Below are 57,193 nucleotides of genomic sequence, written 5' to 3'. Positions count from 1 at the left end.
CAGTGTGAAAAACTCAGGCAGAAGGGCAAATTCTAGTTTGTACCTATATGAAAACCAGGGCTGAACTCCTTTTTTTGACCAGTTGTACAGCACGCTTTCTGCTGTAGACCTTGGGAATACTTTGGTGCTGCTTACATGAGGAACCAAATTGTTTTTGACCTCAGTGAAGAGGGGGCCAAGAGGGACACATCTGATGCCTTTTAGCAAACGCAAGGTTTTCTGTAGAATAGACATAGCCTATGAAACAAACACACAGCTGGAGTTAGGGTGCTTTTGAAAACATTGTCTTTATTCTCTACCTTCCTTTCTTCCAGGACAGCTCTTTGCTTATTCCCTCTTCAGAAAGGGACTTTTCTGTCACACAGCCTAGCCTGGCTGGAGATTAGGGATTCTCTCTGCCCCTTCATCCTTGAATATTTCCTTTTAATTTCACAGTTTAAATTCCAATTGTGTAATTACATTCTGCCTACCCCAAATTCCTCTGTAATTTCAATTGGACACGGTGTCCTTCACTCTCTAGGCAGAACTCTTGCAGTGCTGTGGGGCACTGTTAACAGGCTGCCACGCTCCACTCTAGTCCCATTTCATGTAAATGGGGAAAGAGAATGGACCTGGATCCCTTTGAACTAAAACTGCTGCTCCATATAGGCGAGACAGGGGTTGCTACAGAGTGACAAGTCAGTCTTGCCCCATGGCAATACACCGGGCAGTTTTTACAATGCCTCAGCCTGAACAGATTTTTGGAGTAAAAGTCTAAATCTGTCTGGAAGTATTTCTCCCCCACAACACCATACCCTTTGATCACAAATAAAGCTGTACAGAGACACCCAAAACACTACTTCACTGAATTTATGTGGCCTGAGAGTACCTGCTCGGACCGTTTAACATGGCAGAAGTGCCATAGTGATTTAATTTAGGTCCAGGGAGTTGTGTAGCAATGAGAGGGCACACAACACAGATGCCTAGTTCAGTAAAATGCTTTACAAGAACTGGCAAGTCCCATGCATTTTATGAGCCAACCCTAACACTGCCTACAGATTTTGCTGTGTCAGCATTTCCCTTCAATCCTTACACTGGTGGTGCTCACCTGAGTCCCACATCCCAACTAATTTTATGACAATATTCCCTTTTTGTGTGTTGGTATCTGCTTTACATCAGTGTGAAATCATTTCTCATTCTCCTGTCTCCTTCTTGCTTTCAACTTTCTTCTTCACTGTGGCACAGGTGCTTACTTAGTCAGTGTGCCTGTGTGGAGCCCTTCAGGTATCAGAGACATTAATCTTTCAGATTTTTCACCACCTTCTGCTGTGGTCTTCTGTGGAAGCTCGGGGAAGAGAAGGCAGGGAGCATGTGCAGGCTGGGAGAATGCTCCTCCTTTGCCTTGTCTCATAGAACTTCGTCTGTCTGTACACATTCTCTGGCAAGCTCAGGGAAAGGAGTTGTTCACCAGGTTTAGAGTGATGTTCTACACAAGTCAGCAAAAGGAGTTAGTTTGCTTTAGAAACTGGAATTATTTTATGTTTGATCATCTTCAGCCACAAGCCATATTCTTTTCATCATATGTACGCCATTGTCAGAGGAATATGGGGCTGATTCCATAGCTGGTGACAGAGTTTTTAACAAAGTTTATTTCCTTTCACTGCAAGACTACCCTAGGTAGTCCTCCTACCACAGAATGATAAATCTTAACTTGAAATAAACATCTCACTCCTTGCTGGCAGTGCTGTATCTACACAGAACCCCAGTTACTTTGAATTTTGATGGGACTTCTTTATATATTCCAGACATTTGGTCCTGCTCCCAAGGGATATCTTTATGCCTGCTCCTGTGTTGGCAGACCTGAGGCTGCTGTTTGCATCTCTAGCAGCAGATAGATCAGGTGAGATCAAGGAGACCATATTTCCATGTTTCCTTGCTTAGCTTACACTGTTAAAAGTGAGCTGTTGTTAGGAGGAAACAGAGCATGTAATAACTTGAGTTGGGTTTTATTTGGCTTTGAGTCATAAATCTTAAAGGAAAGGAAAGAGCCATCATGTTCATCCCCAAGTTTGTCATACAATCAGCAAGGGGCAAGGCAGTAGTGTGGGCAAGAAAATGAAACATGTGAAGGTACAAGTGCCAGCGGGGGGAAGTCACTGTTGCTTATTGTCAGTTTTGGTGTGACACAGAAAGTTCAGCTAATCCTCTTAGTTACAGAGACACACGGGTGGGGGGAGATTGTTATCTCAAGCAATTTGCTGGCTCTACTCCTTTTTTCCTTCGAGTTTCTTTTCGCCTAATTGAGCAGCATTTCTTCCTGGGACTCGTTTGCAATAATCCTGGGGCCTCATCTGGGAAAACACTGAAAAATATAGAAAGGAGAAGCAGCCCGAGCAAGGCAGCTTGTGTCACCCTGAGCTTCTCTCTTCAGAAAGGTATCAGGTTTGGCTCCAAGTGCTGAGGATTAAAAATAAGATAAAGATTCAAAGTGAAACAGAACAGTCTGTTAATCAGGGCAAGTGATCTCTCTGAAAGTTGTATCTCATCCATGTGCTAGAAGGACAGGTAATTAACTGCCATTCAGAAAACGAGGACCTTGGTGGTCTGAGGGTGGAGTAGGGGATGAGAATTTCATGGGAGTGCATCAGAAATGTGTTGATTCCATTTTCATTGTCAAAGGGATGTATCTGCAGTAAATCTAATCAAGAGTCAAAAGGTGAACGAGAACAATAACTGGGGAGTTTGTTTTTATTTATCCAGGAGATAAGGATTCAACAACAGGAATAGAATGAGAAAAAGGCACCTCTTTCTGAGCAGACAATTATTCCACCCACGCTAGCTTGCTCATCATCAAGGTTTTAATATTCTATTACTAAGGTTATTTAACAATTTCTCAGCCTCAAGGCTGCTAATGTTGGTGCAGATACTCTGCCAGTTGCCACAGGTGTCTTTTTACAAGAGATCTGAATAATTAACATGGGATAGTCCTGAAGATGGCAGTAGCCAAGAGCCATTCTTCAATAGACTCCACAGCTTCTTCCTTGTGCTGGAGCAGGGTTGGTATTACCAACATTTGAATACATTTGAAAACTCAATTTCCGTATGCAGACAGAACCTTAGTCCTTGACGGCACAGATTGTTTCTAGGGAAGTAAAGTCCCTGGTTCCCAAGCCCCAGGGATTCCTCCTGGAGAAGTTTGATATCACTGTTCAACTGGCTGCATTACTAAGGTGCTGGAAGTAGTTATCCCAAATAAGAGATGGCTGTATGAGTGGTGTGGCCAGTGCAAACTGTTCAGCTCATAGCCTGATACATTTACTAATGTAAATCTGATTTCAGCTGATACCAATTTACTGTGATATCCTGGACTGAGGGCTGCAGACATGAGTGATTTAATTCAAGATTATATCAATGAATTTTGCTGTGGTGGCTAAAGTATTTATTACTTCTAGCTGTGGAGATGGGTTACCTTTTCAGTTGGGATGGCTACATCAAGCAGTGACTGCCAGTGCCATCAGATGAAAGAGAAAGGGCCAGAGTGGACATCAATCACAAAACAGTTGTAAAACAACTACTATAGTGCTTTTAAGAGAAAATATGTTCTGCTGATGTCCTGCTAGCACAGGACAAGGAAGTGAGGAGCTTGGCATGTATGTTGTATCTAGACATTCTTTTTGACTTTGTCTTAAGTTGTTCAGTCCCTCTCTCGTGTTGCTTATCTGGGCCTTCAGAACGCCTCTGAGCTCACAGGTCCAGAGCCCATGTCTGGACCTGGCCTGTGACACAAGCATGGTGCCTGCTGCTGGTTTCCATACAAAGGAAGCCCCAAGGCTGGATCAAACAAGACTCACAATGTGTTTCACCAGGTTTTTGACTCAGGTATTTAGAGAATAAGGGCCCCAGTATGTGTTGTATCTTGTGCCTTGAGGTCGCTTTGGTGTGTTTCTATGCACACGATAGATAATAACTGCATTTCCTTATTTGACACCCATATTGTGAAAATAAATGCATTAAGAAGTGTAATTGCCAGAAGGTACAGAGGTGAGAGCATCTTTGATGGATTTACTTCCTTTATTTTTTAAAATACATTGGTAGAATTTGATTAAAACTAGTATTTGCTTTTTCAAACTGTACTAATTTATGGCTAGATTGTGTGTGGAAGCAGGTAGAAGGGAACTTGTACCTGTGCTATGCACAAAGCCTTTGGACCATGAGAAATGCAGGGAATGCTCTGTGATGAGTTATTTGGGAGGCTGCAGTGCTTCAAAAACACAAGGAAGAATAAGAACAGGGCAGGAATTGCTGGATTCATGGATCTGTCTCTTCCTTCTGCAGGTCTGCACAGCTAGCTAGTTACATGCAGGACTATACCATGTTCTTTAACCCTCGCAGTGAGCATTTCAGTTTGTAACACTGAAAATATATGGCAAAGGCATGTTTCTAAGCCACAGAGAATGCTTTCTGAATCCACCTCTGTAATATTAGACTGCAGCTCTGACAGTGAGATAGCATTCACAGTTGCACAGGCTGTGCAGAAATTAGACATTTATAAAATGCATACACAATGAGTTAAAAAAATATGTTTAATAAATACTCTTGTAGTTTTATATCAGATAGATGAGTGTTAGATTAATAAGAAAATTAATGTCTAAAACCACTGAAGAAAAAGACAGAATTGCAGTGGAATATCATGAATGAAAAACATTTACCACTCTGAATAGGACCATCATATTTCCCAACAGCAGAACCCCATCGTCCCCTAATTCCCCCCTCCCTTTCCCCTCCCTCCTTAAACACATTCGCATACACTATGGGAGGAATGACAGCTGTTCTTCATGGAATGACAGCCCAGGGATATTGCATCCTCCCTTAAAAAAAAAACCAGGCAAGGTACAGAATAAGGTCAGTGAAGGGAGACAAAGGGGTCTCCCAGAGATGGCAAAGGGTAATTTATTGACAGATGAGATAGACGTTACTACAGAAAAATATTAAATGGATTCTTTTCCCCTGTCTTTAGAAGGAAAGAAATGTGGGAAGGGTTAGGAAGGACAGATGCCAGAAATAGAGACAAATTTCCCAGGAGAGGAAGAAGAAATCCTGCAGGAAATTAGGATCACAACACAGAAAAAAAAATTATAAAAAATCAGAGCATCTAAAAAGCTACAAAATTCCGTCCTAGAATTCTGTATGGAAACAACAGAAAAGGGTAGTGGAGAAGGAACCCCACCAGGGTTGGCAGCCTTGCTTCAAAGGTGTTCAGTGAGAGAAGGAAGTGCTGGTAAAACACAGCACCTGATTAAAAGGCAGTGTTTGAAAAGGGCTGTCGGGAAATTACAGAGCTGTGCAGGCTCCCGACGTCAGCAGCGAGGAAGACTCTGGGAGCACGAATCAAAGGGAGGCTGAGGGAGCATGTGAAGCATGGAGATTTTATTAGGGGCAGGAGTGAGAAAGGCTTCATATAATGGGAGCAGCCAAGCTCTGCAGATGGGAGGAAAGGAAAAGCCAGGTCTTCTGGTGCAATAAACTGGCATAGTGCTGTCAACTTTGACAGTATGTCAGTTCTCACTGCAAGGAAAGAATCCAAGTGAGAGGCTTAAATAGTGAATGTTATGAATATAGTTTCTCTGGCCTAGAGAACTTTCCCCTAAATAATTGCACAGAGGAGGGCAGGAAAAGCCAGTGTACCAGTGCACTCTGATTTGGGTTCTGTAACTCCATGTTGCCTCTAGGACATGTTCCTAGAGCTTGTAACTTCAAAAGGGTTCATGATTTCCACCTTTAAGGGTGAGGCTGACAACAGAGCAGTCACCAAAGAAAACTTCCACAAAGATAAAAGCAGCAGAACAAAATAAATTTGAAGGAGAACAGATTTAATTTATATTCACATGCAGGAACTGGTTTAAACCAAACAGCATTTTATTCTGTCACTTCATGCAGGGAACATAATTTTCACAGTAACTCAGCCTGCATGGTAGAATAAGGGAATAGGAAGACTTTTAGTGTGTCCATTGTAATGTGCCACATGCAGCACCTTTCTGATGCCACTGCCTGCGTGAATCTTGGCAAGACCTTTTCCTCAGAGCAGGTTCTTCTGCCCATTCATTAATCTCACCTGAACCCCTCCCATTCCAGCACGCACACATGATGGTCTCTTACCATGTGCAAGTCCAGCAGCAGCCCAGGGCATTGCATTGCCCTGTGTTGTCAGCTGCCTGCTTTCCAAACCGACAGAATTAATGCTAAATATGGGTTTTAAATTATCTAGATGTGGAGCATTCACCCCATCTCTGTAGCTGCCCATGCTGAAGGGAATAATAGCCAGGCTACATTGGATTTGAAGCTTTGGTACCCAGAGGCATTTGCAATCTTTTGAGCCTTGGGAGCCTTTGAGCCTAGGACAAAGCAAAAATAAAAGCTGACGTTTTGCTGAGTTTCACTGTTCAATGCTAAGGAAGTGTTAAATGCTAAAGCAAGCTTGTACTTCCAGTGGGTGATTTAGCCCAGCTTTCTGCTGGCTAGGAGGCTGCTGCATGCTCAAGTGCAATCTGCCACACAGAGCCAGAACCAATTTGATTGTTTCTGAATCACTTCTCAAACAGAAAAACATAGGTAAAGCTCTCGGTTTTGCCAGGAGTATATGTCCCATCCATGTGACGGCCTGTATTTATATTTGAAACCACCTGTGCCATCAGTGTGACCCAGATCTGAAAGATGATTGAAACACTGCAAAATTCAGTGCAGCATATTTTAGGGACAGTCTGCAATTAACTGGGTTATGATGGATAAACATGAAATTGCAATGAGGAATTTCTCCCCAGCCTGTGCTCACAGACATGAAGTTACCTTCAGTTCTAACACCAACCTTATCCACAGACAAGACACAGCCTATAAGCAGCAGGAGACAAAAGGCCTTTTTCAACTCAGTAGCTCAGTGTTCAGGCCATCACAGAAGACATCATTTTAACTCACTCAGAGAACCTGAATCTGGGTCCAAGGAAGCATCAGGCTCTTTCCCTGTGCTGTTGATTATTCTGTTAAATAGTCCCAAATCAACTATTTCCTTTTGAAATGGTTATTTGAGTATTCTGTGGGCCACAAAGGCACAGCACTGCTGCTTTGCAAGGTAGCAGCCAGGCGCCATGACTTGGGAGGGGAAAAAGCCTGCACTGATAAATGCTATACTCTTTCACGTCGCACACTCTGTGGAAAAAGGCCAGAAACATATGTCTGCCCCTCACAGACAAAGGCCTTAATCACCAGTTTCGAAAGTTGTACTTGTGCTTTCTGGAGGCCAGTGAGTGTTTAATTGTGCCACAGAGAGGTGAGTGATTGCTCATGGAGAATGTTTGTTAGCAAGATGAATTTAGCCCTATCTTTTGAAATTTCCTGCAGACTTCTGCTGCTGCAGTATCCATGTACAGCGCCATGCTCAGTTTCTGGGTCTCAAACACACAAATGCAATCTCTTTCTCCCAGACTGTGTCTGTTTCATTCATTTAACTTGCAAGTCTTTTAGGGCAATAACACCCAGAATTGTGCTGCATGCTGTACGTGCTGCAGTGGGGTCCTGGTGCTAGTTAAGACCTCTGGATATTAATGTAGTGACAGTAAATATATATATCCTTAGCTATGTAGCAGCCTAAAAGGATGCTGAGAAATAACAGGTCATAAAGGTGAAAGATTTTAAAGTGTTGAGTATGGGCATGGATATAAGATGAAAAAGATTCTCACCTCAAAGGGCAGGAAAAGCACAGCATCTCCCTGCAAGGTTTTGGAACGATTCTCTGGCAGAGCTCTTCTGCAGCATTGTGACAGGCAGAGGTAGCCATGCTGCTTGTAAAGAAGGGTTGTGGTCTTAAAGGTAAGCTACACTACCAGTTTAAAATTCTGTGTGTGGCCTGGAAAGTGCAACTGTTCTTGGGGAAAAGTGAAGAAATGAGCTGAAGGCAAATCTCTGTTCCTGTTTCCCCATGTATAAGGTGGACATTATGCTCCCTCTTAACTTCAGCAAGCAACACTGAAATTCTCTGGCATCTTCATATAGAACATGCCTATTTTTGAAATTCAACATTTGTACTTTTTCCTTAATTGGACACATTTTTTTTAAAAACATGGAATTGTCTTGTCAGAAATATTTCTGATGGTCTCTGCCTTTTTTCTTAGTGCTTTTGCAGTGAATAGCTATGCTTTTTCTTTTGCAAAATACAGACTATTTCACTGAAAATTTCGAGGACAAAAATCATTTCTACTTAGCAGTAGCATTAAAGCCCTTGAATTGGGCCACATTCTGCTGCCAATGCAGTTTTGAGGACACTTGGAAAATATTTTGAACAGCAGGGAAGAATAGCGATTACCACCTCACGGTCTCTCAAAGGTGTGAATATTGTGGGTTATTTTCCCTTTGACTGTTTATGGCCTATTTACAGTATAATCACACCAAATCAGTGTTATAACATGCCTTTCTTTTTTTCTTTTAGTGAAAATAGAATCCAGCATATTTTTTTTTATTTACTGTAGCTCCCCCTAGAAACTAAGGCATTTTCAGGCACTAAGCAAGAATGATCTCTTCTCCAAAGCATTCATAACTGGATTAGGTATGTTATTTACATTTTCTATACATTTGTAATAGCTATATTGCTGTAAACATAGCCCAAAAAATGCAATTATAAAGCCTACTTAATTGTTGACGCAAGAGAAATTTGCCACAGAAATAGGGGATTATTTTACAGTGTGTAAGCATGATCAGACCAAGCTGTGGACACATGTATAAGATCAGTTCAGTGAAATATATTCTTATCACCCTTTACATACCAGGCAGTGGCACTGTGTAAGTGGATTAGAAGAAAACAGTCATAGAACCATAGAATGTTTTGGGTTAGATGCGACCATAAAGATCATCCAGTTCAAACCTCCCTGCCACAGGCAGGGACACCTTCCATCAGACCAGGCTGCTCAGAGCCCCATCCAACCTGGCCTTGAACACTTCCAGATTTGGGGCACCCACAGCTTCCCTAGGCAATCTGTGCCAGGGCCTCATCACCGTCACAGTAAGGAATTTCTTCCCAATATTTAATATAAATCTACTCCACTGTTTAATATAAATCTATGGTTTTTCAGTTTAAAATGGTTACGCTGCTTCCTATTACTACATTTCCTAAAAAAAAAACAAACAAACAAGCTCTTTCGTTTGTTTTTGTTTCTTTGCTTAAGACCCTGGCCTTTCTGTGACTCAGGCTCCTGGTCTGGCCAATCCAGCTCATGCTAAGGCCTGATGTGTGCTGGAAGCAGCAACACTGGATTGAAGCAGAGCCAGGTAGGCAGGACAGGTGGCCAGGAAGAACTAAAGGGCCTTTACGCAGCCATATGTAAAAAGTGATTTTAGCTGAATTAGAAGGACCAGCACTCCTTGCCCCAGGAACTTGACAACTCCTCCCAGCAGAACTGCATCCTTGGGAGGTGATTTGGGAGTCTGCACACTTCTGATGTGTGTCTAATGGAAGCTGAGGGGGTGTGGGAATCTTTAGCATTGGCCATTAAGACGAGCTTAAATGGCATTACTCTTCAAGATGTCCTTCAGTGTAGGCTGGCAGATATACCACTATACATCCCAGAGGGATGATCCAAGGGAGATCCTCAGCTAGAGAAAATGTAAAAGAGTGAGCCTGTCTCCATGTGAAAGACAAAAGGGGAAATTGAGAAATGTTGTCAGTTACTACTGAGTGTAAAATATTATGGAAAATATGTTTAGAGAAGGAACTGTCTCTGAGATGTCCTTTTGTGGCAATGGACAAGTTTTCCTCTCCTAACCTTTACTTCTCCTAACCTTCTGGAATCTGTGTTTGGAGATGGGGTGACACCATATGGTTCAAAGAGATAGAGCATGTAAGTGCTGTAAGCTCAGGAATATATCCAAACCTACCAGTACTAAACCTAGAGTGGATATTTAGGAAACCAGGGGGGATGCTGAGGATCTCAGTCCCAAGATGATGATCCCAAGTTAATGATCCATTCCTACCTTACAACATTCCTCAATGACACAGGAATCCAGATATCCATGGTACATAAGGACACTTACAAAGGGCAGCCTCTGCTTTGCAAGCAGTCAAGTTTCTCTGGCAGGACATGATGGGAAATCCACCAATCACCCTCTGGTCAGGGCAGAGTTGATTCTGTCTAAGGGACAGACAATCCACCTGACCTTACTTTCGGGTGCCCTTAATATACTGGGCAGGGATGTAGTGAAGTGTCAGTTGTGGGGAAAATGGGAAACAGGGACATCACTGCTACACTACAACACAAAATAACTCACAGAAGCAGGTTAGATTGTAAAAGGGAAAAAAAAAGAACTCAAAAAAGCAAACTTTATTTTCTGACTCCACTATATATATAATAGCAAAAGTGACAGTGGATTGGAGGATGAAACTGCCACCTCTCCAACCACACTGGTGAAACCAACAATCTATCAATTCTCTCCACCCACAAAGAAGAATGCAAAACAATCATTATTTACATGAACATGCATGAGAAAATTCAGTTGAAATATGTAAATATCAGAAGGCATAGAAACTTTTAGAAGAACTTTAAAACTCTCAAAAGAACAGGGTGACACATCACCCTTTCTGCCCCTGAGTTTATCTCCTACAGATGCATCTCTTACTGCTAATCTGTTGCAAACAGCTGCTCCTTTACCCCACAGTAAGGCAGTTAATATTCCACAATACACATTACCTTCTGGTGCTATTTGTCCTGTTACTGAATTGATAAAGGAGCTGGAAGAACAGGGAATTATCGTCACGTCTCATTTCCCCTACAATTCTCCTTTATGGCCAGTAAAAAAATCTAATGGCAAGTGGCAACTAACAGGAGATTACAGAGCCTTGAACACTGCCACTGAGCTGCTCACTGCAGCTGTGCCTAATATGAATGATACAGTCATTTTTCTTAATGAACAATCTCCTGTGCTCAGCCAACACCAGCAGGATGCTTTAAACACTTCAGCTTGGTATCCAGGAGATTGGGTGTGATTTCAACACCCATCACTTGGAAAACTCCAGATCACTTTGACACACTTTTGAGGGAAAGGAATATGGGAAACAGTGGATACTGTGGGAGTGAAATTAATCATTACTGAGACTTGGATATGATCCAAAACCTAGCTCTTTCACTCTCCCTAGGAATTGTTGAGCTCCTGGACAAATAAGTGAAAGCTGTCATTGAACCTGCATACAACTGGAAAGTGTTCATCTAGTACACTTAAGCAATCCCTGGAACTTTGTTCATGCTTTTTGTGGTATAGTGCTATCACCTGTGATAATGTTGACAATGCCTAAAAAATCAAGAGCCTTAATGTGCTGGACAATTCTAATCCTTACCTTGGGGCATCTGGCATTATGTCACATAAATTTTGATGCCCTATGCAATCACCAAACAAACCCACAGAAGCTGGGCTTTGCTAAACTCAGGATTATGAGCAGCCATCTCTGTATGATAAGGATAAGGACCTAGGCAGGAATATCTAACTTTGGATTCCTAAATAATTTTTGGGCAGTAGAAAAATAGCCTGATTTTCATCCTGTCTAAGAGCCCCAAATTATGCCAGTACCTTTTCAGAAATGAGTAGTGAACTTCAGTAGAAGAAAAAGCTCCCTTAGATTATAATGGAATTGTTTTCTTGGGACTACTGTCATACTTATATAGCTTCAAAAAAAAAAAAAGAAACATATAAAAAAGGGGAAATATTGATGAAGAGTAGTTTCAACCGAGTTGTGCTTTCCTAGTGTGCTCCAGGCTGAAATCTCTAAAAACCAAAAATGCTCACTTGCAAGCTATCTCCACAGCCCAGATCAGCAGGCAGCAATTAGTTTCCTGGGCACTCACTCTTCTTTCCATCTTCCTGATGGATATTTCATCTGAGTTTATGCTCTCCTCCCTCGCCTTCTCTTCAGCCTCTCTGCCTCTCTTTCCAATAAGGCTATGATCTGTCACAGACTCTCAGTGGACAAGACCTATACATCCCATCACTGTCATAGGCAGTTACATGAGACAGGCCAGGATGAAAAGCAGTTTGGAAGGGAGAGAAGCCATCGTGCTTCAGGGCATAGAGTTGAACTCTAACCAAGGAAGAGAGATGAAGGAGGGCTTTGGGCCAGAAGGGGAGAAAATTTTACTCAGGGCAGGTTATTCCATAATTACCCACTTAAACTTTCTTTATATCTTCTGGGGTGAATCTGGTTCTGGCCAACATCAGAGACACAAAGGGTGGATCACTGGTCTGATCCAGGAGGGGAATGAGTTTCTTCATTCTTTCTGCCACTGCACTGAGTTTATAATGTTTTCTGAAACCACAATGAAATCCCTTTCCAAGCATGACCCTTGCTCTGCCAGTGATAGCCAAAACTCCTTCCCCTAGCCCCGTCCTTCACACTTCCACAAGCAATACAGAGACAAGCCAGTACAAAGCCAGGTCAAGATGATAAGAACAAAGCCTTGAAGGCTGCTTTTAGATACCAGCTTTACTTCGACAGAGGAGGAAATTTTCAAAGAGGTGAACTCTTTCTGTCTCTCTCTCAGGCAGGAGTCTCCTGGGAGAAGAAGAAAACAGCTTTCATTTTAGCGAGTCATGATATTTATGGCCCTTTTATGGGTTTTGTTTGAAAATATAAAAGTAGATGGACTTAAATCTGTTTCAAAAGAAAGGAGATAGGAAGGGGAGAGACAGAGCATATGAAGGGCACGTGGGTCTGAATCATCTGCCCACATTCAAAAGGAAATCAAACACCTTCTTTGTTTTAATATGGACCTCTTCTGCCACTCATGAGGATAATATCTGACCTTATCTGGCACAGATCCTTTTATCCCTAATGACATACAAATTTTTTATATACACTACCACCAAGAACACTCACCTTGGAATGAAACATGACAACTATTAAATTATGCAACTGCAGCACCATGCAACAGTTCAGGTGCGATTGCTTCCAGGAAGCAGACTTTCAGATCACATCTCCTGCAGAACTGAAAGCTTTATACTCTATTCCTGAGAGGCAACTGTCAGCTTCTGCTTGCTCACATACCAGTCTCATGTGGGCTTTTATCCATCGTATTTGTGGTGTCTGTTCAGCAACTGAGGTTGCACCCTTTTGAGGGCCTCCTGTTTTTCATAAGTGGAATCTCCTCTGACCCTTTGCCTCTAGGCAATATTTTTGATCCAATTCACAGACTGAGGAGCACATGCCTCGACATTATTGAGGGAGGGAAGTTTAAGTTGAAGAACTGGGGTTTGCTTTTAGTTTTGAACGTAGTTAGGCCTGTGGTCATTTTATGTGCTTTGGGAATGAACCTCCATAGGTTGTGACAGCTACTGGGATATTTCTATGAGTAAAATGTACAAAGCTCCCCATTAATTGGCAGTTTCATAAAAGGTATTGCAGTTACATAAAGCTCTCCTCTCAAGCAAGGAAGGAGAAATGTTCTGCCCAGCTAATGGATGACTTCTGACTGGATCTGAGTTCAGCATAGAGTCATTGCAAAGATCAAATTGCTGGGATGGTCCATGAAGACAGAGCAGTCATACTGTGGTTACTGCCAGCTGCATCTTTCATTAATATGGTGCCCTGCAATAATCAAATTGAGAGATCACAAATAGGCGAATCTTTAAAATTAGGCAAGAGGTGCCCTGAAGCATACAGCTGTAAAAAATTCTTGCCACCATTGTTATTTTCTTGTATCACTCAGAAACCTGAAAATACTCTTAAGACATTAAGCTGCAGGTTGATGCTGTCGGCAGATGGGTGATGCTATAAAAATTACAGTTCCTTTAAATGTTTCTGTCTTCTAATTAGTATCACCTAAGTCTTGTTTCAGTTTTATACCCACATACATGCCCTCCTGACTGGAGTCATCCTTCCTGTCATGGTAACTTGTGCAGAGTCCTTGGTAAGTTTGAATCAGGTTTTAAGATTTATTGATCTGGCCTTGTCCATTCTGTGGTGTGTTCTTTGATTTAATTTAATGACCATAAAGCATTCAGGCATGTTGGCATGAAGGGTGCACTGGAAAAAAATAAGTGATTGATTGACTGATTGATTGATTATGTAGAGACATAATAATTCTCTTCATAGTTAACAATGAAGCTAGTTTTCTGTTACACACATTTGTGTCTTCCCAGGCAAACATTTCTTAACTAAAAGTAAACCACTCTACCTGCAGATATGAATCAGATGTGGAAGCAGTTATGCTCTTGTGTAAGGATTAAAATTGTCTGTTTTAAAGATACATGCAAATAAAAATGAAATGCAATCCAGAAGGGAAGGTTCAAAGCACAAACAGGATGTCCCTTCTCCAGCTCTCTAAGACAGTTTTCACATCACCACACTTGGATAGTCCTGGGAAGAACTGAATTCATATTGTTGCCTGCTTTTATAAGTCACAAATAATGTTTTCTCTTTATATCTGTGTGTGTTTTTGTGTGTGTGTGCACCCTGTGGCAGAGGTACAGCAGTCACAGGAAAACACCAAGCTCAGAAGCTACTGAGTGGTTGTAACAGGAGGATAGATAGAAACAACATGAAATCTGCTCCTGAATATGTTGAAATGTACCAAAGAACAAAAGGCAGCCTAAGCTAAAAAAAAAAAAAACCAACCCAACAGAAAACAACAAAACCCACTGCAATGACAGGGTGCTCATTCAAGCAGATTATGCTTGTATTGGCAATACAAAAGCTAAATACATGCACTTTGAACCTTTCTCAATTTATTACATAAAGTACAGGGTGACAAATATTATTGGCATTTAAATTATTACTTCTGGGCAAATAAGTTAGAACCTTGCTGAAATGACCGGGGAAATTCACACACCATTTAGACCTATGCTCTCACCTCTCCAGAGAACAGTTTATTTGTTACACATACTTTCCATTCTAGAAGTTTTCTTCACAATTAGAACAGCCAGAGATCTGACCCACTTTCATTTTCTACATGACAAGTGAAATTCCAGAGAATAGGTAGGTAGCTCTCAAAGAGATTTTGCTGGATTACGTGAGTATGCAGTGTCTGTTTCCAAGCCCTAGACTATACTAATCACATGCTTTCAGTACCTTTGTTGGATTGTCTATAAATTTAGGAAGGTCATGGATATTGTGTTTTCACATTATAATGTCTATATTGAATGCGTTCCAGCTACATCCTTTAAGGAACGGCAGGCAATGCAACATAACCTCCCCAAATAAAACTTTTTGTCTCATAATTCACCTAGCTCTCCACCACAGCTGATGTGTAAGCATTTCTGAAGGAGCTGTAAAGGGAAGAAATGGTGCTAAACTCCTTTTAAAATTATCCAGTCTAAGCTAGTGCTGCACACAATAAATCACATTGTCCTGAAATTCCTAGATTGGGGAAATGGGCCATGGCCCCACAGTTATCAGTATTACAATGCAAAATACAGCTCTTACAGTAGGAATAACATGTTTCTGGCACATTTCTGCTTTCTTCAAACTTGTTGGTACCACACTGAATTCCCAATCAAGCACCAATGGCATTTTATCATCGGTGTCCCACCAATGTCTCTTACTCTTTCCATTTCTCCCAGTCCCCTTCACATTTCTCACAGACCTGTAACTTCTTTATATCTCCTTCCCACAGATATTGCCTCCTTACCTTTTCCCAAACATTGATACATCTAAACAAATTACTCTTTTGCATTGGCCTCTTTGGCTTACATTTGTATCATCCTGTCTCTGACCACTGTAGGTCCCCTTCCCAATTTGCCTATTGTCTTCAGATATCCTTTTGAACATTTATCTCCTAGCTCTCTGACTTTCATCACTTTCTTATTTCTTACTTCAAGCAGATCAACATCAAATTGGTTTCTCTCTCATCTATCCCTCCTTAACTTCTTTTTTTCTGACATCCTCTGAGCTTCTACCTTGTTCAAAGGACATTAAGGAAACAGAAGAATAGAAATAGGAGGATGGCTGTGGAAAAATGCAGGAGGACTTAGTGTGATAGAGAGACTGACAACTAAGATGGCAGATGAAATTCAAGGCCAATAAATACAAAATATTACAAATAAGAAAACTTAACATATAAAATGATGACCTCAGAGCTGCCCATTGCCATCCAACAAGATTTGGTGTATATAATAAATAGTTCTATGAAAACATCACTCTGGTGCTCAGCAACAGCCAAAGAAACATGCAGACTGTTAGGAGTCAATGGGGAAGGAACAGAAAAGAGAAAGAAATCCATGCTACACTTGCACCCTGGATACTGTATGAGGATTTGGTCCCTCATCTCAAACATGACAAAGCAGAACTAGTAGAAAGTGTTCAGAGAAGAATGGCCAGGACAATGAAGAGACATCAGGCAGGCCCTATATGAGGAATACGTAACTCAGGTGAAAAACCAGAGAATTAAGGATGGGACAGAATGACTGAAGCGGGGGGTAAAATCTTCATGGGACATGTAGATACTAAACAGATACTACATTGGCATTGAAGGCTAGTGGGCAGAGGGCTCAGAACAGGCAGAAAGAAGATGGCTTAGCATTTTGTGTACAGTAACTTGTGGGACTTCTTGCTACAAGAGGTCACAGAGACTAGTGGGTACGAGGCTATAGTGTTTATAACTCAAAAATTACTAGGCACTTCCATAGAAGGAAAACCTATTAAGGGCTATTAAATACAAAAATATCACACCTGGCTTAGGAAGTCCTTGAGTTGCAAATGATTAGAAGCTGGAAGATCATGCTGGGGAAATAACACTTTTATCACTGTATATATTCTTCCCTAGGTATTCGCTGTTGTTCTCTATCAGAGACAGGATATTGAGCCAGATAGACCTTTGGTCTGACCCCATACAGCCTTTCTTATGTTCTTGTGTTTATATTCTTAACTGACCGTATGGATGCTCCTTTCACTTTCACCTTCCACTATACAATGCCAAAAAATCCCTCCTCCCTACAGCAGCAAACTGAGAGGGAGAAAAAATATCAGTCCCAGTACATCTTTGCTGAAAAATCCTTCCTAGATAAATTTGGGTACTTATTTACTCTTTTAATCTACTGTCAGACTGGTGTCATTGCTGAAAAACCATTCACTCTGCAGCTCTGGTCACCTGAAACAATCTGTGCAGACCTCTCCCCTTTCAGCAATTCCTTATCTCCTTCTAAATTCTCATCTTAAAACCTGACTTTCCAGCCTGCCTTCAACCCCTCCATTTCTGTCTCTCCTGGTTATTGGTCTTATGACTGAATGCTTTAATATTTTCACCATGCAAGGTCTTTATGTCACTGTTTCATGTAATTTATACCTGTGAGCTGGAGCCTTTCCCATCTTGCTTTCAAGCACTGGCCATATACTGCACGGAGGCCGAAATGATCCCCACCCCCTTATTGCTTTGGGGGTTTGGCTTTATTAACAAGGATATAAGCAATAAGAAAATAAAGTTCAGCTATTTCTAAGGCTTCTCCCTCATGGCTGCTCAGCTAGCATCTTAGATGGCCTCTCCCCAGCAAACCATTTTTATCTCCCTTTTACACAAGAGAACTAATAAGCCACCTACCTCAATGAGTCAGCAGAACCCACTTAACCCTTTCTCACAAGGGTCAAAACTCGCTATCAGGACAGTCTAGCTCAGACTTGTTACAGAACCATATTCTGCCCCTCGGTCTTGAATAATTTATTTGTGCAGCAGACCTAGATTAGTGTTTAAATCAAAATGCTGCCCAAACAAAGGCTGTGCTGTACAGTGCAAAATGAAACCAATTACTACATCATCTACTGCTCGTCTTTTACAGCGTGAGATGCCCCCTACAGTACTGCAGAGGACAGGCTTGTCTGCTGGGAACATCCAGGCACAGGAAGCAGGAGAGGGATTTTTCAGAGGGAATCAGCCTTTGATAAAAAAGTAAATTCAGTGCCAGAAGGTATTGCACACTTCCACTTTGATCCATCAAAACTTAAGACCTTTTCTAGGATGAAATTAAAGCAAGCTTCAAATATGTCTATGCAGAGCTGTTTTCTGCAGAGCAACTTTACCAGGGATGAAGGAAAGAGGAAAATGCCTATCCTAACATGCACTGCAGAAATTCAATATAAATTCTCAGAATGTGGCTCAAGGCCTGGAATTTCACTACTTTAAAAATAAGAATTCACAGAAATATGCAGAAACAAGAGATGGATTGTATTATATACCATTTTATAGTAGAAGAGCATTATAAACCATAGAGCATCTCTGCATGCCTGAAACATTAGCACAACCATGTCCCTTATGTATTTCAGAAATGTAATCTGAGTTTACTAAAAAAAAAACCCAAATCCCAAAACAACCCACACAAGTAAGTGATTTCTCTTATTTTTTCTACCTTTGTTACTGGTTAATCACCTGATTGTGAGACTCCATTCACCTGACAATAAGTAGCTATCATTTACCCCAGTCCTGGCTGTCAGAAAGAATCATCTTTATCTTCAGAGAAGCAGGGATAATGTCTGATCAGTGAGTTATAGTTGAGAGAAATGATTCTAAGTTTAGGAAAATTGCCAGCTGCATTTTGTTATCAGTAACCATTATTTAGATAGCATTGCTGATGTGTGTAGCGCCATACAGACAGGGACAAAGAGCAGGCCCTTGCCCTGTGGAGATTGCTGTCTGCATTACACAATTAAAATAGGGAGAGGTACTAGCATAATGGTAATGGTGAGCTCTAAGCATCACAGTAGGAGGGAAAAGAGATTACAAGAAAAAGACAAACTTCCTGTGAGAGAGCACTACTGCATCATCCCTCCATTGTTGTTTTAGATTCAGCTCTGCCAGAGGGCTTTGTTGGTTCAAAATACAGTCTGTACAGAAGAGGGAACTGATAATTCCAGAGTCAAAGTCAGTAGAAACTGGCCTATGTGCTTATAAGAGAGAGGTGGAGGATGTTGACTGGTGAGGGTTGGGTGCTGTGGTGTGGAAAGACACACAAGTGATGCTGTGGCAAGCTGGTGGGTTCTGTCAGACAAGCTCACAAGGCTCTGCAGGGCATGGAAAGACCCAAGGCTCTTAACCTGGAGTACTCAGTTACCATGGAGGCTGGGCTTGTTCCTGTGTGGCTCAGGATACAAAGAACACTTTAACTGTAAGATGCCACTTGAACCTACCACCACCTCCTAAAAACAAGCTTCCAGGTGCCACCTTCACAGACACAATACTTCTCCTTAGGTGTAAGATGCCTTACACCTACAGTCTAATTAAATAATTTTATTATGAGGTTAGTGTGTGTATTGCTCCTCTCTTTCAAGGCAATCATGTTGAAAATTAATCAGACTATAAACACAAAAGCATTGACTTAAGCTGAGCTGCATACATAACCAAAGTGAAGTCAATACTCACACTAACACTAATCCTAACTCTTTCTCTTTAACTACATCAAAAAATTATTTTTGTATGGCTGCTAATATTACTGCATTTTTCCTTTGTTGACTTGAAGTTATTAGGAGGAACCAACCATACTGGAGCAGAGATGACTCCATCTAATAGAAAACAATGAATACATTCATTACTGCACTGAACTTCTAAACAGGAGGTATCTTCTTTTTTCTAGTATTCCACTTTGCTTCTGCTACTTAGTCAAGTAAAACAGAACATGTATTCCCATAAACTGTCTTATTTCTCTAGACATTTGTAAGGCTGGTGCAGAAAATGGAGCCTGGTAATATCTTCTCAGTTGTATAAAGTAAAACTGATTAAGAGAAAAACATTCTTTAAGTTCCTAGAAAAGGCTGTTGGCTTCTTCCATTTATGATCAAAAAGATCCTAGAAAAAACATGTCCAGTCTTTAATGACACAAGGAAATTGAAATAACCAAAATGGGATGTGATTGGTCTTTTGACTTGAGGTGTCACCATTACCTGCTTTTGCTGCTGAAACATCGTCTGGCTCCTAATGGCTTCTAACATTGTGTTCCTACCTACATTGATCATTTAATACCAGCATCTTCTTTCTGAAAAACCACAAACACTTGCAGAACTTGACCTCTTCCCTTCATCGCTTTTGATTAAGAAGAGAACTATCTGCAGGAAATGCCCTACAAACCACAAAGGATTATCAAAAATATAATGATGAGTGAGTGATTCAGGGACTCTGTAGCTTTGCTTGTGTTCCTGTAGTCTGATCTTGGTCACTCTTCCCTTCTCCGCTGCAGCTTTGCTGTAGTTTCTTCTAGTCGGCTTCTCCAAGCAGCAATAATGGCATCATCATCCATCTCTTCTTCCTCTTCTTTACGTGTGCTTCGCCTGTACTGAGAGACCTGCCTAGATGCAAACCTTTCTTCACTTTGCTCCACTTTTGCCTCCTTCTTTCCATCCTCTTCAGACTTTGAAAAGCTCTGGGTGAACTTTCTCTTTGCTCCACATTCTGACATGTCTGATCTGGCCTCCTCTTCACATGCCTCCACATGATGAGCTCTAACTCGGCTCTGTGTAGATGGTTCAGGGGATTCAGATTCAAAGGGTGGTTCAGGTGACTGGCTGAAAACATGCACCTCTGGGCTGTTTCCTCTGGAACTTGTCTCACTGACCCTGGACCTTGTGAACTTGTACATCTTTTTGTCCTCTTTTGCAGAAGCAGAGGAAAATCTTGACATGGTTCTCAGTGAATCTCCTGTTGACTCATAGGAAGAACAGCTATCTTGCTCTTTTCTTTGGGATCTGCAGAATCTGTAACTGGATGTCTCAGAATCCATCTGTCTAATTTTGGATGATCTGCTATATTTCTCTCTAGCTTTCTCAGACTGATCATAATATGATGGTGGTTCTCTTTCTGCTTTCAGGCCATTGAGCCACTTGGAAATATCAGTATCTACCTCTGACTTCAGTGCACCTGAGGTTGCAGGTTGACTAGACAGATCAAAGACTGCATCAGTTCTGTCAAAATCTGCTTGCAAGGGACACCTGTGGCTGTTTGTTGTACTCTCTCTGTCATCTTCTGTTTCATTTTCCTCTGCTTTGGTCACCTTTTTTTTGAATAAAGTGCTGCGTTTATTGTCTCGGATCACCTTTTCAATTTGATAGTCTGACATTTTTTCTCTCATTTCCATTTGCATCTCCTTCTCCTTCTTCCTGAGTTTCTTTAGGTCAACATCATCAGCAAAGAGGCTGTACAGTGGTTTGCTTGTCTGGGTCATCTTCATGTTTGAAGTAGCCCCTTCTGTCCTTGCACTCATGGAGGTATTGCAAGACAGCACAGATTGAGACTCAGCCCTGCGCAGGTCCTGCTGGTGGAGCTGAGAGGCAGCAAGGGATGAGCCACTCTGAGCACTGAGAAGAGAAGCCTTGTCATCATCTGCACGCCTGCCAAGGTCTCCTGACAGGGAGGCCATGGCGGACGATGGACGGGACAGCATCAGGATCTCATTTTGCTTTTGAGCAATGGTTTCACTGACCACGTTAGCGATCCAGTTCTGAATGCTTGCCATAGATATTGTGTCACCTGGGCCAACTGGGAGATTGGGAAGGGGTATATTTGGCATTTGCAGCTGCATTGCCCCAGTACAACTCCTGGTCTGTGACAGAGATGAATGATTTGTCTGCATACTCAGGGCAGAAGCTGCATCGTCGGCACCACTTGCAGAAGGCGCTGAAGCCCAGAAAGCTGACAGGGGAATACTCCCACTCATTGTGCTCTCTGTCTCCCAGCTGCACATGGACTGGCTTTCTTCTAAAATTTTCTTTGAACGTTCAAGGAGCTCTACACGCCTCTGCTTCTTTTTAGCTGAAGCAGAATCCTCAGTTTTGGCAAATTCCACAAATTCCTCCTTGCTGCTTTCACTGCCCACCTTCTTCTGCCGCTTCATCTTCCAAGCCTGGTAAGCAGTCAGATCAATATCTGACAAACTCTTCCCTTCTGTTTCCTCCTGACCTGCCTGGCTGCCATCCTCTGCTGGAGATGGTGCAGATGATGGTTCTAAATCCTTCTTGTGAAAGCCAAACTGGATCCTCTTGACCTTCCACCTTTCTAGAGGAGTCAACTTGTCCTTGTTCTTTTGGCAGAAATTGTAGAAGGAGCTACAGGAGGAGTCTGAAAACACACTCTCCTCATCCACTTCCCTCTCCTTTCTTCCCATTTCTGGGGATTGTCTTTCCCCATGGGTTTTATTCCTAGAACGATACCTCTGAGCAGCTTCTTTCTCAATCTCCAGAAGCCTCTGATTCCACATGTCCCAGGTGCTCTCAGAAGACATAGAGCCTGTGCGGCTCCTCCTCATCCTGCTAAATCTACTGGCTTCCAGCTGTTTTTTTAGGGTTCGAATCTCAAAACTGCTCACACTCTCAACATCACTGAATTCACCTGATGGGTAAGGTCTTTCTCCCATGCTGCATTCATCATTCTCCTCCCTGGCTGTACCCGCCATCTGGTATTTCTCATTTCTGCGCTGCCAGTCGTGGATCCTCCATTCCACATCCTCATCAGATTGCTCCTCTTCCTGATCCAAATGCTTTGGAGATGTTTTTCTTTCATGGTGAACTCCTGCTTCCTTTTCAGATAGGCCTTGTTTCCTCCTCCATTCCTCATACAATTGTTCCTCTTCCTCCGCACTGATCAGGGTGGAGTGTTTCGAAACCCAGCTAGTTTTTTCCACTGATGAGGAGCTCATAAAACTACCCAGAATGCTGCTGGTGTCCTCTTCTTCTACTGTGATGGAGTGAGCTTTGGCTCCCTTGATGCTCCCTGAGTCCCCAGCTCCAGACAGCCGTGAAGAAGTCCCTGCACAGGCAAGAGGACTTTGTCTTGGAGTCACGTCCTCATCTCCAGAACGCTCCAGCTCTCGCTCCTCCAACAGCTGCTCATTGAGCTCCCGCAGCTGCTTCAGGAAGCCATCGTTGGGGTAGATGGCACGTTTCTTCCTCAGGGTCATCAGAGCCTCCAGAATGGTCATGTGGTGGTAGATCATCAGGTAGGCAGCCACCAGCACAGCTGAGCGGCTGATCCCCATCTCACTGCTGACAAGGATTCTGCCTACAAATAGTGAATATGAAAGGCATCAGCTATTTCCAATAACAGACAGGATGCTCTGGTATGTAGCACAAAAGTATTCAAGTATTCTGTGCATAGTGTTAAGAACTACACTGAATATATGTTTCAGTGACTTAAACCAACACTAAATATTCGCTAGCTTTACCTTAATACAAATCTGGACACATACGAATAAAAAGCACATTAGTTTCAAAAACTGTGGGCAGGCACATTTCCAAACAATCTAAATAGTATTTGTATTTTCGCCTGCACACTGCACTTACTCAAATAGTCAAAAAGCTTATAATAGGTATTAGAAAAGGCAAGTGAGATATTCTTGACTTGCTGGCTGATATAGGGTCAGACATTTAAGCTTTCCATGCTTTTTTTCTCAATATGTAAAAAATGAGATGTTAGAATTAGCCTCCAGGGAAGATAAGCAAATAACTTATTTTTTTCTACAAGGGACATTATGGGACTTAAATAACAATTTTATATTAATTTAACTGTATTTTTGCCAGAATCTAGATCAGTTTTGAAGGTACCCTCAAACAATTACTTTGAAGACTGACTGGAGGCCAAAGTCCTGTTATATCTTACAAGAGCAGAACCAAGCAACTATCAGAAAAGAGCTGATTTTGACTCTGACAAACTTTCCAGATGCTTCAAACTACTGGCACCCACTGTCCTGCACCAGTAACTGTATGAGCAAGAATTAAAACTGAGGATCTGCTTTATTTTATAGCATTTACTACCTCTTGCAGAAAACCAAGCTTTGGCACAGAGAAATTGTTTGGAGTTTAAGTTACTTGTATGGCAAATTACAGCTAAAGAAAAGCTTGTAAATATGAAGAGAGTGTAAATGAGGCTTTGCTAGCTTGCAAGCAACTGAATTTACTGCTTCTAAATGTGTGATAAACTCCAGTTTAATCAATCTGTTTGCATTGAAACTTAATAAAGCCAATTTAAGCACCATCTTTCCAAACTGCTGATATGTTACCACAAGAGGTTTACCTAATGAACCTCTTCCTACAATCCTGAAATCTCTTTAATACCTTAGCATCAAAAGTCTTGGTTGCCTTCCAAGAGTTTTACCAGCCAGCTAAGCCAATCTAACAACTCACCAGGAGGGGGAGATCTCCTTCCTTTCATGTCTTCCAAGGCTTGTCTGCCTTGGTGTATCCTCCTCGTGTTGTTGAGCTATTAAAACTGTCTGCACGTTCCTTGCATACTAAAAAAGCTTTACACTTTTCTTACTGTCACTACTGCTAGGAGGTAATCTGTTGCGTCTCCACAGAAATTAGATTAATTGATAATTTATATGAAGAATATCAGTGATATCACAGACCCTAGTGCTTCTTTCAACACTGAAGTGCAAAAAGGTATTTCTAACTGTCCACTGAATTTGCAACAAAATGACCAGTGTGCACTGCAGGTCCACAGAATAACAGTTGCCATGGAATTGAAGTCCAGCAAATCTGACAGCAGCCTGGGTGTAGACACCCAGAGGTTCAACTCAGCCACTTGAATTGTTCTAGTAAATCAGCCTGGCTTTTTGCATCATGGCGAAACTGAAACATGCAGAGTACAGGAATACATCTATCTATCTATCTATCTATCTATCTATCTATCTAGAGTATTATTAGAATATAAATATTTTTAGAAAATGTATTAGAGCAGGGATTCTACTCTTTTCTATAGTCAGGTTCTTTCAAATCAGCTGCAGAAGCTGACTTGCAGCCACTTTGAACCTGAAGCTATGGGGCTGCTGGGCTGCCTCCCCTTGCCAGTTTGCTCCTTCCTGTTTTGAATGAGACCGGGCAGAAACAGGCAGCAGGTGTTCACCGTCATGCAGAGGGCTCTGCCTTCTACCCACTACAAATGTGGCATATCAACTGTTTATCAGAGTAAGGTTTCTCCCAAGCAACCTGGAACCACTTCAATCTTCTCCTCTTACCTCTGTAAGTCAACAGGGCTTCGTCAAGGAACTCTGCAGCTGGGCGGAAGTGTTTGGAGATATCTGTATCTGGAAAATCATCCACTTCAATACCTAAGTACTGGATATTGAGACCATTGTAGAAATTTGGACCTGTGTAGACACCTGTGCCATGAGCTGCATTCAGGACATGGGTGATGCCCAGTCTCTTCAAACGGCTTTTGTTTACTGCAACACTTCTGCAGAAAAGGAAAAAACATATTATATATCAGTGCTCCTATTTTAGGTGGTGAAAAAAAGCTGCATGCTACAAGGTCTGCATAATTCTTTGTCCATGTTACTCATTCAGCATGAGGCACCACTTAATCTTTAATGTCCTTCCAGAGTTATACAGGTATTTCTTTCCAATACTCACCACAAAAAGAAAACAAGAAGCCTGCATTCACCTGCAGAACCATTTGCTCTGTTTCCACTCCAGCTTGGTTTGCAACTCATACTGCCATCCTAGGTTCAGGCTATGTACTTATTTATCAATTTTTATCACTCCATAATTGATGCTTTACTCTACATTCCCTTCTAATTCTGTCTGTTCACTTACACAGGTATCTCAGACAGCTGAACCATGGTACAGGAGACCTAATCATGTTACTTGACATTTGCTTTGGCATTACCTTTTAAACTCCCTTTTACATAAGAAAGACTTTAGTTCCAATTTTAGGGCCTAAATTCCAATCAAAGCTGTGGAATTTGGGTTTATTTGTCTTTTCTTCTCTCAAGCTGTTGAAGCATCTAAACAGCATAGGAAAGCTGCTGATTCTATTCCAGAAGTATTTACTTTCCAGTGCATAGAGATTTCTGTGAGCACAGTCTGAAAAACACTTTAGAGCTCTCTAGGGATGAAAGGTATTAGATGCATGTAATACATGTTATGTCTTCAATGGTTCCATTTGACCCTTTACTGGGAATCTCGTGCAACTTGATGACAGAAGCTGACACTCACTTTTCTGCTATGAAGACATTAGGCCAGACTTCATCCACAGCGTCCCTGGGGGTCTCCAGCCTGTCCTTCACAAGTGCCCTCTGCAAGTCCATCACACACGGTGTGTTAAACAAGCTGGTGTCATCAATCTTTTCCTTAACTCGGTTGTACAGGTCTTCCACCATCAGCTGCTGCGCAGACTCCAACATCCTGGGACACACTGAGTCTACCCTGACGTCCTTTGTCTTTAGCTCTGGAATAAACTGACATTGTAACTAAAAGCACACAAACACAATGCAAATGTATGAGCTATCATTACTTGCACCTGGGACAAGCCTTGGGGCTTTTCTTCCCCAGAAATATCACCCTGTTCTGTCTGCAATGTGGGCAGGTATGTGCTCACCTAGGAACTGCCTTGGGGTAATTAGCAAGGAGAAGGGCACATTGCACTCAGCCCCACACTGGCCGAAGGCCTGGGAGTTACAGGTACCTTTATTCCAGGCCCAGAAGAAATGCAGCTGCTGTCTACGCCTTCCTGAAGAGGGGAAGTGGAGAGGGAGCTGCTGAGCTCCTCTCCCTGGTATCCAGTGATCAGACATGTAGGAATGGTTCAGAGCTGAGCTGGGGAGATTCAGACTGGACATTGAGAAGCACTTTTTCTCCGAGAGAGTGGTCAAGCACTGGAACAGGCTTCCTAGGGAGGTGGTTAATGCCCCATCCTTGACAGTGTTTAAGAGGTGTTGGACAGTGCCTTAATAATATGATTTAACTTTTGGTGAGCCCTGATAGCTGGACTTAGATTATCTCATATGTTCTTTAATCTGAAATACTCTATTTTGTTCTGTTATATTCCATTCTACTCTAATTTGGTTTGTTGCAGTGAGCAACCAGCACTTTTACCATTGCAGTACACAATTCTGCCATAGATTCATCACACGACTTCAAAGAAAGTCACCAAACCTTTCTGTAAGTTGTTATTTCTTTCTCTACTTCAGATGGAGTTTTCTCATAAGGGCTTTTTTATCATTTAGGATCTGTAGATGAGAAAGGCAAAACTAGTACAACTTCAGGTCTCTGTAACTTACATAGTCCCTTACCTTCACTGATGATTTGTTTGGCAGCCACAGCAGATGACAGATGGATTGGCTCCATGAAGATGCTCTCTGTATCAGTGTCTGATATCACTGAATACCTGCCAACCAACCACACTGCCAGTTAGGTAAATGCCCTCCAGAGAACTGGAGCAGGGAGGATTCTTTGATTGTAGAAGGGAATCCCAGCTCTTCTCCCACATTTCAATCCCACCCCAATCTCCAGCATGGCACTACAAGCTTCAAAGATGCCTTGGCATCCAGTGTTTGCAGGATGTAGACAGGTGCCATGGGGAGAAGCTGCAGTGGGCTGGGAGTTCCTGGGCTGGGCTCCTCCATCAAATTGCCTGGTGGAGGAGTTTATGGGTAGAGAAGATCAGTGTCTGGTTTGAAACTGGGGTGGGGATGGATCACAAGAAATAGTCTCACAAGTAACTGCCACTTAGACAGACATAAACATGGTTCTAACTAGAATTTATTGAGTAATTCAAAAGAGATTGAACTAGAAAACTGTTGGGTTTTCATTCTGCCAGGTAACTGCCTGCAAGCATCCTTTGAGCTACCACAAGCTGCAGTGAAAGCATTGAGATTGAAGCCCATGAATCTCTCCCTCAGTATTTTGTACCTTGGGCACTTCAGAGCATGAGCCTGTGGTCAGTCTCTCCACTTGCTCAGTGTTGTGTAAGTGTGGTCAGAAACCACTATGACACCCACAAACACCTTTGAAGTAGGTTGTTTAACATAGTGTAATAAGTTTTTGTTAAGCAAAAAAGGCCACAACCTTTACAACAAGTATATTTCCCCTCTGTGTCCACCTATACAGTCCAAGAAAATTCAGTCTCTCAGACCATCTTAACAAAATATTTTACAGAGCTTTTTCCCTGATCTACATCCTCTACATTCACTGCCTCCCAAATAGATGGTACAAATCACTAGGACAAGTTTGCTGCCATCACAGAAGCTCTCTGGCAATGCAATGCTTGCAGACTTGCCATACACTGTTTGTTTTTGTTTAATTAAAGCAGGAGAAGGAGGGTGATTAATATGCAGTCAGGGTGTCTGGAGAGCTTAACTGTTTTCAGGCTCCAGAATCAAAACAGAGGGCACAGCCATCAGAAACCACTTAACAGGCTCATCCAGGTCATTTAGTTGAGTTTCCAGCACTTGTCAACCGTGACTGAAAGTAATCCTTCCCTAGTTCTTCCAAGGAGTTTACCAGATGAGCAAGGGGAGTCTCAGTCTCATTTACAGGAGCTGACACAAATTTGCAGCTGTGCCCTGCCTTCGATTCCTTTTGCTGTAAATGTTGCCTCCAAGCTCAATAAAAAGGTAACAGTTGGCAATAATCCACCACCACAGCCTCAACACGTTTTACCTGTGGCTGCCCTGAGCACCTGTGAAACACAGATCTGCCCAAGCTTGGGTCTTTCAAGGACCCCCTTCTGGTGGGGAAGGATCTTGCCATTTTCATCACTGTGTTTTGCCACTGACAGCAAGCAAAAAAGAGAGGAAAAAGGGGAAAGGGAAGGGGAAGGGGAAGGGGAAGGGGAAGGAGAAGGGGAAGGGGAAGGGGAAGGGGAAGGGAATAAACTGGAGACATGTTTCTGTTCATTTTGAGTGACTGATGAGCAGCAGGAGAGAGCTCAATACATAATTTTACAATACATAATTTTACTTGATGTGAGCTCAGTGATCTTCCTAAACAATTTTGAAATGCATGTGGTTAAATTAAATAAGTACTCAATTTTTCTGCAGTGTCCCACCGTTAGCAGGAAACCTTTCATAACCTCCTACTTGCTGAGGGACACTGGGGAAGGTTATTTTCAAACTCAATCCCTACTCCTTGCTTTCAGCTACAGCATCTCAAAGGTTACAGAAAGCCCTGCAGAGCATTTTACTTTAGGAAAAGAGAACAAAGGGGTGTATTTTTTCCTTGTATTAGAAGAAAACACATCTAATCATGCTTGTTTTGCTTGAGGTAACTCGATTTGTGCTAGCGCTATGACAGCCTCCTTTTCAGTGCCTGAAGCCTGTAGCTAAAGTTGGATCTGAATCAGACCCAAATCCCAAGACCCTTGGTCTTTTCTGGGGCTGGCAAAGCCTAATATCAACATTCAATAAATCCACAAGTCCTTATAATGGACATAAAGATGAAGCTGAATTTGCAAAGAAAATTGGATCAGAAGTTTCAGTATAGGGGTATGAGAGGGTGAGACAGTGAAGAGGACACCACCAGCCCAGAGTAATCTTTCCCACAGTTTATCCCTGCTGTGCACTCTCCCAGCAGACTGGATTAATTAGTGCAGGAGTCCTGTCTCTGCAGGCTCTGTCTGGGCTGGCACACTGACCCCACCTCGGGGAGGGCAGGGAATCCCCAGGCTCAGCCTGGCCCAAGTGCCAGTGCGGAAGAGAGGAAGGGAGGGAAAGCAGGGAAGGGCAGCAGCTGCCACGTGCTGCCAGGAGCCGTGGCAGAGACTGCGGACTCACCGGCTGGGCGAGGGGCTGCGCAGGTAATGGGCCTGCACGGCCTTCACGTCCGGGCCCTCCTCCTCCTCCTCCTCGGGCACCGCCGGCTCGCTGTCCGAATCTCTGCCACTGGCCATGGCGGCTGCTGGGGATCCGCTGCAAGGAGCAGGGCAGCAGGGAGAGCCATTACACAGGGCTGCTCAGGAGGCCATGCCCTGGCTCTGGGGCACAGGCGGCAGGCGGGTACAGCAGAAGGGCCTCCCACACTTCGCTCCTGTGAGGAGCCCTTTCCACAGGGGCTGCACGGGCTCCTCCTGCAGGGCACCTGCCATTCCCAGAGGCTCATGCAGCTCCCTGGCTGCTGCCCAGTGAGTGCCAGTGCTCTTTTGCCTGAGTAAGGGAGCTGGAAGGCCAGGAAGGAAGAGGTGGCAGGGCAGAAACTCTATACTCGCCTGACTGCGCGTGGTGGCTGGAAGGAGCTGTACACAGCCAGAGCCAGGCTGGAAGGAGGGCCGGGGCAAGAAACTTGAGACCTCGTGTCCCCAAAATGAAATGCTCCTAAAGCTTAAGGCCAAAGGAGCATGAAGGCGTGGGACTTTGTCCTTGTAATCCTTTGTGTGGAGGCTGCTGTTCTCACCCTGGCTGTGGGAGAGTGAGGCACCACAGCTCAGTAGGAATGTGGAAACACAGCAGCCAACACTTGCCCTGGCCCAGGCAGAGGGACTCTTGCCTCAGAGCCACAGGATCCAGCTCCCATGGGCCCGGCAGCCAGGCTCAGGCCGGAGGATGGCGGCCGCGTGGTCGCTCACGGGGCAGTGAGCAGGGAGACGGGTGAGCAAGAGTGAGCAAGCAAGGAAAGCAACTTACCCCTGTGCCTGATGGCTCCACTGGGGGTCTCTGCTGGTGGCACGGCAAAGGAGTCCACTGAAGACAGCAAGGAACAGTACTGGGGGGAAAGCAACCAGCTGCCCCCTCTCACTCTCTCTACTGCTTCTTCATCGAGGGGCAGGACAAGTGTTGGCACCAAACCTTTATCAGCTTTCTAAATATAGCTGTCCTGACACTGGCTGCTGGATTGCATGGAGAAGGAATTCAGTGCCTCACAGACAGCAGCTGGTCAAGCACTTAACTCCTTCCCTGCTGTAGGCTGGATCCTCGTTTCTCAGTTGCAGGAAAGAGTCCAGAGCCAGTGAGGCTGGACCTGCAGAGAGCCTCCAGGCAGGGGGGATCCCACCAGGCACAAACTGAAATGCAGGTATGACCTCTGATATCCTTGGGAAATGCAGTGCAGGCTGAACCCAGTCCAACCTAATGGAAAGTAAGCTACCTGTCAACTACCTGGATTTCTGTATTGACTTTGGCATGGTCTTACACAACAGTCTTACCTCTAATTTGGAGAGAGGTGGATTTGATTGATGGACTATTTGATGGATAAAGAAGTGGCTGGATGGGATCCAAATACAGTCAATGTCTCAGCATCCCAATGGGGATTATCAACAAGTGGTGGCCCTCAGGATCCTGCACTGCACTGGGACCAGTACTGCTCAATATCTTTAATATGACACAGGAGGTGAGACTGAGTCACACTCAGGAATTCCGCAGAGGACACCAGGCTGAGTGGTGCCTTGGATTCAGCAGGGGCAGGAATGCCACACAGAGAAGTGGGCCATGTGTACCTCATAAAATTCAACAGGGCCAAGTGCAAGATCCTACATCTGGGTTGGGGCAGTCCTCAGTATCAGTACAGGCTGGGGATGAATGAATCCAGAGCAGCCTGGAGGAGAGGGATTTGGGAGTATTGGTGTGTGAACGATTGGATGTGATCCACCTGCGCCTGCAGCCCATAATGCCAACCAGATGCATCAGAAGTGCATCAGAAGTGTGAGCAGCAGATCAGGGAAGGGGACTGTCCCATTCTGATCCTGTGAAACCCCACCTGGAGTACAACATTCAGCTCTGGGGCCCCTAGCACAAAACACAGACCTCTTGAAGAGGGTCCACAGGAGGGTAAAAGTTGATCAGAAGGCTGGAACACTTCTATGGAGAAAGGCTGAGCATCAGGTCTGTTCATCCTGGAGAAGGCTCTAGAGAGACCTTATTGCAGCCTTTCTGTACTTAAAGGGGATTTTATAACAAAGAGGAAGAGAGACATCTTACCCAGGCCTGTAGTAATGGAACAAAGGGCAATGAATTTAAGAAGGTAGATTGAGAATAAATAAAAGACCAGCTGGTTTTTGTTCTTAGAAGAGCTAGGACTGAGCCACACTGTGTCTTCTCTGATGTCTTTTCAAAAGGGAAGCCTCTAGTTCCCACCTCCTGACCCCTCAGGGAAGTTCATGGGTCAGGCTGGCCCAGGACAGAACCAGAAGAAGTCTGAGTGCTGTTTATCTGTACTGGGGGCTCCAGTTGTGAGTCATGCAAAAACATCCCACTGTCAATTCCCTTTGCAAACCAACAAACTAGAAAGGAAGTGGAAAATGAAACTCACCTATGTCATACCATAGATGCCTTTGGTGCTTTATCATGCTGGGCAGGGCCTACACACCCCCTTCCTTCTTGTTTGAGTGCTGCATCCCCATGTGGGGATGGGAGCTGTGTCTGTAGGGATGCCATATCATGGCAAGGAAGAGCTGGGGCACAGCCACTCAAGTCTTGGTGTGCTCACAGCCCAGACTTGTGTTAATGCAGGTACAGTGGTGAGCAAGAAGGGAAAAGAGAAGGTGGTATACTGAATTGTGGGTGTCACAGCAAGGGGAGGAAGGGATGGCTGATTAAGACTTCAAGAGATCCTAACAGTTTCATGCACACAAAGAGGATGAATTGTGTTGATCCTGCAGATGTCTCCTCTGGGCAATGCAATTTTTAGCTGCTTCTGCAATGCAGTGTCCATGTGTTCTTGTTAATTACTGCTAATTGTGGCAAGAAGTGGTCTCAAGATATTTGCTTATAGACTGCCTTGTATTGGAGAACAGAGCTTTCAAAGGACCTAAATGTTGTGGGAGCACATATAACCACTGGTATCAAATAAAAACAGATGCTTTTAAAAGTCACTGAGCTGCTTCTGAAAATCCTATTTGTGAATCTTTAGGATACAAGTGCAGCCAAGCACCTTGCCATGCCCACAGTAACCCTTCAGATGTAGAGATGTTGAGAGGACCTGTTAGATTACAGACTTGTGGAGAATACTCAAAGCAGGCAGCCTAGCAGCTCCTCCTCACTGCTGGCCACAGGCTGTTGGGTTTTGGGATCAAGGTGACTATAAAGAGAGGCAGGGATGACAGAAATCTTTGCTAATAACTGTTTGCACATGCAAATGTAACAAAAAGAGCAGGAAGAGGTTGGGCATCTGTCATTGGTGATTAATGTATTCATTCATAGATCAACTTGAACTGAACACAAACAGGTGCTGTCCTCTTCAGAGATCCTCTTCAGGGATCTTGATGTTCCTCCTTCTCTTTACTGGCAGAAGTTACAAAGATTTATAGTGTTAGCATGCTGCTACCTATGCATATTCCTCATTGGCTTTCATGGGCAGGTCTTACCAGAGTGTGTATTTTTGTCAACACAATGAAATCACCCTGGTTTCATTCTAAAGCTTTTCATGTCAATGGCAGTTTTATTTAAATAACATAATCATATCCCCTAAAAATCCTATATATCAGCAAAAAGATTCCCCAGAGCTGCAGTCATCAGCAAAACTAATACTTCAAATGTTTGCATTGCCCACAGGTGAGGGATGAAGAAGCTGATATGCAAAGCTTTGGCAGTGTTGCTGGTACCTATGGCAGCTCTTTTAGCTGTGGTGCCAATGCTTGTGAGCTTTGGCAGCTCCTGCTAGACAGGGAAAGCAAATCAACCCAGAAACAAATAGAAAATCTCTTAAAATTGCCCACATTAAAGCAGTCTGCTCTTGAGACCCCCAATGAGAGTTGTCAGGGGAAAGTGACAGGATAAAAGTGTCTAAATACCTTTCCCAATCTAGGTTTAAATAACTAACAAAAGCTATAAATACAGACCATCTAAAACAAGCATCTTAATATCAGATTTATGTAAGTATCAGGTGTTGAAGCATACGCTCTCCACAATACCTAGGAAACCAGCCTTAGCCAAGTCTCCAAAACAACAGAATACAATCCGTCTCAGTGCCAACTTACTTGTGATGCATCAGACTGGCTGATAGAGGCAGGGTAAAAATTTCCCCACCAGTGAATCACTTTCATACCAACACGAGATGAAGCAGTCTCTGTCACTACTCACTCTACCATATTTCCCTGTCTGCCTGGCTGCACAAAAGGTGAAAGCCATCATGTTGTGAAACCATGGATTCCTGGAATGGAAGACAAGTATTAATGCCTAAGAGGTACCATCTAGATTTCTCTCTTATCCCAGCAGATTGGGATTACTGATTTTTATGAGACTGAAAGAACTTCTCATCTTTAAGATTGCCACCTGTCCATCAAATTCAACTGAAATCAGTCAAGTGGGTTTTGAAGTTACTGGGAAGAAGAGAGGAAAGAGAGGTTGTTTAATGATTCTATGAAGAGGATAACAGCAAGCTGATCAAGCTGGTTATAGTCTCTGCACTTTACTAACTTCCTTTGGTTATGTGAAGCTGTTATGTGAAGAACTGAGAATTAACACTAGAAGTGTAGGCAGATAGTGTACAGTGATAGCATTTCTGTCACTACCTCTATTCATCAGACTCAAAATATTAAATGGGAACAAAATCAAAAGTGGAAGCTGCATGTCTCTTTCTACAGTCTTTAAGGGAGGTAAACATTTAAGAACCTCATCCTTGTGGGCTCCAAAGACAAGAAAGGAGACTACTGACCTTGCTCCAGCTGTGTTTCCATCTTAAGTAATTTACAGTTAACATTTTGAGGCTAGTTAACAAGCTGTTTTTAGAAAATGCCTTCCCTTCTCTTTGCAGGGTCCTTGCCATCTCCTGCAGCTGGTCAAAGATGAGACATAACAGGATGAATTTTCCTACTGGCTGTCCTCATTTGGAAGATTCCTGAAGAATAAAGTTTCTGTACTTTTATATGCTTTTTTTTGCTTTGTGCTAACAGTCTGAAGAGCACTGAGGTTATGCATCAAGCACAGAAGTACAAATAGATGGTCCTTTCTATCAGAGGGATTGGATTTCCAGTCACTCCTAAGTTTCATTGTCTTGGAGGTATTTTGAACAACTGCCATATAGACCAAAAGGCAAATCTTCAGCATGGCTTCTGGCAGATTTACCACACAAGCTTGAGGTCAGCACAAGAGCAAGATACAGCCCTGCTTTACTGCACTAAGTACAGGTACCAAATGTAGACAACTACTTTTGAGCAAGCCTCCTTCAAAATCCTCAATGAAGTTCATCAATAATATACTGCATTATATGACTAATTTAATCTCAAAATGATGTCTAAGAACATGATGTGCCCATCTAGATGCCTGAAATGATCACTCACACCCTAAAAGCGACTTTGTCCCTCAAATGGCTAGAAATAGAGCATAGATGACTATCCCACACGGACACATCTCTTGCTGCCTAATGGCAGTGAAGTGTTTAGAAGACACACTGCCCTCAGTTAAACCTAATGCCAGATGTTTGCCTCAGCTGTCATCATTCCCCCTTTTACTCTTCAGTCAATTATAGCAGCAGTTATTTGTGATTTCCAAATGCCCACCCAGAGCATGTGAGCAGTGCCCATGCCTGGACACACCCATCACCAGAGTGCTGCAAGCCACAAGTGATCTTCCAGCCTTCTGCAGCAGAGAGGGAGAAGTACCTTTGGTACCTGTGGCTATTGTGCAAACCACACACTGAGCAGTGGAACAGTGGCCATGAGAGAGTAAGAACCTGGCTGAGATGCATCTCAGTTGTATTTACACAACCCATTAATCATCCAACTCCCATAAACTTTGTATTTGCATGAGTATTTAGAGTAAATGGAGTTAGGCCCCTCAGGTCCTTAAAGCCCTTTAACTCTGTTCCTTAATAAATATTTTTAACTCTGTTCCTTAATAAATATTTAAGAAAAATGAGGTTTATCCTCCCCTAGTTGCCTGTCATCACATGCATGACTTGAGCTGCACTGCACACTCCAGCCCCAGTCCCACCACACCCTTCCTGTGCTCCATGCACCTGCGTGTTGGGAGAAACAGGGAAAGGCCATTTAATTGTGGGAGAAAGTTCACTAGGGAAGAAGCTCACAAGTTTACAGAGAGCAGCAAGTGATGTCAAAGCCTACTGGTGATGTGGCTTGTCATTCTGGCTGGGAGGGGAGGGGCAGGCTGGGGAAGAAGCACTTTAAAAGAGGTTGAGGAAGTAAACCTGCCATGCCACTGCAAAGCAGCCCTTCAGGGAAAGCCAATTACCTACCCAGCCTCCTGGAGATTACAAGGAAGAGCACCTTGAAGTGAAACAAAGGAGAGATGAGGGGGACAGCAATGAAAGGACTTGGGCTGCTCATTTTCAGTGCAGGTAAGTACTAATTTGGTTATGTCCTCAAGGGTTGGGTGGAAGGAAACAGCACTACAAAGTACAAGGACTCCAGTGCACTTTGTATGTCTCTTTCTTGTTTAGAGAAGATTCCTTTGTGTTTATGGCCAGACAAGTGGGTGTACCATCTCTGGGCTGAATGTCCACACACGCAGGCATCTCCCAAAACTGTTAGGAGTGTGAGAAAATGCTGTTCTTCATGAAGCTGGGATTTATTTTTCATAAAGTGTTTTCTTGGTTTCTGTTAATACGATATTTATCTCTGAAGAAGGAACTTCCTCCTCTGGAAGTCTCAGTTCCACTGCTTTTTATCCTGTCTCATATTCTCATATCAACGTTCCTACACCTTATTCCCAGCTTCAGACCAAGCTATGCACATGGGAATTGCTTGGAGTTTTGTAACTAAAAATCCTGAAAACCTCACTTCAACAAAGACCCACAAAAAGGAAATTCACAAGGATCAAAGTAATCAGAAAAAGTGGATGGGCTCCACATGCAAGAAATGTGACTTGGGTCATGGTTTGATGATCATTATGTAACTTGTGCAATGCCATTGATATTTACGCTCCTTTTTCATTATTCTACCTTCCATGCTATGCAAATTAAGTATGGGGAATTTTTCAGAGATAAACAAGCATGCAAATGAAGATTTATTTTTTTTTTGCTTGATCAGAATCTCGATTTATTTCAGCAAACAAAATATTTCTGTAATAGTATTAGTTGCCCTTCACTCTGCTAACAATTATTCAGTAAGGAATGTGAAAGTAGAAATGTCACTTTGATTTTCTTCTTCTTTTGTACAAGTACAAATCTCTAAGCAGAGGGAGAGAAAACCTTTCTCATTTTTAAAAATGTTATAAACATACAAAATGTCTCTCGCATTCTTTAAAATGTTATAAACACACAAAGTGATAACACATAAAAAAGTAACTCTAGGACTTAAATCTAGACATTGTCTCTCTGGCAGTATGTAGGCTATTTGTCCTCTCATTTTTTGGAGTTCTTTCAGTATTTGCTTCCCCTCCCTTCAGACACATTTTGAACAGATTCTGTTTCCACTCAGAAAAAAAAAAAAACAACCTTTGAAGAATAAACCACAACTTTCAAATGTGCTGACTATGAAGTGAAACATGGTGAGAAGTGGGAAGGAGGAAATCAGCCTGAATCAGTGACATCCCAGAATGAAACTGTTGCTTCCCTGAGAGAGGGAAGCTCTTTCTGGGAGGCAGAAAGAGATGTGGGTGACAAATGAAAAGCACCAGAAGCAGTGGGACAGGAGGGTGACAGATGAGTAAGTGTGTCACAGGCCGTGCCTCGCATGCAGTGTTGTTCCCCAACTCTGCAACAAATATGTCTGGAAGAAAAAGATCTCATTTATTGTAGGATTTGACTCACCCAATTGGAAGAAGGAAAAGAAATCTTAGGGTTGGGTGGTTTCTTCTCTGCCCCAGGGCTGCATTTATGACCTGCCAGTGAATCCCAGCCCAGTGGAAGCAGTTTCTGAGCGACAAAAAAATCAGGAAGTTGGTTTTGCTTCATCTCCTAGTACAGACAGTGGTGCTTTTCACCTAAATGCATGAAAGCATCTCTATCCAGTCACGACAAGCAAGGAGAAAGCTTTCACAGGTGTCTCTCATAAGGAGGGCATATGAAAACAGCAGTCAGAAAGACCCCTGGAGCTATGCAAACATGTGCCTTGCCCTGGGTGCTCCAGAGCAGGGAAAGATCTGGGAGTGGCTGCAATAAAAGCATGTTAGAAATACTTTGCCCTGGTTTCCTTCTCATAACTGTTAGCAGTTGAAATGAAATAATCCTCAAGAGAACAGAAGCCACCCCTGCCATGTCACAGAGGAGAAGGTGAAAACACACCTCGCTAATAAACTGTGGGAGCCCATAGAACAACCCAGTGGTTGAGAGCATGCAGAAAGAAGGGAATTTAGGCTAAAAGCAGATCCCTGTGCCAACTGTCCCATGGCACCCTGTGTAACTACCTGAATTGTGACCCCAGGTTCTTAATGCAGTGACAACACAACCTTTTGGGTCCCAACACTCTTATTTTCTACAGGACTCGTGTTCAATACTAGTCAAGGATGTGGCAGTGCTCAGTTTCTGACATAGTGCAGGGGGCTGTGTGCTTTTCCTGTCTAAAAAAGTGGGTATTCACAACCAGTTTGCAACTCAAGGTGCAATCTAGAAATCCTTTGCTCTCTCCCTTATACATTACACTTCCTTATAGATCTAACCTGGACAAAGATATGGCAGAATGAGGACCCAAAGTTTGCTAGATGGCAACTTTTCAGATTAATCCTCTCCAGGGAACGGTGACTCAGCTTTCAGAAATAAACCTTCACCACCACATGCAGCATGGCCCTCATGGGGGAATACCTCCTACTCTTTCCTCCTCACTGCACCACCTTCCTCTTTGCCATGGGAGCACCTCTGGGCAGCACTTCCTTCCTTGCCATTTACCATTTCCCCAAATGATTTCCACAAATGATGGAAATAATGGAAATTTATTTCATTAAAAAAGAAACAAAACCAAAACCTCAAAGCAACAAAGACAAACGCAGAACCCACACCAACTGTTAGGAGAAAGCAGGTGTTTTTAACTATGGATTCCTCCAGACATGAAGGTCACCTATGGCAGGGCAGACATAAATGTCCAGCTCGATTCTGATAATAACAAAGACTTGCCCACCAGGCAATGATAAGATACGATGAATTAAGAGCAAGTCAGAGGGAATTCAGTGCAAGAAGAAACACCTGTCCTGTGTCCTGCATGCTTCCCCAGGGCACAGAGGGATTTCTGTTTTATTCAACTCTCAGCTATTCCTGTGCTCCACAGAGGCAGAAGCTGGAGTTCTTGAAGAAAGGTGACTACTACCGTACTCATTTTTCAAAACCACTAAAAGCTTTTCTTACTTTGTTTCTTTCAACCACTGTTTGCTTCTCTAGGTTTTTCTATTTTCAGGGATGAAAAACATGAACAGGTTTTGATTCCCTAGCACAAAATGTCACTTTTCTATGGATTTGGATCGAGGCAAGTTATTTGACAGTTTTCCTGATCCTTGAAATTTGACAATATCAGTTTGTTAGTTTAGCCTGAATCCTTAAGACTGCTGATGCACTTGTAGTATCTGTTTATCTGTCTCCCTCTGTACATTCTGAACTGTCAAAGGGTGTCAGTCACACTGAAGGAGGGCTCAGGAAAAAAAATAACGCATCTTTCTAAACTCCATGGCAATATATGAGTAGGCGAAGAAGAGGGAAGCAAGGAACAGAGAGCAGAGTTTAGCTCTAAGCCATCCTGTGCAGCTGCTTCCCAGAGCCAATCAGCTCCAGCACACATCACCTCCTGCTCAGTGGGGAATGTCCTGGATGGCAGGGAATGAGGTGTTATTGTGGCATGTAAGGAAGCCAAAGAGACTACCATGGAATCCAGATGTTGTTATTTTTGCTGAGTGCAGCAATTACTCTCTTCCTAGTTGTGGTGCCTGCTCACACCCTCATTGTGGAAGCACCTGAGAAGCAAATCCAAGTGGCAAGAGGAAGAAATGCTACCCTGCGCTGTAATTTTAAAACAAACTCAGCTGTTGACAGAGGAGACCTGGTTGTCTGGAAGAAAATCAATAGCAAGGTAAACTGAGCTGCATAAAGAAACAGGTGAGAGGGCATCCAAGAAGGGATAGGAGATGGAAGCTGTGAGTGGGAATGGATGTTGGAAGAAAAAAGACTTCTCCCAAACTCTTTTTAATCCCAGAACTGTGCAGACAGAAATGCTGAGTCTAGATGCAATTTATCTCAAATCCACCGCACAACAGTGGGCAAGTCCCCACCCCTCCTCCTCCTCTCCCTTGGTCTTACAGCTGTTTATTGAGGATATATCACTGTATGTATGTGGGGTTTACATCTATTAAAACATGTGAAACACTCTGATAATTTCTAAAAATATATGTGTATATATATAAATGTGTATGTCTAATACACATATCTTTGATACTATACAAGTTTGAAGTTGATGATAACAGTACATGGAGAGATTCTTGAGGTCTTCCTACATCCATTCTTAACCTTCCAATACATCCAAAAGTATTGGAAGGCTAAGAAACTTTTGAAGTTCTCCTTGTGTGCTTGGGAATTAGTGAGAGGGGAAGCAGCCTTTGGAGATCTCCTTGCAAGAACTGCCAAGGGTTTATTTGGAGATCCTTGCTGGGAGAGTCTGTGTAATCACAGGGCAATTTGACTGACATGGGTCTCAGACAAGTCTCATGCTGTCCCCTCCTCATGGTGAGGAAAGGTGAATAACCCCCAGCAAAGGAAATCAGTTGTCTCTGATTTCAGATAAGGTGTGAGAAGGGGATTCCAGATGGAAACAGAGATCCTTTTGAATTCCTACGTTTTTCTTGGCCTTTTCCCAAAAGGCTGCAGTTTAAGGTCCTCTTTTCCAAGCTGCTCCTTAAGAGTGGGCTGATGAATCGAGTTTGATGGCGGACGCACACAGAAGGAAGCGAGGCTGACGCTGTCCCCTCCGTCTGTGCCAGGTTGACGCGGTGTCGCGGTACTTCGACGGGCTGGTGCAGTACGGGGAGGGCTACGACCACCGCATCCAGTTCATCGGCGACGTTGACAGCGGGGACATCAGCATCACCATCGGCGCCGTCACCATGGAGGACAACGGCACCTACGTCTGCAGCGTCCGCCTCCGCGCCGACCCGCCGCGCACCTCCGCGCTCCAGGACCTCTTCGTCCTCGGTGAGGTGACACAGGCACTGCCACAGCCCTGGCAGGCACACCTGCCCTTCCTCTAATGCACACAATGGTTTAAACAACAGGTTTTCTAATAGCAAAAAAAAAAATAATTGTCATCCCCAATTCCACCTTTGGTGTTTTCCTACTCCTATGGAAGGACACTGGGATGTGTAGAGCACGTAACTCCCTCAGACAGCTGGCTGTAGAAAACAGCCTTTAGAGCTGTACAGCTCACTTTCCTCATAATCCAGGCATCATTACACGGCTTTCCTCATCCCCCTGTGGCCTGTCATACTCCAGTTATCAAAGGATGGGTCAACCTAACACTATCAGGCATATCCTGAAAAGCATCTTGCAATTCCTTCTTGGCTTTCCAGTGCCAAAAAAGGAAAAACAAATTAGAAACAAATTAGATTCAAACTCACTTTTAGTTCCTTTAAGAAGAAAGTGGCAGGTGCAAGACCAGCCTCTGCTTGCAAGAATAAAACCCACAGATGCAGATGGGCTGAAACAAGAAACTGCTTAATTAATTGATTAATACAGTTCCTCTTTTCTTCCTTCAGTTGCACCATCGAAGCCTGAATGCAAGATTCTGGGGACACCAGAATATGGACAAACAATCAACCTGACCTGTGCTTCTCACGAGGGCTCCCCAACACCCAGATACACCTGGAAAAGCTTCAATATGCAAAATGAGCCCCGTTTACTACCATACGCAGAAGGTATGGGAAATCCAAAGACATCAAGACATCAAATCAAAGACAATCAAGGCATTGAGCTCTCTGCAGTTGAGGGCTGGAAAGATTTTAAAATGCAAATACAAAAACACCCTTAAGGCTTATTCTAGGATGTTCTCTGAACAGGAGTTTGAAAAGTTGTCCTTTTGATATTGGACATGCTCAGGAGTAACTTAGCAGGGGAAAAAGGACTCTTACCTGAAGTAAGAATGGTCAGAAAGACTTAAACTCCATCTCTCCCCTAGTGAGGAAGATGGATGGCTCTGGAAACAGGAATTATTTCTCAATTGCTGGGAGTAAGACATAATATGAGGAACAACACTGAGTTTTCTAACTGTCTTTACATCCCAGCTTGCTTGACAACAAGCAGATCTCTTTCTAAACTCAAGGAAACAAAAGCTGGCTCTGGAAGCTTTCTTCCAGAGATAACCCCTCACCTAGAGGAAGAGGGTATGAGAAAGTTACACCATTGCTACTTTGAGCATGAAAAAGGCTTCTGGTTCTTCAGGACTGACACACAGGCCCTTATATTTTATTTGCTTTCATTTTAAGTTAGAATCTGGAAGCAAAAAGGAGCTGAATTTCTACAACAGGAACCATTTCTACAGAAACAAGGGTTTAAGACTCTTTTAAGTGTATCAGTGACAGAGGACTCAGATTTATTTCATTAAACAATTTTTTTTCCTGGCCTGTCCAGCTTCAGGAAGACTAAGTGTCTGTACCTACCCTTCCTGGTTTAAGGGAAGTAAACTAAGATGATCAGACTCCACAGGATATTCCACACTCGCAGCCGATTCTTGCATAAAACATGTGTCACCAGGGGCAGGAACTTCATTCATTTCAATGGCCACTAAGTGGTGCCAGCACATCACACACAGCCCTGAGCACAGCGGGGACTTGTCACAGCAGCAGCTTCTGCTGTCACCCCGTTCTTCCCTGGGACAGGAGTCTCTGCTGGCCCATTCCCACCTCATTTCTGCTCTCATCGGAGCACCCATGGCCAAGCCCTGTGCTGAGTGTCCCCAGGTGACCCAGGCTGGCTGGGTGCCCTGTTGTCACTACAGGTAATTGCCTTCTGTGCTAAGCAAGTCCCACTGCTGCAAAGTATGCAGAACCCCCTCAGGAGACACTTCAGAGCTCACAGTACCTGACCCACATTTTTCCCCACTTCATTCACTCAATCACTTTTGATTTATCAGAAGCATTTAAATTCCACTTCTAGACTGAGATTTTGAGAGCTACAAACATCACACACACACCCCACCAAAAAAAGATCCCAAAAAAAAACCCAGGAGGGAGACAAGTAAATATAAGGAGTATGCAGAGACTGAAAGAAAATAAAAAAACTAAAAATCAAGCAAGCATATGGCCTGTCATTTCTCAGTTTGCATGCTCTTCTACTATCTGGCACTAGGTGCCAGCAAATCCTCAATGCAAAAAAAGTGAGATCTCAGGGAAACAACAAAGTAATTAAAAAGTATTCAGTCTTTTGCTTTCAGAGAAGGGATCTGGACCTCTATCACAAGCAAACGGCATGGACTACACATACCCGTATCAGCTGGAGATGTAACAAACAAACTGACTGCCTGAGCAGACAGAGCTGAGCTTCAGCCTGTGGTTCTGAACTGTGTGAGGCTGGACAGAAAGCATCAGCATCACTGCAATGCTGTCACTAGAGTTCTTTATTTACATAGCCAGTGTGGCTTCTTATGACTAGAAAACTTTTCTCCCCACTGCTAAATAATTGATATCTGAACTTCTAGGAGCTGCAGGACTGAAGAGCTTTCTCTTGTTGAACAAGTTAATTCATCAGGATGGCCAGTTCTCAGAGCCAGGTCCTGATTTTGGGTATCTGACATTTCTGAAAATCCAGCACCAAAAAAAAAAGCTTTCCCTAAGCACCGACACTTCTCTACCCGCCACCTACAATTTTCTTTCTAAAAGAAATGTTCAAATACCACATGTTCCCTGTAATCAAAACAGCACACTTCTGTTTATCCTCCCACAAATCACTCTAAAACCTAGGGATGAGCATGGTGGCTCCCAAGCAAGGCAGAGCAATCCATCAGCTTTAATAACCTCTCATCACCCCAGCCACCCTGGGCTGCAACTGGAGGGCTGCTGTTGCTACTTTCTTCGCTGCTTTAATTCTTATCTTTTTTGGCCTGATTTGTGTTTCACAACAGGGCAACAAATAACTCTGAAGAACATCTCAGCAGACACCTCTGGCTTTTACATCTACACTGCAACAAATGTTGTGGGAACGGAGTTTTGCAACATGACAGTCAGCGTTGTGCCACGTAAGAGATGGGGCTGCCTTGGGCAAGAGAAGTACCAGAGAGAACATCTTAGCTCAGAGTCAAAGCATTAAAGGAGGGGAATGTTATCATTTGGTTTCTGCACACCTTTAAGAGACCCTCTCCAGTGGTTTACATGCTGGTAGAGCACTCACTAGCTCATTGGGTTAGTCCAAAAATGACAAAAAAAAGCTCTGTAGAGTCAGACAGCACTGAATTTCCGATGTCTGAAACAAAATTTTATAGACAAAGAGAAGCAGGTGTTCAGTTCCCTGTCAGTAGCTAACTGCTCCTGTACTACCCAGTAGAGAATTATTTCTAGTTGCTGCAGTCAAACAAATGTGGCTTCCACATTGTTTGGTGGGGTTTGAAGTGCAGTGATTGTGCTGATCCCCTTAGACATCATTCCCCCTGCTAACTCCTCCCTTCCCACTCAGCATCCATGAACATAGCTCTGTATGCTGGCATCATTGGGGGAGTTGTTGCTGCCATTGTGGTGATTGGGATCATTGCCTATTGCTGCTGCTGCCGGGAAAGCAAGGACAGCGACTATGAGATGACGTGAGTACCTCTCCCTCCAGCAGTGAATGCAACAGATAAAGGGCTCTCCTTTTCCCTCCAGCATCAACAGGTAAGAGTAGAAAGCTAGGGAGAAAAAAATCTGGGGAAGTATGCACTGCTTTCTCTTTTCACTGTCCATCCCAGTGGTTCCCCTCTCTCCTCATGGAGATGCCCAGGAGTCCCAGACACCTTTGTGCCTCTGGGTAGAATCAAATCATTCAAACCTTGGATGTGAATTAGCACACATGCTATGAAAAAACACCGAGTAGCTCCCACACCTCTTGCATCACCAGCAAGACTGAAGTAATGGACTTCAGCTGGGTGCAGTTCTAGAGCAGCTTAGAGCAGTTTAAAAGTATCCTGACACAAAACCTCTTCAGAGAGGCTTCGGGATGGTTTTGATTAACATCTCTACTCCTGAACAATGTTTTAGGGTGCAAGAAGACAGAAATGAACCCTCCAGGCAGATGCCAACAAGGCATGAGAGCATAGGGGAGGATGTGGAAAATGCATGAATGAAGAAACCACTGTGATCTCCAGGATCTGCTGAAGCACAGACATAACCATAGAAAAGAAATCAATCCCTCTTTCTTACTGCAAGAAGTTAAATTACAAAATGAAAGCCAAAGGCTCTGCCTTCAAGTTCTGGGAGAGAACATTCTTGCTTCCCTGGAAATAAGTGCTTGATGTACACTGAGCACCAACACACACTCTCATAACAGAAAAATGCATGTGGAGCACTGCTGCACCCAGTCATCCAAAAATAAGCAGTCTTCCAGACTTCCAACTTTCTGAAAAAGGAAACCAGTCGGGTCTATTTGGAGAACAGAGGAACAGAGCTGCTGATGTATCCCCAGATCCACAAAAGGTTTGAAAGTCACCAACTGCATTTCATCAAGGAAGGGTGATCTTGTTTACTAAGTCATGCAAATGTCACAGCTTTCACCACTGTCCAACACAGAAACTGTTTTTGTGGAGGTTGAAGCAAGATGATTTTTAAAGACATTTTATTAAATGTGGGTTTTGTATGTACTGTACATGCACATAAAAATAAAGATATGGAAGAAAAAACCATCGATGACCAGTGAGTCTCCTATTTGGGACAAGAGTACATAATGTCACAGATAAGGTAAGAACTTAGATGGGCAGCTGATAAGAACTAGAAACATACTAGTAGCCTATTTACTGTCAGACTCCTGAATTTCTGAGTTCTAGCTCCCAGAGCTCCTAATTTTCATTACATTACTTTTTCCTGCTGACTGTTGCATGGGCAAGTCAGAAATAGTCCATTGCTCCTGCTGCTTCTGAAAGGATTACAACATGAGACATGGCAAGTACATCCTTAATTTAAAGAAGGTAGGGGGGGTGGAAGGAAAAATAGCTTTTTGTTCAAAACTGTAACAACCAGAAGCACTGCATTTCATGTGCAAGATGTGTGCAAACATGGAAGGAAATCCTACCACTAGTATCTTTGGAAGAGAATGGACTGTCTGTCCCCAAGGACTATCAATTAAAATCTTATTTTTTTTTAAGATACTTTTGCAGTAAAATATTTATCCTTTCAAAACTCCTTACTGCATCTTCAACTTTGGGAATTTCAGCAATGCCTCCCACATACCCTTTACCCCCAGACAGTTACTGTAATAAATATCTAAAATTTAACTTCAAAGAAGAACCAGCCATCCTCCCACACATGACCAGTATTTTCTAGATTTCAAACTATGAAAGCCACCCTACTAGAACTGTAATTCTGGCTTGCTTTCTGGCTGCCTTTGTTTTACATAATACTTAAAATACAATTACTCATTTGTAGTAATAACAGCTGCAAAGATCTACAACGGGAGTTCTTTACAAAGAACACAAAAATCCAAATCTCTGGCAGTGGATAACCTGAAATGCAAGACATTTTCTCATGATGCATGATAAAATTTTGCAAAAATGGATGGCTAAAAAAGAACATTGCACAGAGAAGCTGAAGGCAGATAAAAAAAATTTGGTACACAGCTCAGAAGCAGAACTGGTATGTATTCCAGTCTCACTGTAACAAGCAGGGATAGTGTGAATTATCTGATTACCATTGTAACACATTTCTACTGTGAAACAAAAGCTATTTCTTTTGTAAATGTTACAGACATTAGTCAGCACAACCTGTTTCCTCAACCAGGAATAACAGAGAGGGATAACAGTGTGGATTCTCAAAGATCTTAACTGGAAAGTCCAGAAAAAGGACTTGAAAGTTATCAGCAAAAAAATGCCAGAATATAGGCAGAAACTGGCAGCAGCCACTAAACAAACCATTGTAACCCTCTGCTACCTGTCCCACACTCTTCACTTTTAGGATAGGTGAAGTTGAATTGCTGTTTGTCAGCAATTCAGCTGAAGTCTTCAAGTAACACTTGCACAATAGTCATTTTAGGCATGAAGGAAAATACAGATTAGCAGTAAGCAACTGCACTAAGTTGTCTAAAGAAACCGGTCACAAAATACAGAGTTTACAAAATGACCCCCAAACCCCTGAATTTAATACTCTGCAAGCACATTCCATAAGAACTAGCAGAGGAAAAGCAAGAGAGTCCAACTTGACAACATTTAAAACATCACTACTTCAAGTTCTGCAATGCTAAGCTCACTTCCGCACTGAGAAATCAACTAAGCAACAACACACAAAGATATGGCTGAGATAATTCAGTGCTGCATAATTTTTTACCTTTTTAAAAATACCCTGGAAGTAGTGCATTTATTAGAATGCTCTATGTGTTTTTCCTCAACCAATTTGTTCTACTCCATCAGCCAGGAATAAACACATTCTAACTCATGCTTTATTCCAGGGTTTTCCGGCGACTGAATTTATTTATTGCCTGTCTTGTATGTCTTTTGAAAAGAACTAACTCCAAGAGTTATCTCTAGTATAGCCACAACCTTATGCAAAATTAAACCAGCAATAATGAATTTGGAGGGAAGATAAGTATCACTAGCCTAATTTAACTAATTCCAAAGATTTAACATATCTATACTGAACTTCAATACTCACTTCCCTCAAAATGCAGGAAGGAGGGAGAAAATGTATGACCAGGTAGAAATTCCTACTTTACTCTTTACACAGCAAACTGCTATTCAGTTATGTTCAACTTTACTCAGAAACTTATCACAGAACTCAAACAGGCTGGTCAGGCATGATTTAGCATCAGCAAATCCATGCTGACTCTTTCCAGTCCCCCACTTCTCCTTCATGTACCCAAGAACACATTCCAAGGGGGCTTGCTCCATGATTTTTCCAAGGAGTGCAGTGGAACTGAGCAGCCCAGGCTCTCCTAGATCACCCTTCTGACAGATAAATGCAGTATTTACCTCCCATTGCTGCAGACTTCCTGTGCTCTGTCACCTTCCAAAGGTGAGCAAGCAGCCTCAAAATGTGCCAGTCAGCCTCCTGCATCCTGGGATGCAGCACATGTGGCTCGAGGAACTGCATGGGTCTGCAACTCCCACTGCTGCTCTTCTCCTCCCTGAACCCTCCCTGAGAACAGATCTGCTTTACAAACAAGATCCCTACAGCCCTGGCCAGTGTTTAGAGATTCTTCCTTTGTAGCCCACACCTGCTTCTCCCCCCTTACACTGCATCAGCATGCAGCCATAAGATTCCTGCAAAGACAAGAGAGTCTTCCCAATCAACCTCCCTGCATTCCTGCATTGCTCTTGTGTTTGGGAGACTCTGTCCTTAATGAACTGCCAACCTTAATGCTCCTTTACCCCACAGAGCTGGTACCAGGGATTCTACCCCTCCCTACTTCCCACATAACCACCAAGATCTGCTCCCACTGCCTTCTCCACTCCTCGGTAGGATCTTGGGAAGTATTTCCAGTATTACAGACACACAAAAGCTGGTGCTGCCATAGCCCACTTCAAGATTCAGTACAGTGCACAATTCACAACTTGTCAGGAAGACAGGAGTTAATTATCTCACCATCCTTGTTGCTAGAGAAACTGCACTCCTTTTCTGTTTATTTGTACCAACTGTTCCAGGAAAGACACAGAGGCAATGTTCTGGCTGATGAGGTTCACAATACAATGATCAAACCTCCAAGATTAATTCTGGATGTGTTGGAGCTACTACTAAATTTATTGGAGCCCAACATAAGGAAATTTGTAACTTCTGATGTGCTTCACCTGTTCACTAGGGATTGAAGGGAATTATTTGAAAATGGCAGAGAAGTTTAATGGGAGCCTCTAAGACAGAACCATGGAAAAATGAGGGAGCTGAGATAATACAGCGTTAGATTAATAGAAGTGTTTGCCAATTTCTTCATTTTACTAAATCATTGCAATAAAATTTACTGGCTGGCCACTCTGGGGTGACAGTGAGGGATGATAATCCTTCAGAGTCATCAGGAGGGCAGAAACTAGATAACAAACTTGTTTTTCTCCTGCTCCACCACAGTACATTTACTCTGCCAAAAGGAATGATGTTGTTAAAGTCTTCGCAGCCAGCTGCATCTACTTCTATCTATCAACCAGAAAATAAACCCAGTTTCACACATATACTTGAGTGACTTCACTTTTGGGCAAAGTTTGAAATCCTTCCTAGCAGAAAGGGTTACACAACTATTTTACAAGAAAATCAAAACAGGGCTTTCTAGAATAGAGGTTTTCATTCACCAAAACAAGTACTTATTCAGAAGAATCTGACCTTCAGCACACCACCACTTGACTGTGACAGCTCAAGACTCCGAATCCCTGAAATGCAGCAAGTTTCCTACTAGGGAATGACTCAGCATGGACCTCACTCTAGGACACACCCCATGGAACGAGCATCAGCTGTTGCTGTTTGATCCAGGATCACAGCACTGCTTCCTCCAGAGGGTCACCTGACAGATCCTCCACATAGAAAATCCCCACTAAAATTCTGCCTTGTTTCTTTTAGGATTTGGATGAGTGACATGTTGCTAAGGACACATTAAAGATCCATCTTACCTTAGACACAGCAAACACTCTGATAACATAACAGTTATAATAGAAGTTAGTGTACTCATTCTAATGGCACAGATCTTAGGCTTTTCACTACAAAAAAAAACCCTCTGGAGTTGTTGGTTATTACTGTAAGACAGTTGCTGCCCCAGTTAACAGCCCACTCCCTACAGCACATAATTAGATCTTCTCCATCTTATGTGCTATTTTAATTTACAGGTGGTAAGGTACAGATATGCCACGAAATCCTAATAGCATTTTCCCACTTCTGCTCACATTCTTTATCTCAGTCCTGATATGTAATACATCAAGCTTAGTAAAAATTGTTCTTAACAGTGAATAAGTGTTTTAACAATGATTTTAATTAATTTTTAATGAATTCTCTCCTACATAAGAACCAAAACAAACTTTTATTGCAAGAGTGAACTCTGAAAATGCTTCAAAAACAACAGTTCTGTACACTATGAAATACCAATGCAGCAATGGCTGTCAGTAAAGGAACTTGGACAACTCTACACAAATGCAGAAAAGCCTTTAGCACTACTTGATAGACACTGTCAGTCTGTTACAACATTCCCGGTGCTTCACTGGTAAATTTCAGCCTTAGAGCTTTAATGTCCCTTATTTGGTGAAATTCAGCAGGTAAGACAGCAGCCTCCAAGGAAGGAAATACAGAATCAATTGAGGAAATTCAATGATAAAGGTGAACAGTTAGGTAAAAACAGAAATGCTTCACTGATCCTAAAACAATGGAAGAAAGGGTTCAACTGTTCTTACAGCAGCTGTAACAGGTTTCCAACTAAACTTGGCCTTTTCTGACACCCTGATCAGCATGTTCAAATAAACCTTTGATTTTGGCTATATTTTGGGTTTTGCTTGCATTTGTTTTGTTGGATTTTTTCCTTATTCAAGGGAATGAACCACCTCATCTTGAGTTTCAGTACCTACAAGGAATGAAACCTTCCCACAGTTAGTTGCTATGGAAATTGTATTTCAAAACTGGACATCTGTTGGTACAAAATCTAGAAACAACTTAACAAAATAAGCTCTTATTTCTCAGAATCACTTGCTTAGGAGACACATGGGCTAAGCACAAGGCTCAGACAAGACAACTTTTTGGGGATTAGTTCAAGCACTACCTCCATAAAAAGGAACATCTGACTTCCTAGAAAATATCAAAACAGTGTCTCATTTATGTGTATTCAAATAATTATGACTAGTATCTACCCAGCCTGGCTAAACTCTTGTGAAATATATCAGTTTGAATTTGATACTCCTTAAAAAAAAAAAAAAAACCAAACAAAAAAAACACTAACAAATCAACCTCATAACACCTACACTTCTCTTCCTTCTCTAAGTTTCAGGGACATGCATTTCTTAAAAAAAAAACTCATGCAAATTAAAAAAAAAAAAAAGTCTATGCTGTACTTGTCCCTGATGTATATAATACAGCCTGTTCCTCTAAGAACATTAAAAAATAGATAAATTTGCCACATTATTTCTTTCAAGACACTTTATATAAAATCTGCTTTTTTGCCTTGAAAGACCACTCAAATTTTTCATGGCTAAAACTGATACATTACAGCAAAGTTTTGTGACTACTGACTTTTAATTTATTCCCCTAGGGCAGCCCTTCACACCTTCAATGCTTTCTCCCATGCACCAGTTTTTGAAGCAAGACTGTAGTACACACTGAAATCCCATTTTCCACATGCAGGAGATGAGAAGGTCATTAAAAAAAAGAAATACAGCAAAAAGTTTAAGCTGTTTGCACACTGGTCACTAAAGAATTGTTCTAATTCAATTACATTGATTAATCTTGAATTTGCAGTCTATTCATTAAGAAATACAACTAGTACAGCATGCAGTTTTAAAGATATGACTGTCAGGTCCCTTCAAAGTAAGTCTTCCTGTAGATAACGAACAGGATTCTTTAAATCCACTCAATAGTTTTATCATTCTAACAAGAACTTCAACTGTCAAGATTTGCACAGAAGATGAAAAACTGCAGTCTGGAGAAACTACTAGTTATCTTAGGGAAACGAAGAAAATTAGAATTCACAGTCCTGGATATGAAAGAGATTTTCAGTTACTGAAAGACTTGGATAGATCAGATGCACTTCTCAGCAATCGAATAGCTCCTCTTCCTTGTACAACACTCGCTCCACAAGGGGAGGTCTTCACACCACACGGAAAGTCACCTATTAAATTAAATGCAGTTTGCACATCAAATCAGCCTTTAAAGCTCACATAAATTAATGGAATTGTTCTTCATGCTCTGGAGCTGAACCTATTTAACAGCTCTGATACAAAAAGTCAGGCAGCCTGTGTCCTCCACAAACACCAAGACCATAAGATCATGGTTTCCAGGTGGAACAGTTTAACTCGGCACAAATCTTACGCATAAGATACAAGCTGCAAACTCAGAATTCTTATTTATTTTGCAAACTTGTTTCTGTTCCTCTGAAGGCTAGCCATGAAATGCCCTGATAAACTGAGCTCAGAGGCCTTTCAGTAAAAAACATCCTTTCTCCAAAAAGAGACTTTAAAAGAGAAGACTCTTAACCGAGTTGTGACAGAACATTTGCAACAAGGACCAGCTCACTCTGTACATACAATGATTTAAGAGCATGGAGATTATTTTAAACACAGCCCTGCCTTAAAGCACCTGGGCATGGGAATGGCTTCATGTAACAGAAAAGCATAAGTCAGAGAGCAACATTTCTAAAAAAAACTTAATTTTGAGAGATGTTTTTGACCCTAAGATTCTGTCCAGTAAGAAAAGGCCAGCTCTTTCTGCTTGAGTCTTAAGAAATTCAGTGAAATCCACACACAATAATAAGCACAGCTCACATGGAGCTGTACACCACTTACAGGCAACATCTAAGCCCAGAAACTTGAAAAAGTAATAACTGGATTAAGTTTAAAGAGTTCCTTCTGCTTAAAAAAATGTGAAAGTTTCAAACTCACAATTAGAGGGGACAAGCTCTTGATCCTGTCTTGAAGAACCCAAAGGTTTGTCATATCCAGAACTCTCATCTTTCATTTTCTGTATGAAAAAATAAATACTCAAAATAAGATAGATGTATCTGCTAACATGAAACATACACCATTATCCATCAAACCTATGAATCATGGTCAAAAACCTGCAAGTTCATCTGTCCAACATATGTCACAAAGGACAGCATCCAAAGATGAAACAGCTCATGTGAAATTGGCAACTGGAAATAAATCAGGGTATGAATGGAAAAAAATCTGACCTGGGTGTGTCCAGCATCCAGTTTCACAATCCTGGTATTTGTGTTTTGATCACAATCCAAATCTTGCAGAGGGAGGTGAGCTGCTGTTAGTGGCACTCCATACACACTAGCGAAGGATTTACTGATGCAGTAACTTGACCAAGGAAAAAAAAAAGAAAAACAAGAAAGGTCTGGCTAAGAGGGCTGGAATGCTGATGTGTGGAAGCACAGCATTTTATGTTCTTCAGCTGGCAAACAAAAGCAGCCAAAGCACGAGATGCACAGAAAAAATACCACTGGGCAGAAGGACTTTATGCCAGCATCCCTGCATCCTTCCAAGACCACCAGTCTGCTGTACAACTACATATGAAATAAAAACAAACTGCTTCCCCACATTACCAAATGCAGCACTTAGAAATGTGAAAAAAAACTTTTTTTGGGGGGGCATAGAGTCCATGATAAGTTTTTTGAAGGAAAGACTATTTATTATTGTCTAAGTGCTACTATTGCTGCCAGCAGAGATCATAAATGGCACTTCCTTGTTTCCAAACAATTTACTTTTCCTTTCCCCCACCAAAAAGATTACAGAACCTTATGTAGCTCCATTTTATGTCAGGCAGTATAGAAGTTTCCAAAGTAGAGATATGCCAGAGCATACTGAGAATACCTCTGAAGTCAAACAGTGAATTCTAATGTAATTAACACTTCTATCACCATTGAAGTGCTAACAAAATAAAAGCCATCCTTTGGGAGTCAACTCCTCAAGCACTACTCACCCCATTTTCTTACAGGATGCCAGAGCACAGCAGGCAATATCAATCTCCTCATGCCACTTGCACCTACATGAAATGAAGCTCAGCCTTACTTCAGAAGCACCTACATTGTGCATCATCAAGAACAGTTGGTCTGGCCAGATGAACAGGAACAAATATTGAAAATGGCATCTTTTTGTTGCAGAGACCATGCAGTACCTTTAAAATTTCACAGAGGTCAATAGCTTTGCCCTAAGTAGCTTATGCAGAGCTTAAAGGTCTGCTTATCAGGCAATTTGCTTCATGCTGAGGTGGGGGGGCAGAGAGAAAAAGTGAACCCTAAGAGACAAATGGAATTTAAACAATTTGAACCATTTCAAGCTTCCCATTAATGTGAAATAACTCCTCATAGCATAAACATCTTCACTTTCCTCTCCAAACATGTTTTTAGAGTGCATTCTTCCATCCTTAAGGTCTCCCTCTAGAGTAAAGACACTCATGGGAGCAGAAAATTGCCTGACTATAAAAAAAGACGAAGTGACAACAATGAACCCAACGGATCTTAAAATCCATATTCCAAGCAGACTTCCAGGAATAATTTACATATTTTTTTAAATCTACTGAAATTTAAGGCAGAATTATTGGTTCTTTTCTTAAATTAGTAGTAGAAGAAGCACTAGGGTCTATTTCTAAATTAACTGCATACTCACCCAATATGTTCCTGCAGCACTGCAAGCAAATATCACTTTTTGTACCAACACAGAAGAATCTGAAAGCAGGCACATTTACACTAAGAGCCACCCAACACACCTGGTATTACTGGAGAAATCCCACAGGCAGACATCCAGTTTTCTGTACACCCAGATCTTGGATGGCTCCTTTTGGTATTTCTTCTGGTACAGTTTCATTATCAGGTCTTCTACTGCAAAAAGCTCCCAGTGGCTCTCAATGCCTACAGTTCAGTGAAAATCCATGCCAGGAGAACAGGAGTCACTGAATATCCTGCTCAGCTCATGTCTCAGTCAGCCCCTGTTCACTGCCCAACCTCTTATCATAGCATCAAAGCACAAAGATATTCTACCAGTGGTTTTAAAAAAAATTGGCTTCCTAAAGAGTGGTGGGAGAAAGGAAGAGGAAGGCACATGCAAAGGAGTTCTAGCTATCAGAACCAGCTTTTATGAAAACTTTGAGACATGCTTTTCAGACAAATACAGCTGTCCACGATTACACAGCCCTTATTTCTGGGGGTAGGAGGGGAAAAGAATGGACAAAAATTATCCATTTTCTACCTGTTATGCTGGCCATTCGACCAAGACACCAGTTAATTCGGAATCTGTCATTAGACTGGAGGAAAAAAGAGTTCTGTCATCTCAAAGGAGTACAGTATAGAATTCTGACACTTCCATGACTTCTGTCCAGGGCTGAAAAAGCCACCTCCAAACCAAAATTGTTTGTGGCACTGAATGCAATCTCCCTGACGACCCAAATGAAAACTTCTTCAGAGCCCTGTATTTATGGATGGAGCCCAGTATCTTGTCCCTCCCTACTTTTTAAGGATTGTTTGAATTGAATTGAAACATAATAGACTTGTTTTGAAATTTAAACACCTCTGAATCCTAACATTTTGTTCTGTTGCCTGGAAAATGAAACTTGAGCAAAAATTTAAGACACGTGTTATTCTCATGGGGAAAAGAGTCACAAAAATGTAAAAATATCATTTCAAAAAAGCAGGATTTATGACTATTATTGAGAACATCCAATTTAAGTCAAATCTTAGGAGCCCTTAACCAAAATCATAACAATGTCAGAGAACAAAAGACCCTCTTCATCAGTAGATTAGAACCAGAAGTGAAGGCTGAAAATAAAAAGGCAGAAAATTAGGTCTCTGCTTTATAAAAAGGCTGGCTTCTAGAGGCCATTTCTTCCTGCATGGAACTGGGACACTGGCAAAAAGTGTCTTTCCCCACTTAAATGCACACTGATTAGGTTTTAGAGTGAACTGTCTCCTTAGTCATCCAACAGGAGGGAAAGCAGAAGTGGAGATTTAGAGCTTTGACCTCGGCCATACCCTGCAGAAGAAGCGAAGCTGAGCACCTCTGGCTGGCTGGGCAAACTCAACAAGTTCCTGCAGGACAAGTGCGTAGCAAGAACGAGGAAGGTGAAATCCCGTTATAGGGATCTTGTGGGTTTCATCACCTAATGGAGGGGGGAAGGGGGACAGGCAAAAAAAAAAAAAAAAAAAAAAAAAGCAACAACAAAAAACCCACAAAATTGTGAGAAGTCCAGTTTCCTTAAGAGATACAGTTCCCCCTCCTTTTTATCTTTCTGTGTACATATATACATGCATACAAACACACACTCCTCTCCACAGACAGGGTCTGTGTTTAAGCTACCAAAACCTTGCTTCTGTCAGTAGCTCTGGGGTGTGAGCAAACACTTACACTCCTGCCCCTTTTAAAAGGCCATTATCCAAGTATTACACATAGGAAAACACGAGCTAAGTTAGTTCCCTCTGTACATAAGGAGAGGAAGTGTCCTAATAGAAACAAACTGGAGTCTATAAACATTACTGAGAGTCACAAAGATAACAGGCAAGCTAAGTCAGACAAAATAATGGTGTAGATATTTTAATTTTGGCAATATATGCCAAGCTGCTAAACATAACTTCTAAATATAAAGTAGTATCTTTGAGTTACCCTGTTGTTAATTAGCACTTCATGCTGAAGATACAACAAAGACTATCAAGACCTGCAAAACATTTGGACAGAGGTCAGATAAGCTGAGTCTAAAACTGCACATTCTTTTTCTTAATACTCACTGGCAGCCTGGCAGTGGTACCAAAAACCACATGGTGGTACTTCTGCAGAAAAGAGGAGAAAGCACAGTCATCATCTAACACCACCAAGAAGAGATCTTTAACTCTCCACTATACACCACACCTTCACATAAAGAAAGGAACAGCTTCACCTTCCCCTGTAAAAGTGCCACAACTATTTTTGGAAAAGTTATTTTCAGTTCTATGCCTTTAAAAAAAAAAAAAGTGCATTGTAGAGTTTGTTTGGGTCCAGCTAAGAGAAACATTCATTGACATGAAATATAAAGCAGAAACACATACAGATCCTCCTGGATTTACCCTACCCTTTTTGGAGTTACATGAAGTTCTGACACTAGATCTCTGCAGAAACAAGCTCAGTACTGCTCTGATATTTTAAGAAGCCTGACCATTTATAATTTACAGAGAAACAAACTTGTCTTAATACCAGAAGTCTAACCTGGGCAGCAGTGACTCCAGAAAGCCTCCCTCTCACCACAGTACTTCTGACCTGCTTGGAACTCACCTGGATCTATGAAGTGGTGGAAATCAGCCACAATGCCATCTTGTAGGGAGTATCTGACACACCCAATCTCACAGGGAAGGAAGCGCTGCTCGCAGTGGGGTGGCAGCTTCCCATAGCTGTAGATGTCCAGGAAGTAGAATATGTCTGCAACCATATCTGAAAGAAAAAGAACAAAACCATCTTCAGACAAGGCACCAGAGGTTACAGAAGCCATGCTGGTCTCCCATCATCCAGGGAAAGCTTTGGTGAGCTTTCTCCTATGGCTGGGTGAAGAAGGGTAACAACCAATTAAAACACAAAGATCTTCCTCTGTATCCAAGATGACAAGATAACAACACTTACGCAGAATTCAGGCACACTGGACACCTTCCAGAGATCCTACTGTGTGTACAGATGGGGCAAAAACCCCAAACAAATAAAAGCAACTGGAAAAAAAAAGCCAACCTCCAAACCCACATGATGTTAAGAGGCCTGCAATCCAACAGGAACCATTATTCTTTTTCAGGATAGGTCTCTTTGCCCTTTCAGAAAATAAGGCTAGGGAAAAACCAAACCAGTAGCTGCAAAACAGCCTCAAAAGCTACATTTGGCAGCTTACACCACTTAAATGAGTAGGTAGTAATCCT

The 57,193-nt window shown here is 42.5% G+C and overlaps 3 protein-coding genes across 4 annotated transcripts in view; 1 reads left to right on the top strand and 2 right to left on the bottom strand.

Annotated features, from left to right (window-relative positions):
- Positions 1-18,156: 18,156 nt before the first annotated feature.
- On the bottom strand, positions 18,157-30,444 carry STYXL2 (serine/threonine/tyrosine interacting like 2). Of its 2 annotated transcripts, XM_021550120.2 has the most exons (6): positions 30,310-30,444; positions 29,464-29,598; positions 26,983-27,077; positions 25,907-26,138; positions 24,928-25,145; positions 18,157-22,973 (listed from the first exon to the last, which is right to left on the bottom strand). In XM_021550120.2, exons 2-6 carry the CDS (start codon positions 29,577-29,579, stop codon positions 20,137-20,139), a joined length of 3,498 nt encoding a protein of 1,165 aa, XP_021405795.2. In that variant the 5' UTR covers positions 29,580-29,598; positions 30,310-30,444; the 3' UTR covers positions 18,157-20,136. The 2 variants fall into 2 exon arrangements, with proteins under 2 accessions (XP_021405795.2, XP_021405796.2); XM_021550121.2 differs by lacking the exon at positions 29,464-29,598.
- Positions 30,445-35,830: 5,386 nt separating this feature from the next.
- GPA33 (glycoprotein A33) lies at positions 35,831-44,808 on the top strand. The gene is made up of 7 exons (XM_077790655.1): positions 35,831-35,914; positions 39,418-39,569; positions 40,474-40,684; positions 41,245-41,403; positions 43,605-43,718; positions 44,153-44,276; positions 44,710-44,808. Exons 1-7 carry the CDS (start codon positions 35,866-35,868, stop codon positions 44,789-44,791), a joined length of 891 nt encoding a protein of 296 aa, XP_077646781.1. The 5' UTR covers positions 35,831-35,865; the 3' UTR covers positions 44,792-44,808.
- A 6,515-nt stretch (positions 44,809-51,323) lies between these two features.
- The window catches only part of MAEL (maelstrom spermatogenic transposon silencer), a 10,424-nt gene continuing 4,554 nt past the window's right edge, over positions 51,324-57,193 (bottom strand). The window contains exons 4-12 of the mRNA XM_031506305.1: positions 56,568-56,723; positions 56,048-56,089; positions 55,298-55,425; positions 54,519-54,573; positions 54,040-54,181; positions 53,254-53,316; positions 52,499-52,631; positions 52,209-52,287; positions 51,324-51,439 (exon numbers count right to left, since the gene is read on the bottom strand). Of these exons, the coding sequence (XP_031362165.1) occupies positions 51,324-51,439; positions 52,209-52,287; positions 52,499-52,631; positions 53,254-53,316; positions 54,040-54,181; positions 54,519-54,573; positions 55,298-55,425; positions 56,048-56,089; positions 56,568-56,723 (914 nt within the window). The remainder of the gene's footprint in view (positions 51,440-52,208; positions 52,288-52,498; positions 52,632-53,253; positions 53,317-54,039; positions 54,182-54,518; positions 54,574-55,297; positions 55,426-56,047; positions 56,090-56,567; positions 56,724-57,193) is intronic.

This window comes from Lonchura striata, chromosome 2, assembly GCF_046129695.1.
Source record: "Lonchura striata isolate bLonStr1 chromosome 2, bLonStr1.mat, whole genome shotgun sequence".
NCBI lineage: Eukaryota > Metazoa > Chordata > Aves > Passeriformes > Estrildidae > Lonchura > Lonchura striata.
The sequence above is the reverse complement of the archived record's forward strand: the minus strand, read 5'-3'. Positions and strand labels throughout refer to the sequence as shown.

What these genes read in the sequence shown, in the direction of transcription:
- GPA33 (XM_077790655.1), top strand. Translation starts at nt 35,866, where the DNA reads ATGAGGGGGACAGCAATGAAAGGACTTGGGCTGCTCATTTTCAGTGCA. An exon ending in GCTGCTCATTTTCAGTGCAG is followed by an intron (nt 35,915 to 39,417) that starts GTAAGTACTAAT and finishes CTCTCTTCCTAG; the next exon opens with TTGTGGTGCCTGCTCACACC. An exon ending in GGAAGAAAATCAATAGCAAG is followed by an intron (nt 39,570 to 40,473) that starts GTAAACTGAGCT and finishes CGTCTGTGCCAG; the next exon opens with GTTGACGCGGTGTCGCGGTA.
- STYXL2 (XM_021550120.2), bottom strand. Translation starts at nt 29,579, where the DNA reads ATGGCCAGTGGCAGAGATTCGGACAGCGAGCCGGCGGTGCCCGAGGAG. An exon ending in CAAACAAATCATCAGTGAAG is followed by an intron (nt 26,139 to 26,982) that starts GTAAGGGACTAT and finishes AGTTTATTCCAG; the next exon opens with AGCTAAAGACAAAGGACGTC. An exon ending in AGCCCTGTTGACTTACAGAG is followed by an intron (nt 22,974 to 24,927) that starts GTAAGAGGAGAA and finishes CACTATTTGTAG; the next exon opens with GCAGAATCCTTGTCAGCAGT.